The sequence below is a fragment of the Rhinichthys klamathensis genome, unplaced genomic scaffold (genome assembly GCF_029890125.1).
Source record: "Rhinichthys klamathensis goyatoka isolate OS25496 unplaced genomic scaffold, OSU_Roscu_1.1 h1tg000289l_1, whole genome shotgun sequence".
NCBI classification, from domain to species: domain Eukaryota; kingdom Metazoa; phylum Chordata; class Actinopteri; order Cypriniformes; family Leuciscidae; genus Rhinichthys; species Rhinichthys klamathensis.
This window is the reverse complement of record NW_026606808.1, coordinates 600,451-655,853: the sequence shown is the minus strand read 5'-3', so window position 1 is coordinate 655,853 and position 55,403 is coordinate 600,451. Positions and strand designations below refer to the sequence as shown.

At 38.8% G+C, this 55,403-nt stretch overlaps 1 protein-coding gene across 2 annotated transcripts; it reads right to left on the bottom strand.

Annotated features, from left to right (window-relative positions):
• Positions 1-22,185: 22,185 nt before the first annotated feature.
• On the bottom strand, positions 22,186-28,278 carry dnaja3b (DnaJ heat shock protein family (Hsp40) member A3b). 2 transcript variants are annotated; one of them, XM_056269742.1, is made up of 12 exons: positions 28,058-28,278; positions 27,177-27,310; positions 27,008-27,091; positions 25,949-26,149; positions 25,686-25,838; positions 25,455-25,602; positions 25,306-25,370; positions 23,062-23,190; positions 22,872-22,987; positions 22,693-22,790; positions 22,432-22,583; positions 22,186-22,199 (listed from the first exon to the last, which is right to left on the bottom strand). In XM_056269742.1, exons 1-11 carry the CDS (start codon positions 28,257-28,259, stop codon positions 22,477-22,479), a joined length of 1,437 nt encoding a protein of 478 aa, XP_056125717.1. In that variant the 5' UTR covers positions 28,260-28,278; the 3' UTR covers positions 22,186-22,199; positions 22,432-22,476. The 2 variants fall into 2 exon arrangements, with proteins under 2 accessions (XP_056125717.1, XP_056125716.1); XM_056269741.1 differs by lacking the exon at positions 22,186-22,199 and having other exon boundaries at positions 22,240-22,583.
• Between the last annotated feature and the right edge of the window lie 27,125 nt (positions 28,279-55,403).

Here is a 55,403-nt window from a genome sequence, read left to right as displayed (position 1 = left end):
GCGTTTTTCCACCAGTGAACCAGCTTGGTATATTACACTTTTGCCGTATCCGGTCGTCAAAACTCTGAACACATCTTCCTTTTTTAGGGATGACTTAAGTGACGTTCTCTTAACTCCAAGTCCTCCAGAGTCGCGGGCAAAGCCGATTCGAAAGACCGCTGTTCGCCAGCAGCATCTTCTTTGTTTTCACAACATGACATCATGACTTTGCGTAAACATACACGCCACTTTCAATTCAAGTGGCGTGTTATCTATACGCATTTTGAGCTATCCGCGTGTATGTCCACGCCGAAATCTTTTGCGTGTATGTCTACGCCATTAAACGTCCGAGTGATTCCGCGTGTATGTGTACGCCGTTAAATGTCCGAGCGAAACGAAGCAAAATCTATATTCTACATCTGTGGAGCGATATTTCTTTTCCTAGGATGGTAGGAGAAGACTCATAAATGGTATTAACCCCAGTGACGGGTAGGTTTAGGGACGGGGTTGGGGTAGGTCATATATTTATATGTACATAATACAGTAATATAACGTTAAGTCAAAGGCGTTGATAAACACGCTGAAAAGCGATTATGCGTGTTGATAGCACGCCAAAAATGGAAATACGAATTGGCGTGTCATACATACGCCATTTCATGAGATCAGTCTGAGCAGAGGGAAATCACCTATGGAAATCACGCGGAACCGTCATAACTCTGCCGTCATTATGTCAAGCCCGCCCACCAACTCTACACAATCTGATTGGCCAGACCAGTTTTTGGTTTTTCCAGCTCAAAAGTCTATGGAGAGTTGCTAGACCACACTTTGCTGCAAAATAACCCTTTGCTGCCGCTAGGGTGCGTCTAGATTTCTAGGCTACATGTGTGGGTGTGTTTTATAGCACTTATACCAACACATCCACTTTCCAAAAAACAGGCAGTATACGGCCAGAAGCATACACGATTAGAATGTTGAAATGTCGATTAAAGTACATTTCATTCAATACCTAAAAGTACTGATGAATTATAAATGGACTATTTTAACCATTTTGCATGATGCTTTTTCTTTGCTTATTTGTATATCATGCTATTATCTTAGCAACATGCCAATGGTAAAATTGGCATGTTACAGAAATTGTGATAGGCTAATCTTTTCTTCCCTATTGTGACATATTGTGACAAGTGAATTGGCTTCTCGTACAAGAACAAAATGGAAAACGTCCATTTTGATTTCATGTTTTTAAAAAGAAAAAATGCTATTAGAATCAGTTGTGATTGGAATCTCTCGTCTGCTTCTTGTAAGATGGTGCTCTGTATTAGAGTATTGCATCATTAGCAACATGCTAACATTATAATTCATTTTTAGTCGAGTTTCCCATGCGTTTCTTGTGAGGAGCGCAAGTTGTTCTGCCCGTGTATCTTTCAAAAAGAGAGGCAGTTCACCAGGTTTTGAAAAGTCTCATTTAGCCTCAGAACGAAAGTACGAAAAAGAAGGACAAGAGAGATCTGTTTCACGCAATTTAAGTTGAAGTACAGAAGCTTAATTCAGCTGTGAAAACTCTGTCATATGTGGAAATCAGGTTTATTGCCGTTAATAGTGTAAATTACAGAATGGCCTTTTCCTGGCTGTCTGATGGATTCGGGTTTCTGACCTCAGATGGAAGCAAACAAAGGAAAGGATACAGGGAGTTTGTTTCTCAGACTCACATTTCAACCCATTTTCTTTCTTTCATTCTCATTTTTCCTCTCTCATCTGAAAGCTTTCTTGTGAGTACAATAAACAACCACTTCATTTGTTTTATCCTTACATCAGCAACTGACATCTTTTGATATCATAGAGAAAGAATTTCTCCTCCGGGGTAGAACTGAATATAGTCGCTATAACACAACGTGATTGTTCTTAAGAAAATGGCTTTTGTTTCACAAAGTGTTGATCTGATATGAAAGATCCAACGCTGTGAATCCAGGCCTTGAGGCAGGTATGTCCATTTCCTGTTTTAAGCTTTCTGACTGAAGGGCTACAAGTAATCTCACATCTTTTGTCACAACATATACCTGACATTTATTCAACAGTGTATTCTACGGTAACTGCAGTCACACTAAAGCAAGAAGCCACTCAAAGTCATGTTTTACAGTGATTTTACCACAGTAATGTGGTAACAATAGCTAAAAGCCCTTTTAACTGTGGTTAAATCACTGTAAAACTTTACGCCACAGGCTGTTCTGGGTGTTTTCGAGAGCATGGCTTGGTGGTTGTATGGGGTTTCTGTGTGGTTGTTAAGTAGTCAAAAGCACTCAACAGTGTCTTCAATTCTAGCCTCTCAGACTGATCTCATGAAATGGCGTATGTATGACACGCCAATTCGTATTTCCATTTTTGGCGTGCTATCAACACGCATAATCGCTTTTCAGCGTGTTTATCAACGCCGTTGACTTAACGTTACATTACTGTATATATAAATATATGACCTACCACTGGGGTTAATACCATTCATGAGTCTTCCCCTACCATCCCTAGGAAAAAAAATATCGCTCCCCAGATGTAGATCTACATTTTCCTTCGTTTCGCTCGGACATTTAACGGCGTACACATACACGCGGAATCACTCGGACATTTAACGGCGTAGACATACACGCAAAAGTTGACGGTTCGTTTCGGCGTGGACATACACGCGGATAGCTCAAAATGCGTATAGATAACATGCCACTTGACTTGAAAGTGGCGTGTATGTTTACGCAAAGTCATGATGCCATGTTGAGCCTCTAAACTAGCACATTAACTAAAGTTAATAGCCACTCAGCATTTTCAATGGCTGCAAATTTGGGAAAAACTGCCATATAAATATTTTTTAATATTATCTCAGGTATATTAGGTTGCGGTCACATTAAGACCTGACGAAACAGATCGTAAGAATTCATACAAAATCGTCAATTTGCTAACGAATTTGAGATCAGCCAATAGTGGAAGTGTTTGAATTTATAGGAAGTCACCAAAGTGGAAGTGTAAACTGACAGCAGTGCTGCGTCTAGTTCTTCGATGTCTTAGGTCTGCATATGGAGGATTAGTCCAGCTGTGACATTCTACTTTGAGGAACAGGGCAGGTTAATACTCTCGAGGGGGAGGGATGGAGGATTTGATCCGAGATGAGAGAGAATGTGTGTGTGGTGATAGTGGAGCTACTGAGGCTCAATCAGAGCAACAATGAGGAGAAGTAGAGACATGCAGGTCCGGGACAAAAGGATGGATGAGGTGCAGAGCCAGGGGAAAAGAGAGCGAGGTAGATGAGTTGGGTGGGGGGATCTGAGTTAAACTGGCTGATCACTATCAGCTAAATGGTCGCTCTTCAACAGCATTCATCCATCCGTCAATCCGTCCCTCACACACACACAATGCGTCTCATCCCTGAACCCCCCCTCATGGAACTCCCACTTTGTCTCTGTTAGACGCTGAGACAAAAGAAGGGAGGGCGAGAGAGCCGAAAAGAAGGAGAGAGCGATAAAAGGAACTGATAAGAGGATGTGTTGTGGATGCTAAGTGCTTTTTGATGAACTCTCTACTTGCGCTCGTCAGTCACTCAAACAGCAGGGAGTCTGTGTTTGTGAGCGTCAGTGTGAAAGAGAGAAATCGAAGTACCAAATTCTTTTGAACTGGTCTTAATAATGTCTGTTTGTCTATATACCTGTCTGATATAAGTGTACAAAATCTTTCATTTGATCAAACTTTGATCATTTCCTTAATCTTTTAAACAACTAAGAAGATAGTGATCAAACTACATTTTATAAAAATCACCTGTCAAGATTATAATATGTATTACATCAGCATATGAGAGTCAAATTGGACGAGTACAGGGACTCATCTCAAAATCACTCAATTAACAGTTCATCTATTGCCAAATCAATTATCAGTCAAGAATAGAAAATTATTGAAAATATTCAAATCAGGAATGTCAGAATCAGATGTTGTATGTTATGATTGAATATGAATATGATGTTGTATGAAGTGATTGATGTCCAAGCATGTGTTTTCAGTTCTAATATTCCTACCGACTGCCAGCCTAAGTTTTTGACGGACGTGATAACATGCGTAAGGTACGAATTATGTTTAAGTTTTGGGTAATTTATAAAATGAGCTGGAAACATTCAAAATGCTTAAAAATGTCAAGTTTAGTCTATTAGTTTTCAGCACTTCTCAAAATCAATCATCAGTAAACAAAGTTGAAACTGAACTTTGGCACAAATTAGATTTTACTTAAAACTTTCAACAAATCTTCACATTTAAAAAGTGAGTGTAAATCTCTGACGATGTATAACGAGTAAAAACAGAGTTTAGGTGGAGGAGGGATTCCAGAAGGACTGTTGGAAAGGAGTGAAGTGAACAACTATTTATATTCCCTTATCGTTGTTATGGGTGGAATTATATGGTCATGTGCCTCCCAAACATTAATTAGGAAACTCTTGCCAGAAGATACAACCGCCAGAATCACTGTGTTCAGTGATTCAATCTCAGTACCTTTTGCCAGATTGTCCCATAACCTATTTATTTTCTCCACCTCTCACAAATACCAGCCATTTGCAGGATTACTGCCCGGTTCCATTCATCTCATGGCGGAGATGACGACTCTGTTTGTGCTCACGTTCTGGTTTAATCCATCGGCAGTTTTTCATTATATACAAATCCATTAAAAGCCTCGAGTGAGTCGGTGAGAGAAAGGGAGATACTCTACTCACATTTAACACACCGACACATGCCTCACATTCAAACAAGGGATTGTATTTCCCAGAATTACAGGATATAGTGCAGCAATGTCTTGTATATATAGACACAGGGATTACCATAGAAAACTCCACAAAGGGATTTGGTGCTAAAACCGTTTCTTTTATTGTCTAAGCACACATGAGTAAGAGAGAAAGAGAGAGATAAAGCGATATAGCGGATGGATATATCCTGACCTGGGATTTCTAATCCAGATTAACAGATATGGCTATTTATAGCTTACATCAGTTACATCAGTAGGCTAAGGCAAAAATATTAATATAATATAAAAAAATATATATAAAATAAATAAATAATTAATAACATTAAATATTTATATAATAAAATAATACTTATGATTGATCAACTATTAATACATATTTTGTTAACTAAATTGTATAATTGACTGTTGTCCCAGGTAAGTGATTTTGCATCACTATAATACATATAATTTTAATACATTTTAATTGTAAATGTATTTTATTAAAAGTAAAGTTTAGAGTACAATCAAAGTTCACTGTGCCAAAGTGATTTTGTTTATTGAATTAAAAACACTTTTTTAAAGCTATGTAATAAATGGCAAAATATGCAGTAGTCTATATATATATATATGTATATATATATATATATATATATATTGCTGTCAATCAATAAAAAATTATCTAATTAATCACGATTAATTGCACCTAAAATTAAAGTTTATTAAAATAATTAAAATAATTTTACAGTTAATGTCCACAATAAGTAACAACAAAAAGTAAATAAATATTTGATCTAACAGGTATAAATAAACATACATTTAATAAAGTTATTAAGCTTATTCACTGCATAAATTAAATATAGATTAATCCTTATTAAAGCTACAAAAGTTATTCAGTCAAGAGCAGTGAGTGATTTTGTTTTTTGTTCTTTGATTTAGGCCCTGTTTAGACCTGGTATTAAGATGTGTTTTGGTTGATCGGATCACAAGTGGACAACGCTAAATACAGGTGTGAACGAGGTCTAAAACGCTTTGAGTTTGTCCACTTTTGACCACTTCCAGAGGTAGTCGAAAACGCATTTGAACGGATTGCTTTCGGAGTGTAAAGTGATCGACATGCATGGTCGAATGCCTTCGAACAGCCACAAAACACTGTGAAATTTCACAAAATCCCGGGAAATTATATTATATGATATTATATTGAAATAAAGAAAACAAATTCCTTTTGCCCTTAAGGGTCTAAACGGATAATGAGCAAGTGGTGGGTCGAAGGTGCAGGGAGTTTAAAGGATGGGGTAGAGTATTTTGGAGAAAGGGCAGCAGGGGTACTCAGGGCCACTGAAGCAAAAGTAAGTCTTTTTATTGAAGGAGTGAATTATAGGGATGGAACAGGTTTAGCCTCACCACGAGGACAAAGGGAAGCTTATGAGCTGACAAGTGGAATCACTAAATCACCAATATGGCCTCCCTCACACACGCACACCCTTTAAATTGGTTGTGGTAACACTTCGGCAACTCAAATGTGCTCAGTTTTCAAAATCAAAAAAGCTTTAGCATCTCTTTAAGATCAGCATCTGGGCATCCGTTTAAGTTTGCGGAGCAAATGTAGAGCTGTTTGAAGACACACTTTGTTCTGTCTTCTTTTATCCTCTTCTCGCTCCTTGCTGTGACCTGCACTTCGGCTAAATCTCCTGCTTTCTCTTCACGCTCGACTCTCTGGCTGGTTTAAGTGCTGGCTCAAGATGAAGGGCAGGGGAGGTGAAGTAGAGGAATAAAGGCAAGAGTGAAGAATGAAAAGAAGCAGTTGCTGCATGCCATTCAGAGGATGTCTGGCTCTTCAGAATAACAACACCTCAAAGAGAAAAGAGAGAGAGGAAAGACACGGAGGAGGAACGAAAGAACAAGGGAGACACTTCACAGAACAAGGAGGAGATGTTTAGAAAACAAGGAGGAGGAATTTAGCAGACAGGGAGAATGAAGAACAGGGGAGGTGTAAAAACAACACTACAGAAAAGGGGAAACCCGAGGCGTTTGGTGATTTAAAGCCCAATGGACCATAACAAGACGCAGAGAAAGAGAAAAGAGAGAAAGAATTTGAGAAAGAGAAGGGGAAGCCCAGTCAATACATCCTCACATTAAGCCCCTGACCCTCTAGATCATGTGATCATTTTCATTCTGTTTGTATGTTTAAAAAAAAGAGTAGTTGTTTCAAAATTAATAATTCTTTCACCATCAACCTTTTAATATATTACTCTGACATAGTCATGAATGTCAAGATTTTCACAAAGTAGACATACGTCCCAACGATTAATATCCAATATAATAACATTGTTTCAGTTAGAGATCAGTTTGACCCCAATATTTTCTAAAAACTGTATTAGCCAAATTATAAGACAGCTATCGCATGTATCCTTTTGTGGAGAAGGCAATCCCATAATGCACTGAGCCAAAATGGTGGACAAGGTGAGAGAAATTCTAAAAACGTCAGCTTTTAAATCTGTTTCATCGAGGCAAAAATTATAATGATGTTTGTGGAAGCTCTGATGACATTATCACGGTGGCTCGGTAACTGCGCATGCGCTGAAGTTTTGTTTGGAATATATGCAATGCGCATGTAAACACATATGTGAATCAAACGGCAACATTTAGGGTCCATGTAAACTAAACATCCAGAATCTGAAATTGGATCAGATTCATTCCAATTAAAGAAAATGAGTGCATGTAAACACGCGGCTCACTAGGTTTTGGAATAAAGTAAACAACTGTCAGGAGCGTACTTATAAAGTGTGAGTATACAAATCAGTTTGGCAGGCTAATGTAACGTTTATCATGTCGGGCGTTTTTTGTGTGTAATCAGTTCTCGTAATATTAACTCTTTCCCCACCAGGTTTTTTTTATATTTTTTTTTATAAAAATTGCCAGTCACTGCCAGCATTTTTGATCATTTTCACAAATGTCAACATTTCATACGGTAATGTTAGGCAAATTTATATGCGGTTTAATGTTTGATCGCGTTATTTTACATTTGCGCAAGCAATGCTTTTATCGCTTGTTACGCGCTTTTTTGCCTGTTTTGATCTGGAGATTCTGTACTCTTTCAGAAGATGCGTATAGTGCCCTATACCGTATAACAGTGAAAACATGGATTGCCAGAAATTTCCATCAATGGCGGGGAAGTGTTGCGTCATAAATGACAAAAAATTCTTCAATGGCTGGGAAAGAGTTGAGAAAATATCAACTTGATACTTCAATGTTAAAGGGATAGTTCACCCAAAATTAAAATTCTTTCATTATTACTCAACCTCGTGTCGTTCCAAACCAGTAAGACTTTCGTTCATCTTCGGCACACAAATGAAGATCTTTTTGATGAAATCTGAGAGATTTCTGCATTGACTTTCTACGCAACTACCATTTTGATGCTTCAAAAAGTTCATAAAGAGATTGTAAAACTAATCCATATGAATTAAGCGCAAATTTTCTAAAGAGACTTGCGTTATATGAGGAACAGATTGAATTGAGGCTTTTATTCACATATAAACGTTCATCAACTCACACATCAGTTGTGGTAAACGTAAGCTCAATCATGTTCGTTTGACGTGTGAGAACCAATGAGGTTCATTCTTGTGTTACGCAGCACGTTTGATTGAGCTTCGGTATATATTCACTGATCAATTTTTATATGTGAATAAAAGCCTCAATTCAATCGTTGTTTGAGCTTGAACGTGGACTTTTATACCCCAACAGAGCATGAAGGTTAACTTTAAAACAAACTCACACTGCAACGTCACATTTCTAGACCTTTTCACCATCTGCACTACCAGTGTACAGTGTATTGTCAGTCTGTCCGCACCTTCAGCGTCACCTAATAAACAATGGACTTTGAGTGTGGATTGAGGCTTTAAACGGTTTCCCTCCAGCAGATGATTGAGGAGCCCTTGGGTTTACATTCACCCTTGTCTTACATACATCACACAGAGAGAATAGAGCTCAAGACGCCTGGACTAGACTGATAAAGAGAAAGCCGAGGAGAGAAGGGAGGACAACGAAGGAGAGGATGAGTTAAAGGGACATAAAGGAAGATTTAGCTGCAGTTTATTCAGCACGCTCCACGTAGGGGCTCTCTCTCCGTGACATCTGACCTTTGACCTCTGACCGGGGCTTTGTTAAGCAGTCAGGTGCCAACTTGCCCCAAGGCAAGATGGGATTCCATCACCCCCCCTCCTCCAGTCTCGCTCCCTTTCACATACACACACATACGCTTCATACTCTTGGAAGAAAAACAAATAAGATTTAGCATTATTGCACAGTTGATGAAAGAGCAGATCCTCTCTAGAGTCCATCCACTGTGTGACTCAGCAGCTCAGCTAATTCAGCCCTAAATGCCTTCAGGGATTCCCACAGAAACACCAACTCACTTTTGTGCAGCTTTGAAGAGCCTTGAGCACGTGTCTGCTCTCTTTATTGACTTAGAAGATACTTTTTTGTGGCTTTTTAAGAATATTGAAAGGTTAGTTCACCCAAAAATTAAAATCTATATGATCTATTTATGTACGTTTTGAGCCATCAGAGTTTTGGGTGAATAGACTTTGATTTCATTAAACATATCTTCATTTATGTTTCAAAGATGAACAAAAGTGGATTTGGAACGACATGAGAGTGAGTAATGGATGACCGAATTTTCACTTTTGATTGAACTATCGGTTTAACTTTTTGGTGTGGATCCAAATCAATTTAATGTCACAGTTTGGATTTTTACTCCATCCATCCATCCATCCATCCATCCGTCCAAATTCAAAAAGTTATTAGTTTTTTTTGCAATTTGTTACCTTAATTCAGAACCAGACACTGAAATTTGAAAGGCTTGACATTTGTGACAGAGTACGTTAAAACTGCGATTGATTATTTTTAATGAACTTTGACTGCATTAGAATAGATTTATATTGCAATTGCAGATTTATAAGCATTTAAACATACATATGTCACTAAAAATACAGATTCTTGTCATAAGAATACTGATACAGTGTTATGAAATATTGTAGTTCTTTTTAAATAGTTCACCCCCAATTTCTTTAGCCATTAGATTTGCCAATGGTTGCAATATATATGATATAAAATATTTGCAAGATTTTGGCTACATTTGTTTCAGTGCTATGTCCGACTTTCAGGTTTACACATCACTAAATGTCATGTTAAAAAAGCATTGTTCAGATGTCCCTTCCTGTTTAAGTGGACAGTTTATGCTCTGGCTAAGTTAGACTATGAATAAAGTGTTTTATAAGCATAAAACATCTCTTATTTCCACCAACACAGCAGTGATTCTCGTTGAATAAAGCTGTTATATAAAGCAAGGGTCAAGTCATTTCATTTCCACCGACCTGCAAAGTTTGAACGTCCATGTACAGTATTGTGTGACTTACATTGCAATATGTCAAGAATTGAGCATTGATCTTTAAGTGCAAATGCCAGTTTTAGACAGTTTTATCTATGTTTTCATGTGAGCAAAGCTATACAATATTCTGTCCTTTGTTCTATGCTACCCCTCACCTCGGGGTCTCTCGGCTCTGAGAAGGCTCCTCAAGCTTAACGTGCAAGATCAAACAGCGCGGAAACAGAGAAAAAGGGTTTTCAACTTGCAGAACAGCCAAGATTAGGGCAAGAACATCAGAGGAGCAGAGCAATAAAGAGAGGGAAAGCCTGCGGGTCAGAGAAAGGGAGAAGAAGAAGAGAGAGAGACCTGAACTGGTAGGGTAGATTGTTGACAAAACAGCCATATCTCATCTCACCCTTATCCCAACATAAAACACATTATACATTACATTTTATATATATATATATAAACATAATGTGATTTATAGCTGTGCTTTAGTTCAAAGCTGCTCGGGGAAAGCCCTGCTTGTCCGTACGTGCCGGGGCAGGATCCGAACAGGGATTTTGAGTTTGACAAGCCCACCTCTGTCACTTTTTTCTTCTCATTTTTTCCCCCCTTTCATCAAAGACCAAATGCCTCACTGGCAAGCGGGTAACTGTTATAATGTGATCATGATGTCCTCAGATTTGAGATGCATTTCACATCAAAGGGGAAAAGAGGGTGAGGGAAGAGTTAAGGAAAATGATATGGAGAAAAAAGAGAGAATAAAGGAAAGAGAGAGAGGAAATGAAGAGACAGGTGAATTTATTCAGTTTTATTTTAGGTTTTGCAAGGTTTCGCATTTGAGCTCCTATCGGTAGTCGCTGCTTATATGCATAAAGTTTAAATCTCCTCAAATGTTGCATAATGAACGGTCACTATCTATCAAATCTCCAATGGAAATGAATGACTTCTAGAGGCAGTGATGGAGTTGCAGTAGTGTTCACGGTCGTGCATGCTGTCGTGCCAGCTGTAATCTCTAGCCAGATGTGTGCATGTGAGCCAAAGCTTCCCTGTCAACATCCCTGCTCTTCATCCTCTCATCTTCCTCTTCATGCAGCTGTCTTCTTACTCTCCCTCCTTCCGTACCCTCTTCATCTGCCACCTTGCCTGCCTTCATTCACTTTCTGACTCTTTTTCGCTTCGATGTAATGCATCTGTTCTTGTACAAGACTATCCATCTGAATTAAATGCAGAAAACTGTGGCGATCAAGAGGAAAAAGAAAAAATATTCTGTGCAAGCCTTGTTACGGGATGGACTCGATACCCTCTGTGACATCTGCTGCGATTTGATTGGTGCACTTTCAGGAGTCTTTGAGATATTAGGAGACAAATTTCTAATTCATTGCCTTTGGGCACAGAGGAGCTTCATGAGGATGAACAAGCTTAAGATATGCCTTAGGTGTCTAAATCCTTTTTTTGGCAGGGCACGTAGCCAGAATGTTTCAAGGCTGCAAGGATTGTGCAACAGTGGAATGTTTTGAGACGGTGACGGTGGGATTGGACTTGGCCTTTGAGCTCAGGGACTGATTCCTTTTTCCTAGGGCTACAAGTGAAGTGAGAGACCTGGTGGTCCTGGATAAAGGTTATCACTTTAAAACACATTTATATCAGCGCAGTGAGACGCGCTGAAACCATGGCTAGAGGCTTTAGTGTACGGAAGTCACTGACCTCAACATCAGAGAACCTAAAAACACTGGGGAGGACTTAAAAAAGGTGCTGGGGTCTCAAATCCCACAGGCCCCTGGCTTAACCTGGGACTATGGAGAGTGCAGAAGGAATAGGGTTAGATAGATTTGAAGATGCCTTCAGGACCTCCTGTGATAAACAGGGTTGGCCATGCATGCTTTGTTGGTGCTGGTGTTGAAAATAGTTAGTTTTCCCAAACGAAGGTATCATTAGATAACAGCACTTAGCCTGACTGGCTTGCTTTCAGTGGCTCAGATCAACCTAAGAGCTCAAAGACCAGATGGAGGGAGATTGTTACCACACACACTAAAGGCCCGTTCACGCCAATGACAAAAACCATAAAGATAACGATAAAGATATAGTTCTAAAAATCATTCTCAAGATTAAAGAATAGCAGAGATCCCACCACAGCTATAACGATAACGGCACAGGGAAACGATATCGTTGGAATCACTTTCAGAATGATTTTATCCAGCTGATGAATGATTGACAGCCCATCAGAACGCATCCTGCTGTAACGAGCTCGAGCATTTAAAGAGACAGACAAGCACACGCTTAGAATAAACAGAACGATATCGTCCGCTGGTGTGGACGCTAATATTGTTATCTTTATAGTTATCGTTCTTGGTGTGAACGGGCCTTAATGCATTGTTCCCCACCGCATTCTGTTTCAAAAGCGGAATCATAAAAGGATCATAATTGGACTTAATTACATACTAAACACAGGTATTTAAGTATAAAACAATACTTTTTTTCAAACTATTTTCAATTATTTAAAAAGTTATTTTAAATTAAATTTAACAATATTTTTAATAGTTAATTTATTATTATTATTTATCATATTTTACCATCTGGATTACCTAGATATAAAATGGGGATGGCTGCCCAAGTTGGCTATTTTAAGCTATTCTACATGTAAAATTAAAAAAATTGTAAAATATTTTAAAGATTTTGAATTAAAAAAAACTATTTTAATGTTTTAATTTAAAATTGATTTGAAATTAAATCTAACAATATTGTAATATTTAATCATTATAATTGTTATGCAATTATTGTTTTTCATTTCATAATATTTAATTTCGTTCATTTAATTTAAAATATTTGAATGTTTTATTTTAAAATGTATTTTAAATTAAATCTAACAATAATTGTAATATATAATAATAATAATTTCATTTGATACAATTAATAAATAATATTATTATTTAATGTGATTAATTATTACAATTCCCAGTTATAATATATTTTAGTAGTATGTCTTTCACGAGAGTTTGGATTACCTAGATATAAAATGGATGCGTTACCAAGATGGAAGCTGAATGAATTGTATTAAAGGGACTTTGTTTAAACTGATAACTTCTGAGTTTATGAATCTTTTCATAAAAGAAGTAGTTCATAAGACTAACACTGCATGCTCACTCTGTACAGTATGCTTGTTGTTTGTGTGCATCCAGCAATGTAACATTATTTTATCCGGTTGTTTTATCTGATCACATTCAATTCAGAGTGCAACCCCAGAATCTCATGTAAAACATCATTTCTTTGAGGCGCTGTAGATTTAATGCTCCTACAGTCATTCAAACGGCTCCTCTCACACACATACGCTCTCATTCACATAAAATCCCATGCTGCTTTTATAAACACACCCAGCCGCACTCCTTGATCTCCAACTTCTGATATGTTTCAGTCATCAGTGCATGATTGTACCCAGGAGATCACAGCCATCTATTTTCTGTCTCCTACAGTTGAAGAATGATGTCATGGGTTCAGGTATTCTTTGAGAACAGAAGGGCGGCTGTGGAAACGGAGCCAGCTCAGGTTTTCTGTCGAGCGGGAGTCCCCCTTGCTTTTTCTCTGTGTGTGGGTGGTCTGCTCTTGGTCTCCTCAGGATATCGTCTGGTTTCAGACCCTCCCGCTCCTCCGACATTAAGTGGCGAGGAGGGAACATGATTAAGTCCAGTTTGGGTTTTATCGTGTAATGCTAAAACAGTCCTCGCTGGAAAAATGCTTGGCGAAACCGCAAAAAGCTGTGTTAAAAAAACATACACATCCTATTTTCCCATTTTAAAGCTTTGAACAATCAGCAGCGGGAGAGAAGACTGCTTCTCAGCGGGGATTTGCAAGAATTCTCACGACTCAGAGAGAGAAAGGAGAGCAAAAAAAACAAGAGGAACGGAACAAAAGGCCACGAAGGAACGCCGCACAGAATGAGAGATGACGAAAAGGTCGAGGTGAAGCATTTCGCATGGCCAAGATCACATGCTATCATCTGTCATATTTCAAAGAGAGCCGTCTTCCACTGTTCGTCTCGTCCAGCTGCTCGGGGGTCAGTTACAGTCGGAGATTAAACCATCAACTTCCATCACTCCAAAAACGCACACAACGCAAGGTGCATGCAGACACACGCTTCGACGTCCAGAGGGTACGGCGGATTCAAGCGGTGTTGGGTGTGTTGCTTTAGCAGATGAGTCTGTATTATATCATTCTCCTGCTAGGATGACCCCAGGGCAGGGCTGGTAGTGGTGTCTCCTCCATCTCCCGCTCTGTGTTTAAAGCTGATGTTTATGGCGGCCCGGTGACCCAGCGGCTCCACGCACAGACCCTCGCATACTTACCTAGTCTCCACCCGGTAATCCAGCACACCTGTGCTATGCAGGCCGTATAAGACTCTCTGAAGGCCTGCAGGCCGCTAAAGCACTCGCCAAATGCTCCTTGTTACAATTCTATATTCTGCTTAAAGGTACACTATGCAATGTATCAAAATATCCAAAAACCACTAGAACAATGTTATATATTTCGTTGATTTGTGTACTTACATTATCCCAAATGTTTCTAAAGGCCCGTTCACACCAAGCACGATAACTATAAAGATAACGATAAAGATAACTATATATGCGTCCACACCAACGACTGATAACGGTCTTTTTATTCTAAGCACGCGCGCGCCCGCGCTGCGGTTTCAAAGTGGACCTTTAAATTAGAATGGATTCTGATTGGCTGTCAGTGTTTTATCGTTCGACAGCTGGAAAAAAATCGTTCTGAAAGTGATCCCAACGATATTGTTCCTCATATCTTTATCGTTATAGTTGTGGTGTGAACTCTGTTATTCTTTAATATGGAGAACGATTTTTAGAATTATATCTTTATCGTTATCTTTATTAGAGCCCTGCACGGGCCTCAAATCTAGGCCCTAGCCCGGCCCTGGCCCGAGACGCTCAGGCCCTAGCCCGGCCCGTGTCCGACAGCTCATTAGAATGATCAGCCCGAGTCCGACCCGAGCCCGTAAAAAAAAAAAAAAAAAAAAAAAAAAAAAAAAATTCACAGCCTGCCCTATGTTGCAGTCAGTAAAACAGATATTTTTTTCTTCTCAATGGCAAAGTATTTACCAGTAAGTTTATTTTCATTTCTTTATAAAGTTAATTTAGAAAAATGTTTTTTTTTTTTTATGACGACCAAGCAGCCGACAGTGAGTTAAACATGTTTGATCCATTTATAGCCTCTCAAATCAACACTTTACTTGGCTACAATACAATCCATATATATAAAACAACTTAAGCATATCACACAGACAGTTAACGTTTGTTTAAACGTTTATTGTCATTTTTGAAAAGCTGAGGCAAACTGCTCTGCTGCTCAGTCGCAACAGCGCTCGCAAACTAAATGAGTTTACAATACAATACAGAGAATGCAATCTAAACAAATCAAATAAATTACATTAAAAACAAACATGCAGGTTATCTTACCTCAAAAATCAAGTCTTCACTACAGAACATGGCCATTCTTATTTCCAATAGTTTTCAACAGACTCATGAAAATAAAGTCCAATCAAACAAAAAACAACCTCCTAACATGGCTAAGAACAGTCTCAGAGCATCGTGAAGAAAAAGCACAGCATCCACAGTGGAAGGTTTTAATCCAGTCGTACTTTTTCCAGCTGCGCTGAAGTCACGCTCGCCACCGGGACACTAAACACAGAACGAGCCGGTCGCACGAATCTCAGATCGCGCCGCCGGGAAACCTGTGCGTGTGCGTGAGCAGACTGTCATGTGTCAGTCATGTCAGTGTGATAGGTTATAAAACGTCTTTCTATGTTTGCTTTTCAATCGTCATCTTCTCATATTTTATTTTAATTAATGTCTAAAATAGGCTATAAAAAAAGATAAGCCTAAAACAGGCCCGAGGCCCGGCCCGCGTGTGAACTATGACGTGAAAATTGGCCCGAAGCCCGGCCCTAGAAGCGTAAATAAGTCGGGGCCCGTCGGGCTCGGGCTGAAATGCAGGCCTCTAATCTTTATAGTTATCGTGCTTGGTGTGAACGGGCCTTAAGAATGTTTAAATCCAGAGAAATAAGCGGTTTTAACCAGGACACGGACCGTGTCCGTGCGTCTCCTATCCAACATGACATCATGACTTTGCGTAAACATACACGCCACTTTCAAGTCAAGTGGCGTGTTATCTATACGCATTTTGAGCTATCCGCGTGTATGTCCACGCCGAAACGAACCGTCATCTTTTGCGTGTATGTACACGCCGTTAAATGTCCGAGCAAAACGAAGCAAAATTCATATCTACATCTGTGGAGCAATATTATTTTTCGTAGGATGGTAGGGGAAGACTCATAAATGGTATTAACCCCAGTGACGGGTAGGTTTAGGGACGGGGTTGGGGTAGGTCATATATTTATATATATACAGTAATGTAACGTTAAGTCAACGGCGTTGATAAACACGCTGAAAAGCGATTATGCGTGTTGATAGCACGCCAAAAATGGAAATACGAATTGGCGTGTCATACATACGCCATTTCATGAGATCAATGACATCATACCCGCGTTACCCTCGATTTCCGGCTTTCATTTTGTAGTAAACACCAAAGACTCTTTAATATATTATGTGTTTTATTAGACAGGTGAGCAACTGTTTGGATACATTCATAGACAGAAAACTAATTGTTATACAGCTCAACACAGTTAGTCTTTTTGTTTAAATCTCGTTTTCTTGATTTACCGCGAGTACCATATTTACCATGCCTATTATCGATCTAGCTCACGGCAGTGTGCAACAAGTGTCTCATATAGTAGCCGCCGAGCGAACGCAGAGAGTAGCATTATAACAACTTTCAACACACTCAAATGTATCTAATATGATAAAAACAGATTTGCGTTACCACACCGGAAGAAGCGGAAGCGGCGTCTGAGGCATAATTAAAGCTACACTGCTCTCGAGCCACGTGTCGCGTAGCATTTTCCACCGGCTGGAGAGGCGAAGACAACAACTCCCATGATTCCACGAATTCAAAGGCATCATCAAGTTACATCTTTGTTTTGAATAAGCGACCTCTAGTGGCAAAGAATTACATAGTGTGCCTTTAAATCATTTAATCTAATAAAATTACATTTTTAAGAATGCAAAAGTGTCCAAGTACTTTTCAAGGGCCACTGTACTTCTTTAATATGCTTTTGCAAGCTTTACATTCACTTCTTGATGGTTTGAGGTTTGAATTTTGTCTTGGGTCTGGAACATTTTCTTACTACCACTACCACACCCCCCCATAGTCTGTCAGTGGGAATGGTGGCAATCTAGTAATTTGTTGCCTTGATCAGAGCTTTGCCGTTCCTGTGGAAAGCCTGCCATTAAGAAAGGGAGAGATATATATCAGTGTAGAGAAGTGTGTGTACAGAGAGCAGTGCTACACAGGGCGCAGGCCCTCTATTGCCCTCCACCCACTTCACTACACACACACACACACATTAAAAGTAATCAGAGCTCACTACTGTACTTTATGTTCCGCAGTCAGCCACACAAAGGAGCCCTTCTCCCCTTTACTGCCCTACCAGAAGAGAGCCGCCAACCAAAGTCTGACATCCACTTCAATACGTTTTTCCATCTCAATGGAAGCACCTCAAACTATCAAATACCCTACCAGAAACTGCATGAAGTGAAAAGGTTTGAACATTATGTGGTAACATTTTACTGGAAACCTGCATAATGCATTTGATGAAGAACTTGCTTCTTGATTGTTAAAACATTTATTTTCTGTAAGTACGCTCAACTGCTGCGAAGTTGACGCTGCCATGTGAACTGAGTCAGCGATACAATGCTCATTTTTCATCCTGTCTATTAATTTATTCAAAAGATACCAGCAATTAATTTATAAAAATGACTTAAATCCAGCTTTTCTATGATAAGCAGGTTTTAATGATTTAATTAAAGATGTTTTTGGAAGCATTCATTTAAAAAATGTCAGGGTGATACAAGTGTCCTGATATATGGAAAAAAAGGGGGGGGGGGGGGGGGGGGGGGAAATAAAATAAAAATTCATTTTGCCATAATCTCTTAAAAAAATAAACAATGAAGCAGTTTTGTTAAAATATATTTTTCTAATTAAATAAAATGATACTATAGTTAAACTTTTCTTTATATAATTTAACCATTTTATGTCATAGCAGGGTTCGAAAGGTTATGAAGTATCAAAAATATTCTTAATGATATGTAAATTAATTCATGGTATTTTTTTTAAGTTTCCTTTAAAAAATATATTTAGAAAAATAATTGTGTACTTTCACATGTATTAATAAAGGTCATCAAAATATGTTATTTAAAAATATATTTTTGAATTAGTCATGAAAATTGAAACTTCAACACTCAACTGACCATAAAGTGCATTTTAACTTATCATGAACAGTAATTTATACAACATATTACTGCGTTACTAATTATATTGTTTGCTCATATTTCTCTCTATGGACTTGTTCACCCTTTTTTGACCCGTCTATGTAATCCTACAGCTCCTGAGGCGCATACAAGCAGCAGTGTGCAAGTGTCTTTAAACCATTTTGACTGTGCTAGAATGTCTGTGCCGAGAATGACCTACATACTACAACCTACATGTTTATACATTACCCATTCATTCAGTATAGCTGCCTATTGACTTAAGAGTTTAGGGGTTTTGCTTTAAGGTCAGTTAGTGTGCTGTACATTATTTACTTTTTTAGTTCAAGTTTCTTTGGCTTTGTAAAGACACTGTGACGAGTGATAGACTTTGAGTATCCAAGGAGCAGTGGAGAACAAACACAACTACGGATTGACATTCCTCCAAACGCAGTGTCTTTCTGGGCTTCCTCTGGGCAAAGCTACTGTGTATTGGAGTGTCAGTTGGGTATGTGGAGCCAGTGTCTGTACTTACGAGTCCCTGTACATTGACGTTGCTGTGATGGTCTTGCTGTTTTGGAGACCAGATTGACGTGCATGTATACAACTCCAGTACTCCTCATCCTCAAAACCCAGGGACTGTCTCCCAGTCTAAAGAACAAATCATGGGTTGACGCCACTATGGTTCAAAGTCACTTATGAGGTCACTTTGTGTAGCTAAATTTTCTAGTTTTGTTTGTCCAGACTGTGGACATTTCATAAGGATAGTTTTTATAGACAGATAAGCCCAGAAGACACTCTGAAGTCTCCATATTGTTATTATTGTTCACAATGAGCGCAAGTAGAAGCCACAAGTGACACGTTAAATAACAAAAACATGGAGGAAATCAACATCCATGAAAGCACTGGAGATTCTGACTCTAATAGGGACAGACTAGGATATTAACCCAGAACAGTAGTAAGACACATCACTAGGTGATTTAAGTTTAATGCCACATATACCGTTTCAGTGCTTAACTAATTTTGACATTTATACGGATACTTTCCCGTTCACTCACCTCAGAAATGCAGTCTTTAATTATCAATGCAAGGACTCCACCTAGTGGAGAGGAAAGACGGTGACAATGTTTCGTGGTTAAAACGAGGTCAAAAGTATTTTATGCATTTTAAATATGTATCCCAAAGACAGTCTAGATCAGGGCCATGCACAGACCTTTTGAGGGGCATGTGCTGAAACTAAAAAAGGGCACCCCCCTCCCTTTTTTTTATATCAAGATTATTTAGTAAGCCTACATTAAAGGAGGAAATGGTCTCATCTTCATGACAAATTCAATAAAAAAAAATAGTCTCAAAAGCTTTAGATTTATTCACTATTAATAACCGTAATAATAATAATAATAATAATAATATAGATATACAGGGTTTCAGGGCTTCTTTAAACCTAATTACAACAGCAACCTTCTGTGAGCCATGCTTGGAGATGTTTATGACTTCACTGTGATCCACTGGGATGTCCCTCTCTATGGCTATGGGGAGAAGGTCTAGTCTCTCCTCTGAGCAGAGGCTTCGGAGTTGGTTCTTAATTAACCTCATTTTGGAAAAGGATCTCTCCACAGTTGCAGTTGATGGCAAAAACCTGATGCTGTGGAGGACCAATGTTGGTCTCTTGAAGGTCTTTTATTCACTACACTTCCCATAAAATAAGCCAGCAATGAAAAAAATTATAAAATAGTGTGAAAAGTACAGTTGCAGTGAAAAGCATTTCTGAAGGATCATGTGACACTGCAGAGTACTGAACTAAAGATGCTGAAAATTCAGCTTTGACCACAGAAATAAATTACATTTTAAAATATATTCAAATAGAAAACAGTTATTTTAAATTGTAAAAATATTTCACAATATTACTGTTTTTGCTTATTTTGGATCAAATACATTAAGCCTTCGAATGAATTAAATCATGAATTAGATTCTGCATGATAAAATATAAAGATTTCACATTGATCTTCTGTAATGTTTTTTTTAGTTACTACTAAAGTACTAAAAACTAAAACTAAGTTGTACTAAAACCATGTTTTACTACATTTATACATGTGAGGACGACCGGAGGGTAGGTATAGAATACTGTAGATTCAAAAATTAGATAGCGAATACGTGCATATTAACAGACTTGAATTAACCATAATTTAATATTATTACCATAACATTAAATGTTAAATGATTAAATGTTAATAAATTAAGTGTATCAGCAATCATAAATCAAAGAACACATTTCTTAGAAATATATGTTACCTAGGTGACGAGGATCACTCGTTGCTTTGTGTAGTTCCAGTACGAACAGCGCGGGGGCGCGCATGTGCTTATGATTTTCCGATGGAAACGGCGCCGGCGGCATCATTACATTTTCATCAACAGCTTACATACCAACTAGATTGTTATAGCTATATAGGCGCTCAGTTTTTCCTGTTGTAAAATACATTTGGTCAAAATCGCATTTTATAAAAAATGAAATGCTGCTGTATGCACAGGCTATTTAAGTGTAGGCTATTTGGCTATGACTATGGCAAATGCTAGCATAGCCCTCTCTCTCTGGTCCCACATATCTTAATCAGACATCAAATAAATAAAATATGCGCTTTTATAGACAACGTGTTTAGTACTTATTTAAACAACAAGATCTTTGTTTACCCTTGCAAAACTTCGGTCAACTGCTGTCTGCTGTGCGGCCGCTGTGGAGCTTCAGTTCATTCAGTCACGATAGAGGGGGCGGAGTTATCAGCTTTACTGACAGTTTAAGATCGAACAAGATTTACACAAGCTCTTTTTAAGATCTTTCATTGGCTAAATATTTTTTAAACAGACAGATAGACTTAAAGGGTGACCAATAGCATTCATTTATAAAAAAAAAAAAACACCACCACCAAAAAAAGGGCACTTCGGCAAAAATGGCATGTGCTCTGCACAGGTTGAGCCCTACCTGTGCACGTGCCTGGTCTAGATAATAGAGCGAGATATACTGTCAGTACTTACGGTTTTTACAAAGCTTCGTCTGATATTGATCCAGTCAGAAAGAGCTCGAGCAGCTCTTTTGCGCATGTCTTTTTGGCGCCAATTAATTTTCGATAAAAAAAAAAGTATAATAATTTTCTTTGAGTAATATTGTTTTTTCAGCTAAATTTATTTCAAGAAAATATTCTGCTTAAATAAATAGTAATTTTAGGAGACATCTGTTATATTCTGTTTACAGAGTAAAACGTATTCAATTGTGAAGCAAATATATTGAAAGAATACAATTTTATTTATAATGTAGTCACAGCTGAAGGGTTGCTGTGTGACCAGTCAAGAAATACTCTTTAGCCTCAACTATTTTAACAATAAAATATAGCCTTTCATACCTTATTAGTTTGAACTCTATTACTTCATTTTATTACAGTTCTGTTTGTTACATAACAAAACAGATTTCTTGTGACTTAGTTTATTCAGACATTCCCCTTAAAAAAACAACAACAACACACACCAAACAGCACACATGTAGCACAGAGAGCCCATATGTCATGGTCAGGCTGAGAATTGGTGGAGTTATGTTTTTTTTTTAAATCCTTAATTTCAAAGAGTCTGAAATTGCCTCTTCTGTAATTAATCTGTATGAGCAAATGTGACACAAAGAGTGATTGGAGATGTCCTCTACTGGGTGAAAGCGCTTCGTTCTTGTGCTCCTTTCACACTTCTTGTCTTTGGCCTTCAAGTAGAATAGAAATGCATGATTGTTTACCTGAATGAAAACAAAAAAAATAATTTGTACTGGAAATATTCATTGTTAACTTGACTGATGATCGACCATTGAGATGGTTTAAAAGACACTGATTGAAAATTAAATTGTTCCTCTATTCTCAAAACTAGCGACAAGACACTGGGTATGTTTTAGTGGCCCACTTTTGGAATCTAAGGTGTCTTTAAATATCGAATATACTGTTCATCAAGTCTACACTAAAACATCACAAGACTGCTTCCTTCCATGATCTTCAGGTAAACATCTTCTTCAGTTTAGAGAAAAATCCCCCTTCCTCTTTCTCTGGCTCTTCCTCTCTGTTCTGCCCTGATTCTGAGGTCTGTCCGGCTTGAGAACTACCTGAATAAACACACAAACATTTATCAAAAAGGCTTTAGTTTGAGGTAAGTGTAGGCAGATTACTTTGCATTCTTCTTGTCTGTGTGTATGAAGGTGTCAGTTGATGTACCGGTGGCTGGTCTGGTTACTCCAGTAACAACTCCCTCCACATCCATCTCATCCTCTGCATAACTTAAAAGCAATGTTCTCTGCTTATGTGTCAGTTTCCTGTAGATGATCCATGAGATTTATTAGACAAACACAAACTGGAAGTGCATATAGGCGTGTGTGTCTGAGAAAGTCTCTTACTTAGGAATTTTGATTTTGATATATACATAATGGTCTCCATAGCCAAAGCTATTCAAGCGTGGGATGCCTTTTCCTTCCAGTTTGATCTTATGGTCGGTTTGAATGCCTGGAGGAATCTGCAAGAAACACATTTCCTCTTTTAGTCATAAAATACGGTGGCGAATTCCACTGAGTGCGTTTGTTTTCTAACCGCAATGTCGATGGTGCTGTACAGGCCCTGGGCTCTGGCTGTTCCCCCTAGAATCGCCTGCGCTACTGAAATCATCACATCAGAGTGGATATCCGCCCCATCACGACGAAACACTGGACTCCTCTGGACCTGCAACACAAGAGATATACACACACTTGCAAATTGCTCGAAATAAAATAACACAGAAACCAGAAAGAGCATAGGAAAATGAGAAATTAACAACAACAATTAGCAATTTAATGAATAGGAATAAATTAGATGGATAACATTAATTTAAAAAACGGTTACAAAGTATAGTAAATGTAAAATAACAGTAGAAAAAAATTAAAATATATAACGTATAAAATGAAATAAAACACTAGTTTAAATTAAAATACAATAAGTGTAGAATTAAATAAAAATAAAAGATAATAATAGCAGGATGAAATTAACAATTACAATTTGTTTTCTTCATAAATTAGAGTTACTAAAAGTAAAATAACAGTAGAGAATGTAAAGTAAACAAATAGTGTGAAATTAAACAAAACAAAAATCAATGCAAGTAAAAAATAATTGTAAAATCAAATAATAAATTAAAGATAGTTTTGCAGATTAAGCTAATTTAATAAATAGGAATACATTATGAAGATGACATTTAAAGGAGTTTCTAAAAGGGATAGTAAAGGTAAAGAAATGCATATAATAGTAGACATTAGAAAAATCTGTAATAACACTAAATATGTCAATAATTGTAAAAAATTATATTCAGGCCCCAAAAATATGAACACTTAAGATAAACCAAGAAAAAAAGAGATTTAATCAAACTTAAAGGTGCTCTACGTAACTTTTAGCGGCCTCTAGTGGTGATGTTTCAGATTGCAACCAAATTTTACAAGAGCGCTCGTGCTCGAACTCATAGACAATACCGTCTATTACGCAAATATCTCGGCGAATACTTGACGGATTCGGCGAGCACCGAGCTCGTTGGGACCATCTAGTCGAGCTGAAAAGAACCATATAAGTACCATAGTTTTTGGTGGTGTTTTCGCGGAGATATTAGCAGAAAACCATCGGGCGCGCTGCAAAATTGCGGACGCCGGTGACGTCACGATCTCAGAAGAAAATCGATCGTATATCTGGAACGCAAAGACCCAGAGAGCTCAAATTCGGGGTAGGAGGTGCCAGGGGAACCCTTGCCCGAACGCTAGAGTGGCGGGCCTCGGGGATGCCCCCTACCGGATCGCCGTTCGCTGGGACCCCCGATTTCGAACGGCTATAACTCGGGGAGCCGGGCGAGTTGGACCTCGGGGGTGGGCTCGTTCGAAAGGCCCCGTCCAGCACTACGAACGATTAGAGTCTTGGGAATATTGATCAAAGATTGACTGAGATATAAGCCGAAAAACGTGCGCCTTTAACCGGACGTAACTCCCTGACCGTCTACAATAGACTGTATATAAGGAGAGAGGCTCGGGAGCGCGCATGCACGTCACATCCGTTGGATTTCGCGGTAAATCCGACCCGGAGACTTCACATAGAAATAGGAATACTGGCCTTCAGAGGTAATAGCAAAACTCGACAAGTGGATCATTTTAATGTGTGATTCCAACCCCTTCACACACAGGCAATAAAAAAAGGATTCATTTTAGTAGAAAAGTTACATAGAGCACCTTTAAACAAAAAATATATATTTTAATAATATCACAAGAAAAACATTTGAAAAAATAAGTTTGTTAGGTTTTAAATTCATAAAATGATCCATAGTTCAAAATGAAAACAAATAGTATTTGGACACTTTGGACAGGGGCTTTTTCCACCACCAACCAACCCTACATCCCAAAGTACATATACTATCCATCCAAAATAGTCTGTGAGATTAGAATAAGTGTGTCCCAAAGCATAGTATGTTGAAAAGAATATGCCAAAAGTCCCCGGATGGTCTGCTATTTCTGGTAGATTTTCAAAGTGTGGATCAGTGCTCACTATAACGGCTAATATTGCCCAAAACCCATTGGGGGATTCGGTTCAGAACTACAAACATGAATAAAAAGTGTTTAAAAAAACTGGTTGATGCCCAATGTCACAAACTGAGCAGAAATACATAATCATGTTTCGCTTGGTTCCTTCAAAGTCGCGTTGGATTCCCTCCTTGAGAAGTGCCTGGACTTCGGCGTCGGCCCATCTATTGCCGTTTTCCATGTTCATAGAGTAAATACATAGGCTATAAACTTTGTTTACACGGCTTTTTGTGAATGCCATTCAGCTCACCTTGAACGTGATATAAATGTATTTCTTCCCGACCGGCACCTTAACTGTCTGTCCGTCTTCTATACCTAAAACACATCCACAATAGACAGTCAGTACCTCGTACGTTCACCACAGCTCATTCTCGACACCTACTGCACAACGCAGCACACCTGCAGGCACAGGAACCATGACGGTCTGTTTCTGTTTGGTTTGTCCAGTTGCCCGGCACATAACGCAAGGGGTGATGATGATAGAGCCCCGTCCACCACACCGCCTACACGCTGAGCGCATCATAAACGGGCCCGTGCTAATAGACTCCTGCATAAAAGAGGACATTTTTATTTTTTTAAATCTAAGAAAAATAAATATGGTTGCTAATACGGTTTCTATGGCGTCCTCACCATGCCTGTGCCATTGCAATAGTGACATTGTGAAACTTTAGTTCCCGGCTCATGACCTTTTCCTTCACAGCGTGGACAGGCGTCATCTATGTTGACCGTTATCTCCTTATTCACGCCCTTGGCAGCCTGCGTGAACGTCAGCTCCATCACAAACTACGGAAAGAGAGAGAGAGAGAGAGAGAGAGAGAGAGAGAGAGAGGGTTCAGGTGGTGGGAATTTAAAGAGGAACACAAGTGAGGGACAGTTGTCACTGTGTGTCTCACTTCAGGTGCCTGTTCAAACATGGAGTTGAGGTCTCCGAAGCCACGACCCCCCGTAAACTCTCCAAAGATCTTCCTGAACAGCTCTTCTGGGTCCACAGTGGCCCCGCCTCTCCAGTACTGCTGCTGTCCCGCCCCACTCGCGCTGGGACCGGCAGAACCGTACGTGTCATACTGCTTCCTCTTCAGCTCATCACTGAGGGTCTATACACACAGAACGGCAAACACACCTAATTAAAGATCCTGATGAATTTCGAGAAAAGAAAGAAAGGAAAAAAACCCTGGGTCATACTTGTATATAATTCGCCCCCAAAATTTATATATATATATATATATAACATTTTGCATTACATTTTATTTTTTAAACATGATATGCATCAAAGAATCCTGAAAAAAATGTATCAAGGTTTTTGACAATATTAAGCAGCTCAACTGTTTTCAATATTGATAAACATAATAAATGTTTCTTGAGCAGCAAATCATCAAATTAGAATGATTTCTGAAGGATCATGTGACACTGAAGACTGGAGTAATGATGCTGAAAATTCAGCTTTGCATCACAGGAATCAATTTTATTTTAAAATATGTTCAAAATAGAAAACAGTTATTTTAAATTGCAATATTTCATTTACAATATATCTGTTTTTGGTGTATTCTTGATCAAATAAATGCAACCTTGATGATCATTAAGATACATCTTTCAAAAACACTACAAAATCATACCCATCTTAAACTTTTGAAAGGTAATGTAAACATTGACTATAAAGATAAATATCATATTACTTTACGCATAAAGCCTATGTAAAATCCTTTACAATTTAATATATAAATTATATTTTTAACTTATATTAATGAGATTTGGGTGGAGGGAATGTGCTCAATAATTGTCATTAAACACTGTCACAATGGAAAAAATGATGGTACTAAAAATAGGCTTTTTTTAATGCAAAACATATTTTTGTATTTTGGTGTAAAATATAGCCCAAACAGGCTTACATTTCACCCAAATAATAATGTAATGCAAGACATTTAGAGGAAAAATAAACATGGCACTTTCCTCACCTCATAGGCTTCTGCCAGCTTGGCAAACTTCTCTTTAGCTCCAGGGTCATCTGGGTTGGTGTCTGGATGGTATTTCTTGGCCAACTGAGTGAAAATACCCATGTTAAACCCCCCATGTGAACCACCATCCTTCAAAAATATGAATCTATTGTCATATGGGTTGTCAAACCTGGTAGTAGGCTTTCTTAATGTCTTTCTGAGTGGCAGTCCGAGGAACCCCCAAAACATTATAGAAATCCTGCTGATGGCACCCAGAAGTAGTGTGGAAGAAATGAGAGCTGAAAACACTGGGACTCCTCCACTCTGAAGAACACAAACACAGACTCAACAATAATATAAGACCATTATTTATTTTATGAATGAGATAAAAAAAGACATTTCCACCACTTTATTGAAAAAGTGTCACTATCGCCATCTCTTTCATTGGGTTTTGCAATGTAGGGAGTAATGAAATGTCAGTCAGTGGGGATTCCTCAGCGGTTGTTTCTGCAGTTACATAACCACGCCAGTAGGTGGCGACAAGTGTATTATGAGTGAATCATTCGCTGTTCGTATGCGTTTCCGAATTCAACGACTGAAGCATTCAGGAACAAAACTTCTCCTTATGAGCGAATCCTTCACTCACCAAAAAACACTAATTCTGCTGTATGATGCTCGGAAACATTCAAACTTTTGTTTATCCAGCCATGAGTTTGTTTGAAAATAATTTCGTTGGTGGTGCAAAAACACAGACAAAAGTCATTTTCTATTTCTACCTAAATGTAACAACTTTTTTAGTGAACTGTTGTATATATCACACATTCAATCTCAAATCCAAGTTACCACACTTCAAAGTTAGTGAGAATAACTATTATTGTTACAATGATAAAACATTTTTATATTGTCACTTTACTCATATTGGCAATTATGTCAGTCTGTTGCATCATTCTCTAATACCACTTACATAAATGGACAAATACGTCGGAAAGTGTGATATGTTAGACATGATATATTTATGCAAAATAATCTTGTTCCACTAACGCAACAACTTTGATCACATAACCAGCTCACCTGGTACCCCCTTCAATGTCACACATCCTTTGCGCCTCCAGCAGCTTAAATTACCCCCCGTCACGTGACGACGCGTCCAACATATCCTCAAAGCCGCGATATCTCCGTGTCTAGAGGACTTTAAAAGTGCACAGGTGCTGCGAAGTCCAGGTAAACCGCCTGACAGCCAACGTGTAGTACAGCGAGCACTGGAGGCTGCCATGTTTACATCGCTCTTTGGGCCGGCTGTGCACTGCGCATGCGCGTAGTGTTTCATTTAAAAGTGCTGTGCGTCTCTTCACCACTAGATGGAGCGGTGTAAACATAGTTTGGGCCTGGGGAGATGACGACTGGTTTCATGTTTTGTGTACAACAGCTTTTTTGTATGCAACTTGATAGCAGTGGTGTACGATAGGTAATACAAGCTATTTCTATAAGTTAACAACACTATATTAACTCTTTAAAGCCTACTGTATCATGATATTATTTGATATGCAATTTTCTAAGGCGTGTAAATGATCAACGTGATCAATAACCTTGGTGAAAAACCCGTCGACAACTATCTAAGTTACTACTTACTTTCTATCGTCTGATAGGTAGTTTATGCTTCTTTTTTTTGCAAGTAAAAGGCCTTTTAGACTAATTCTAAAAGTGGTGCACGTGTCTTTTTTATTGATCTTTACTGATACTGAACTTAAACAAAATAATAACTTTTGTTATTAATATTTTAAGCTGAACACTTACTGGACCGAAGCCACTTACGTTTACTTGATTATCCATACAGTAGATCACCTTTTTAGAAAAGAAAATCATGTTACAATAGTATCAAAAATGATATCAGGCCTTTGAGGAACATTTATTTGTTCAGCTCTCAGTCGTCATTGTATTTTACTGCATTAAACTACAGGGCTTTTATCATAAAACTAAACTTTAAATGCCATCTTACTAAGATAATTGGAAAATTTAAGGTACCAAATTATATGCATTTTATATAAGTTGTCTGCTATATATTTATCATGGGAATCTAAACTACTCATTTCTTTCCCATAGCAAAACTGGAGTCAAAACCAGAACCAAGTCTAGACCCCTTGAGGCCCGGATCCAGACCAAGACCATCGAGACCTCTCAAGATCATCTTTACAGTAAAGTCTTTATTTGTCTCATAAGTATTTCCACATTTCTTTCCCACTGTACAGAAAGACTGCTGCCATATAGCCCCAGGGGACAGAGTCAGGAGTTGAAACAAACATTTTAACAGACTTGAGGTTTCTTGAAGAGGGAAAATGATATTTTGAACAGTGTACTGTACTCATAAAACCCCACAATTTCCACAAGTCATAAGTGTGGTCTAACCCTGGCTCTGTTTAATACGGAGCAGTGTGGTGTTGCCGGCCTGTGGCGACTGGGGTTTGGATGGCACTGAGACCCCCTTGTGATGATGTCATAATGACTGTGGCTGATGTCATGATGAGCCTGGTTGCTGGTTGAACGCAGAGGCTTGTGTGTGTGTGGTGAGTTTAACCGCTGCGCCTCATATACCAACTCGCAGGCAGAAATACGCCCGTTTCTATGTGAGAAAGGGACATTTTATTTGAAATGGGGAATGGAGTGTCATTGTTTGCATCTCTGGGAATCCCGAACGGGATGTATTTTATGTTTAAGTATGGAAACTCCACTGAGATAATTGTCCATATTAAATGAATGAAGACATTTTTGAGTGGGCAGAGGTTCAGACCCAGGCATAGTTCATCTTTCTCTTTCAGCGTACAGTGAAAGTTACCAATCCCCAATCACCCTCAGTAAAATAAGCATGGCTAACATGTGTGTTGAATTAAGAAAGTCCCACTGCTTTACAGCTCTCAACTGCTTTCACTTGTTCCCTTGCACTCTTTCACACACTCAGTCTTTTGCTTACTGTTGCACACATGCTTGAGATAGACATGGCAATGAGTTGCTAACAATGCTAATGTCTAATAGCGCACCCTTGTGAAGAAGTGTGCTTAATTGTATTTATTGTGCATTTGCAGTGTACTAAAAAGTGATCTGTTGACTTAACTTAAAAAAGTGAGGAAACCCGTTGCCTTAAAATTAAGTAAATAAACTTAATGCATAATTGAGAAAATTAAGTTATGTGGAATTGTCAAATTCACATAACTTAATTTTTTCAGTTATGCATGAAGTTTATTATTTAATAAATTTAAAGGTACTGTAGGACATCTGGGAAAATGCTAACTTTAGCCTGATAGCAGTTAAAGCGTACGTCACACCCTCCCTGCAAATCACAGTCTAAAGCCACACCTCCTGAAAGCATGGTGTCATTCACCAGTGATAAAAAATTACAGTACAGTTAGTAACACTATAATACCAAACGTAAACAAATTCTTAAAAACAGAATTAGATGCAGTACGTTTTTGGTTTGTTTAGCTAGCAAAACTTGTCATTAATAACAATATTAATGAAATCAAAGGCCACTTAAGCCGTGTTTCAACCGCAGGAACTTTCCACAGGAACGAGGGATACTCTGTGGCTGGTACTCTGTGTTTTGATCACAGGAACCAGGGTCTAAATTAAGTTCTGGGTTCCTGGGACAAATTGTTCCGAGTAATTTCGATGGAAATGCGGCTTTAAGTGCACTTTTAAAAACTTTAAATTATATCATTATGGTTTAATAACCTTTTTGTGTTGACTGACATACTAAAGTAAAGTACATGATCATAATTTTTACTGTGGTGTAGTATTTTAAATGTAATATGAAATACTACACCACAGGTAAAATTATGATAATGAAGTTGCAATTTAGTACATTAAAAATATATTGTACTAAATTGCAACTTCATCATTAGAAATGTGTAATATGCTTAATAAATGACATACAACGTTCAAATAGTATATTTTTGTTTAATGCTTTTCACTACATTCGGCAGTACGCTTTAACCATATTTCAATGACATTAGAAGTATAAAATTATGTATAAAGATGTACTAAGTGGATCAAGAAGCACTATAATACATTTTCACTAATTTAATTTCAATTAACATGCACAAGTGTCAAGTGTCTAGAAATATTACATTCAGTTTATACTTAAGTATATTTTTTTTAAAGTACTGTATTGTATATTATTTCCATATTAAGCGCTCTTTTAAAAAGTATGCTAAAGTGTGCTTCTTTTACCAGGGTAAACTAGTTTACACTTTTCTAATGAAAGTGTCAGTGGTGGCTTTGAATGGCTTCTAGGGGTTTGCAATGGTGTTTTGGATTCTGGTCTATATGGCTATTCATTTCGGGTACCTCCTGCAATAAGATTCTTTGAGTGTTTAGAAAAGTAATAGAACATAGCAAGTAATCTCCACAACAAGCTGCACAGTTTAAAATATCATTCATGTCTGTTGGACAAATAGTGTGGGATATGTTATGTGCCAAAATTGGTGATTTAGTTAGGAGTTTGTTCAATTCTCTAACTTGTGTATGAGAACTAGTACTGCTCAATGTTGTGAGTGATGTCCCCAACCTTATCTAAAAATGTCCTTTAGCTGAAATATATGATTTATTTGTGGAGCAGGACAGATTGATAGTTTGCTCTGATCAGAAGCTGGTGTGGTAAAGCTGTCACAAAGGAACTTTATTGCGGTAATTGCGTTTTTTGCAGCAAGCTTGAGTCATTATTTGGTGGGAACCGAGTGGAGGCTATGACCCTTCAGTAAAATGAGCCCCAAAAACTCATTAAAGACCAAGGCAAGACGTTCTTTCACATGATTATATGCTTATTCCTCAAACATTTTGCTTTATTAAATGTGTTTAAAGCTGGATGATTGTTTGCTCTCTCTCTGTGTGCTGGATGATTGTTTGCTCTCTCTCTCTCTCTGTGTGTGTGTGTGTGTGTGTGTGTGTGTGTGTGTGTGTGTGTGTGTGTGTGTGTGTGTGTGTGTGTGTGTGTGTGTGTGAATGCATTTCGAATTCAGTTGTACCCGCAGTGTATGGTTTGGGGGAGGTTGTTATGCTTGACCCATGTTAGTTAGGAAGCATCTGGTGTTGCCATAGTGCCATTTTTCTGGCTAAGAACTGCCTACTTAGACAGGAAGAGACCTTTGAACTGACATTTAAGCGACCAACCACATTTTGTTTGGTTTTGATGTGCTGTGTTTATCTGAACTAGTTGATACGACAAAATTAAAACTCATTCAAAGTGCGTTAAAACCAAAGAGCCAGATCATAACTGCCGATTTTTAGCCAACTCTTGACATTTTTGTGTGGAATATGCATAAAATGGTGAGTGAGCAGTGCCTACGCCATGAGTGATCTGAGAAGAAAAGAATCAGAAAGGGAAAAAGAGGGATGTAGTGTGGTCATGGAGAAATGAAGGATGAGAGATGTATTCCCAGAGAATTCACAAATGATAGACAACACAGCAGGATAACCGTAATCACAGAGTACGACACCAGCCTCTCAACGTCCATAAAATGGGATTTTTTCGCAGGCCAAATAACTACAATCTTGCGGCATTTGTGTGTATATGAATCTGTTTCCCATTACTCCCATTTCCCCTCATTCCCAGTTCCAATACTCTTATTGGCTCTGATCACTGCCACATGCGGGTCGAGGGGCAGAGCGAGGAGGGATCAAAGTTCGGAGGTCAGAAGGATGTTGCTCGTTTTCAAGAATTAACCGTAATTCAACATTAGATTACAGACCTATTACGTAGATTATGTCCTTTCTAACCAAGGCCACACATCACCTCTGCTTTAAACAGAGGGATAGAGTTACTGAGCATGTGTTTATGTGGTGCAGGAACACATAAATCCGCGCACCAACCTGATCTAGGGTTGATTTGTGTTAGCGTGTTCAGTATGGCAGGGTTAAAGTCTTTAGAATGAGGAGAATGACATGAAGAAAGTATTATGAGACTGAGCGGAGAGCAAGTGTTTTATAATCCTGGAGTGCCACCAACATTGCACATTTTGGATGTGTCTCTTATTTGGCACAGCCACTTTTGTTCATGAGCATGTGTTGAATCAGGTGTGCTTGGCAAGGGAGGCATCCAAAATGTGCTAGTTAGGGTTTCTCCAGGACCAAGATTGGACTCTAAACAAAAAATGAAGGGGTCACAGTCACACTATGGTTCAGTCTTCAATAGGCCTTCCTTACCTCAGCTATCCACCTTACCATATTGATGACCTTGACATTGCCAAGTAGGACATATTCCTGGATCAACATCCTTGGAACAACATTCCTAAAACCAAGGGTGTTCATTCCTGCACTTGGAGATCTACCTTTCTGCTGAGTTATGTTTGTAAATGAACCCCAAAGCCTTGATCATTTGGAAAAAGCAAGACTGAGCACCCCAACTGTGAAATAATCTAATTTTAGACATAAGGAAAGAACTAGGGTTATGGTGTGGTCAAATTAGCGAAATTTTCTGGCCGAAAAATTCCATTGACTAGTGATGTATCCGAAGACACTTTCAAACCAAGCAGATTTCTGTTGGTCAACACAGTAAATTCACTTATGATTGTTCTTTATTGGTAAAGTTCCTACTGAGAAAGTTTCAGTTAGTTTGAATTTTGACTAGGAATACTTGTATTGACTGGTTATTGCTGGTCTGATTCTGGTTTACCTTGTAGATTAACATATCCATGCTGTACACCAGTTAATAAAGCTGGTTGACCACTAAAGTAACTGACATTAAGTAACCTGATGGGGACACTAGTAAACCAGAATCCAAAAGGAATTGTATGCTGGTGACCAGCCATACTCGTGTTTAGAGCAAGATTAGCAAAAAATGAGAACTATATTTATTATTGGGGTTTTCTTTAGGCAGTGAGTACTGATGTAACTCGTATATCCATCATTAAATAGGTCTAAAGTTTTGTTTTCATGTACTGGAACTCCTGTGAGAAGGAAAAAGAAGGAAAAATAGATCCTCCAGGGTGAGGTGTTTTGGACCTAGTTCATTATCAATATGCAGCCCAGATTTTTTCCCCATGAGTTTGGAAACAAATCTACAGCAGATGGATAGACTATATAAACTGTCTGTACTGGGGACAGATTCAAGCCTGCATCAAGTGAGTGTTTTGGTCCAGTCCCAAATGGTGCCTTGATTATAGCTGTTTCAATCAGAGGAACATTGTTTTAGCCACATGCAGGAAACTAGGAAGGAAAGGAAACTATTGCTTCTTGTAAAGACTCGACTGGTTTTGCAAAGGTAAAAAGTCTTTTGGTAGACACCAGAAGGAGGCAAACGTGGAAAATTTCTCAAGACTGAGAAAGATCGGACTGATAGAGCAGGTTTTGTGAAGTTTCTCATTACCCATTTTGACTCATTACTCTCTTGTTTGACTAAAGATACTGTCATCTGCAGTTCCGGAATCGCAAGATTATACACGTATAATCAAGGAGTATAAATAAAACACAATAAAACTGGTCACTGTATTTCAGTTCTGTCAGTGTGTTCTTGTTATAGGTCAGGCAAGGGCCTTTTTTACTACAATGGGCATTTGACAAACAGTTCCTTTCATTTTTATAAACATATAATTAGACAAAAATGCCACAAGACAGAATCAAAGCCAGGCCCATAATTAGCCCAAGTGTAAAAGTAGTTTCGCCTCGTCTTGACTGGTTAGTTTCTGGTGCGAGGTGACAGATCCCTAAATCACTGAAAGCTTGTGTGAACCCTGTCTCTTTCTCATCTCTCATGGCTGCCCTCTTGTCTAGAGCCTCTGAAACATAAACAGTATATTTGATGATGGTGTGTAGGGTTTGTCAGATTTATGGGCATCATGATTTTGAGGAGAGGAGGGAAAACTCCCAGCGGGTGAGTACGGAACACCCTGCTAACTCTGGAACAGCTTAAGGATATTTAAGAGGAACTTCAGAAACAAGGGTGGTACTTTAATTAAACATAACTGAGAAGCCCATCAAGTAACTTTTTTGAGCAATAAAATTGTCCTCTGAGTTGCTTTATTATTGAGGAGTGAGGAGCTCACTGATGGTGGCACCTTCAAAGCAAGATTTTGTTGTGTTTCTTTTTGTTTTTGAGGAAGCAAGAATAGGCGTTTCAGTGATGTTCTTCTCAGCCAGGCTGGCCTTGACCTCCGACCCCATAATGCAGGGGAACCCGTTCAGTGTTGCTTTCCCAATGCAGCTTCTTGGTGGCTGGGTTGACCTCAGAGGTCGTGCTCCCTGTGGGAACAAGGCTCCCGGGCTTCTCTTTAGGCCAGAGATGACTTGGCCACAGGAGAGAGATAGGCCACTTTGACCTGACATTAAACTGTAGATTCTCAGACCAAGACTAATAACTTATAACTTAGTGCTTCCTAACTATTCAAATCTATCCAGTTCTATGTCTGATTTCAGGAACATTGTGTAGATAATTCATCTATACATAGATCTGAAATCTAATTTACAGATCTTAGCTATTTTAAAGCATCATCCTAACTGAAACGGCCCATCGTAAGTGAAAATTTGAACGATATGAAAGATTTTAAAATTCGATATAGGCAGCGACTCTATATCTGTGCAGCATACAAGCTTGGCTTGATTTCTACTGAGTTTAATCAAAGTCCCTTTCAAGGAAAGTCTGTTCACTCTGCGGCCATATTTGTCACTCCTCCGGACAGCTATTTTGGGCATCCAAGACCAAGTCCTATCTACATAAATGGGGGAATCCTAAAATCAAACTCTCAATTAAATAACATATTTCAAAGCGGAAGCAAAATCTGACATGAACTGTCCCATAAATGTTAATTCCCAAACTTCTAACGGCAGCTGCAGTGACGCGATGATTTTACCAATTAGTGATTGGCTCTTTTGTTTAAAAGGCGGGGCTTTTCCGCCATATTGCGTGTTGCACTTTCTCCCATTCATAAGTAATATGAGTGCACCATCTTTGTATATCTAAAGCCTTTGGTGCAAATTAACAATGTGATGCATATTTTAAATTATTACCGTAATCATAAACTAACTGATTTGTTGAGCTAATTATTTTACTGCATTCTTACAGTTATCTATAGTGACTAATGAATCGGAAGTTCACACATTACATATACACATCAAGTTCACAGAAAATTGCTTACTTTACTTTCACATTGCAAAATAAGCTGGATACATGGGATGATGTCTAAGATTTTGGCCAAAAGAAAGTGTCTTAATTCATGCTTCTGAACTTTTAGGAGAGTCTTAATTTTGGGGGAATGAAGCCTAAAACACTGTCTAGGCAGGCAGCTCGCTAGGTTTTGAAAGTTATAATATGTTCTGGAAGGAACACTGTTGCTATTTCAGTCTATAAATGCATATAAATGCATCTCTTTGTGTGTGTGTGTGTGTGTGTGTGTGTGTGTGTGTTCTGCATCTAAGTAAACAAAGAGCTGAGAGGAATAACAGACCTTTAGTGCAGCTGTCAAAATTCACAACTCCCACAATGCAAACATCACAGTCCAAACCTCTCACACTTGCTGACCATTATTCCCCTGAGCTGTTCTTTTGAAACCCATCTCAGAAAGAGTCTGGTGGTAATTGCTACGATTGATGATGATTGTTTTTTTACAACAACATAATTTAAACTGCATTCCTTTTTAGAGTTACTGTTAATTATCGGTGCTGTTCAGCCAAGCCGTATAAAACTGTCTTGCTCCGTTCGGTCAAATAACCCTCATAAATATTTTTTTTTTTTAGGAGCCATGGAAGGTAAATTTTGGACCTTTGTCCCAATAAAATATAATGAATCTGCACCTTTACTTTATGGCCCATTACTCCAACTTGGATCTGATCAGCTACAGTATACTGGGGTAAATGGCCTCATCTACACAGATGGAAACAGTGAGCTCAGAGCACCGCAATTTAGAGAAAAATGAGACTAGACTGTGTGTGTGTGTGTCTATTTATGTGTCCTTATGAAAAATAAGCGATCACGTTGCAGTGCACTCTGTGTGTGTGTGTGTGTGTGCGTGTGCGCGTCTGTGCGAGAATGATCCTATGCAGATATTAGTGAACCTTTCTAGATTTTAGTCTCACAGTGGCACGTAAGGCAGAGCAAGACGCAAACAGATATTTCAGTTGAAAAACCTGTGTTTTAATCACTAAGGGGCTAAATGTTGGTAAAGCGAATTAAATGTATATTAAGAAATGAGAATTGTGGCATTTCATTTGTGTTCAGCACAAATTTTATGGTCGCTGTTTTTAGCTGATTGTTTTAGTGCAGGGATTCTCAAACATTTTGTCAGCCGAACGCTTTTGACCTAAAATATTTACTTGTAGTAGCCCTTGGGATTTAAAGTTAATATTTCAATAATTTAACAACACATTTGCATGTTCACGGTTCGCTGATGTCGGTTAATTGTCACATGACATGCTATTTTTTTTAGTAAGTGTTTTATTTTGATTTAAAAATGTAAATATGACCATTTTTATTTTAAAATTGTAATTTTTTGTTAAACATGTAAAAATTAATTGTAATTGTTTATTTCAAATTTTCATTTTTATGATCGAATAAATGATTAGCTTTTCATCAACGCACAAACCCCTTTTTCGGAAACCCTGATTTAGAGAACTGAGCACTAAAACAACGTGCTATTACTACCATTACTAAAAACGAAAAAGGTTTTACTTTGTGTTTTTCGTGTACATACAACAACATTGTCAAAATTATCCCTGTTCACAGAGATCCGTGAAATGACTAAAAATGCTGTATTGTCCATGCCAGGCCAGTAGTTGGCGATGTCACTTTGTGAAGAAACACTACGCGCCCATTGAACACATAATACACATGTGCATGGCACATAGACAGTATAAGAAGTGGACAGAGCCATCTCATTGGAACTCAGTTGAGACAGTTGAAGCCCATTTTTAGCGATTTTTGAGCACTTCCGTTCCTGACGCGCAGACTCAAACCGACTCAAACTAAGCTTGATGACGTGAGCAACCTGTCTGACAGATGTGAATCTTCTAGTAGCTGTGCGTGAAAATTGCCAACGTTAATCTTGCAGAGACGGGGAACTTGAGCAAAGAGTTCTTTGGCGTGAGTGAGCAGGAGTAAGTATTCCGTTGCTTTTATGGACTCATTATCTATGGGCTTCTCCCTTGACGGGACGTCCCCCCGATTAGCTGCGAGCTTCTCCTCCTGTCTGTACGGTAATTTCTGGACAGCGCGACTGAGAGTCGAGTGGTTATTAGGGCTGGGCATAAAAATCGATTTTTCGATTAATCGTTTTTTTAAATGTGGTCGATTCAAAATCGATTCTCAACGGCCACGAATCGATTTTTTCCATATTCAGGGCTCGCGGTGCTGCGTCTTCTCACTCTGCACAAGGCAAGCGTCAAGCGCTGCAGGCGTCGATACACACTCGTGTTTAGGAGTCGGGACATGATTCACTTGCACAATCGGGCCAGCATTGCATCGTAACTAACGTTTATCATTTTCACGTCTTTTTTCAAGCAATTTTAAACTATCCTGTGCTCGCGCACTCGTGCATGTTTTTCACTGCGTGCAGCCTAAATCCGCCTCACAACAAACAGCTCGCCAGTAACAAAAGTTTGTTTTCGTGGATTATATTGCTTTAACAGTTAAAAACACGCAAAATGATGTCAAAACTCTGGTCTTGGTGAGTAACCTCGTAAAGACAGTCGGTTATGTCTTAAAAAAGCATTAAACGCGTGTGACAGACAGTATAATGAAACCGTAATGGATCCGTGCACTAGTTCTTAAAGGAACACTCCGACTTTTTGGGACTTTAGCCTATTCACCTTATCCCCCAGAGTTAGATAAGTCCATACATACCTTTTTCATCTCCGTGTGTGCTATAAGTCTGTTTGACGCACCCACCGCTAGCCTAGCTTAGCACAAAGACTGGATGTAAATGGTTGCAGCTAGCATACTAATCCAAATAAGTGACAAAATAACGCAAACATTTTCCTATTTACATGTTGTGATTTGTATAGTCACAGAGTGTACAAAAAACTACGTCACATGAGACACAGACATATTTTAACAGTATAAATACTGGGAACTATATTCTCTGAAGGCGAAGCACTGCTACTTGGGCGGAGTGATAACCGCAGCACCTGAGACGCGCCGTGGTGAGGAGCAGAGAGTTCGTTCAGAGTTTGGGTACGGTACGTCTCAGGTGCTGCGGTTATCACTCCGCCCAAGTAGCAGTGCTTCGCCTTCAGAGAATATAGTTCCCAGTATTTATACTGTTAAAATATGTCTGTGTCTCATGTGACGTAGTTTTTTGTACACTCTGTGACTATACAAATCCCAACATGTAAATAGGAAAATGTTTGCGCTATTTTGTCACTTATTTGGATTAGTATGCTAGCTGCAACCATTTACGTCCAGTCTTTGTGCTAAGCTAGGCTAGCGGTGGGTGCGTCAAACAGACTTATAGCACACACGGAGATGAAAAAGGTATGTATGGACTTATCTAACTCTGGGGGATAAGGTGAATAGGCTAAAGTCCCAAAAAGTTGGAGTGTTCCTTTAAAGTGAACGCAGCCAAATGTGTCTGTCATTAATTTTGTTGTCAAAACAACATAATATAGCATTAATTGTAAGGAATCAGAATTAATAGCCTATGTATTTAATTCAGTCAGGACTAAAAGACTATCCAGTGTTATTTTACATTGGATTACTTTATTCAGTTTCTGTAGTATTTCTGACCTACCCAAAAACTTTTCTTTTTATGTCTCTTTATTTGTCTTTTTAGGCCTATTCTATTGTATTTATTTGTGCTACTTTTTTCAATTTAATTCAAAGATTGAAATCAAGCTTCCATGTGTTGCATAAACTCTTAACAAAAAAAATTACCCCATTGTAAAAACAAACATTTAGGTGAGATCAATGTAATAAAAAATTGTCTAAAAAATGATAACTGATATTTAGACTGAGATTTGTATTACATCTATATTCATTATAGTCGAATCGAAATCGAATCGAGAATCGAAATCGAATCGAACTGTGAGCTTGTGAATCGAAATCGAATCGAATTTGAACATCTGAATCGATACCCAGCCCTAGTGGTTATGACGCAATCGTTAGCCTATTTTTACTAAATCGGTTTCTACGGGGCCATAATGTAACATAGAAGGTAATGGAGCCCTTTATACATTGTCGTGTTTCTTTAGAAATAAATAATGGACAAATGGAGTCTTTAAACGCCTCAGATGTAAAGTTATTCGCTGTCAAAGTGACGCCAAAATGAATGGGAGTCAATGGAAATGCTAACGCAAGTGAAGTTCTGCTACAACATGGCGGCACCCGGCCGGCTTCAACTTCCGGTCGATGGATTACCCCCTTGGCATGGCATCACCATTTTCACAAATTTGCGTTTTTGTTTTAGTATCGTTTACAATTAACAATAATAGCACAACTTTAATCGAGCCACACATAGCACTGAATTTGTGAATAAAATGCAATCCATATAATGTGTGTAAATTGCATAGAAAGGATTAGGTTAGTGAATAAGACTGCAATACAACTGTTGCATGAATTCAGTCTCTTTCTGTTATTTCGCTTTGTCTTTCACATCTATGCCTCATGTTGTTAATGAGCTGGTACTCTACATTGCATTTACAGCCGGCCAGTTTCACGACGGCGAAAGGTGTGAGCTCATAGAAGAAGAAAGTGTTGAAGAAAATGAGGACAAAGGGAGCGAGTAAATGCCTGGAGTCACAGGGGTTCATTGTTCATTTCTGTTGAAACAGCTGTGCTGCTAGATTTGAAGAGTCTAGTTGTACGGTGACCTACAGTTTTTAGTCATCTTATCGGAATAATGTCAGAGGACAGGTTTATGCATATAGACTGCATACACACGCGCATGTATACACACTCAGCACAGGATCCAGCAATACGCAGTCCGACTGGAACGCTGAGGTGAACGTGTCCTGTTGTTTTGGGAGACATTCCAGGCACTTCTTCTGGCTTATTTTGGACCTTCAAATGATGTGCTTGGATGGACTGCCAACATGTTGATTGGTTTAGAAAAAAAGAGAGAGACAAGCACATATAGTAGAAAGACATGTGGCTGCTTTGGAGGAAAGGTGAAGGAGTGCAAGCTCTTTGAGCTGATGAACGTTTTAATGCGAGACATGAACGGCGCCATGGAGTATCTGGCATTATATTCAGCTCAAATTAATCTACATTACATCAAATCTCTCGCCATAATTCAGAAACCTAGTGTAAAGTGGTACATGACACTTTCCATGAAATATAACATGCCTTAAATTTACTATAAAAGCTGAGGCCGCATTTTATTCCAGTGAATACTTTTCAGGTTTAGTTTTAAAAGGCAGTTTCTGTATAGTCACTTATTGGCTGCAAAAATAAGCTGTGTAGCTAAAGGTTAAAAACAGTATTTGTGTGAATTTAGTATGTTTTTTTTTTTCTTTTGTCAAAAGCCTGGTTATTAAACTTCACCTTGCATTAAAGATAACTACACGATATGTGACCATTTTTTTTCATTAAAGATGACATTGTTGTAAAAGCTCTTACACATACTTGTGTATTTTGCTGAGTTAGGTGTGCAATAACTACTTTTATACAAGTAATTGCATCCTTTGAGTAAATATATCACTCGGTCTGTGACATTAAATATTGGGCAAGTAACTTTCCTGAAAAAAGTCCCTTTCCACCCCTCATCTTTATGCTTGAGTTTTTGTCTTTCTGAGCCAGAAACACAATGTGCATAATTCAGTTCATTGCCATTTTCGTGTTTTTGTTGCGGTGTGAACCTGTGCAAACCAAGGTTAGCTTTTCCCAGGGCTTTTCTGAAGACTCTTCTGTCGAGTTAAATGCTGCATCACAGACCTGTCAGCAAATTTACAGAAGACTTTGTTTGTGAACACACAGTTGTTCTTCCTCTTCTCAAAGCTGTAAAAAGACAGTATGGGACTGGCCTTAGATATTCACATATGTCATCACTGCCTTTATAGTGCTATTGTTCAAACATTTCTTTATTTGCTGTCACTTTATACCTTTGCACATTCTGAGTTTATTGGCTTGTGAAAAACTGATAAGGTTTTTTGCCAGTGTAATTGAGAATGTGTTTGCCGACTATAATTTGTTGAGAGTTAAACATCATTATCGCGTTGGTGTGTCTATGTGTTTAACAGATTTACTGTATGTTTGTTTAAAAAAAAAATGGTATGCAAAAAAACCACTTCCTTTTAAACTGCACATGTGAAACATCAGGAAGTAGTCTTTTTCTTTTTGATAGCACTATAGTTGTTAGCTATCAAAATGTTTATTGCAGATTGTTCATGCAAAAATTCATACACTGTAAAAAAAAGTTGCTGCCTTAAACATCCAAGTTGATTGTACGTAAAAATGGAAGTAATTTCAACTTAAATTACATTAAACTGACTGAGTTGAATCTTGTATAACTTATAAAAAAAGTTGCTTAACTTATTTTGGTGAGTTAAAGCAATGTAAAACGTATGTTGTCATATCTTATTGATCATATAATTTACATTTTATGGTGATTTGAAGTGTTTAAAAAATCCTATAAGTGATATGATGCTCAAATGTGAACATGTATTGTGAAATGTATTTGTCGCATTCTCAGTGCTGCCACTAGGGGCGCTATAGCATGCATTAGCATAAACTGACTTCTATGGCCAGTTTTCTATTTCAGGTTAACTATTTTTAAAGGAATCGGTTGATATGGTTCCAACAGCTTTTAATAATTTGAATAGGATTGATCCATATGACTCACTGACTCTCGAGTTAAGAGCTCACTGCAGGGAATAATGATGTAAAAGTTGGTGTGTTTCTCACTTAACAGTGACATACAACTTCGGAATATTTGGAATACAGCATGTGGACCTACTTTTATGATACTTTCTGTGTACTTTTTGAGCTTGAAAAGCACCAGTTCATTGAAGCTGCATGGAAAAGACAAGAGATACCAGTACAATATGAAACATTTCTGTTTATGTGTTCTGGACATAAGAAAGAGATGCAGGTTTTGGAATTTTCTGAATTTTCATTTTGAGTGAACAATTCCTTTAAGAACATACAAAGAGAATACTGACTTCCATTTGGCTTTTAGGAGATCCAAAGCGAATGATTTCACAACACATTTTCACTCAGAGTACACCCAATTGATGGACGATGCTGTACGGAAGAGCTGACAGCGAGTGAGGTTGCTTCATATAGCAAAAGCCCAGTCTGAAATGTCTGTAATCACTCGCACATGAAGCATTAGCAATCTCACGGATATATCTCCGTTTACATGGACAGTTTGCTGACATACACCTTGTCAACACTGCAATCTACTGGTGTAACGAGACCAAACAAGACTGTTGCCATTATAATTAATCTACACCGCAAGCGCATGATCTAGTTTTGTCATGGTGTGTTCCGCCACTCACTCGCAGTGTAAGGTGACCAGAAGAAAAAGAGCTCACAGCTATTCTAGGAGAGAGCGTGACCCAATCGTTTCAAATAGCGTAGCATAACAAACATCACTTCCTTAACTTTTCTAAAAACTTCAATGTTACCAAAATGATCTCCTCTGTTTCTTCTCATCCTTATCGTATCTTTCATCATCGTGTTTATGTGATTTAAGCAAGTGATAGGGACAGGAAATAAAAGGTTTATGGTGTATGTGAGTGTTTATGAGCGCAGTGCCAGCTGATGAAAATCTACACTGTTGAGAATGCAGTGCTGATGGATGGCTGGGCAGCAGGAACTCTCCCGTCTCCTCTTCTTGCCAGTTACATCTGTATTTCAAGACTCCCATCTCGATCTCCTCCAATATACCATTTTGGACTCCAACAGTAACAAGCTGTGACCTGCTCCTCAACTCCTCTTGGTGTTGTAGCATCAGTCATATTTCATTCAGAGAGCATGATTTTCCATGTCTTTGTTTATTGTGGTTTGGAAGTGGGACCCTGAAGCTATAGCAGGAGTCCAGAAGTTCATTCCAATCCAGCAATCTCTTGGAGCACCTCCTCAACAAGCAAGTCTAATGTTAAGTAAAGGATGGAATACACTACATGTCTTTTAACACCTAGATATCATGCATACAGTACACCTTTCAGCCGTGTAAATGGTTACAGAGAAATCATTCACTAAATGACTGAGGATCACACACTTTCAAGTTCAAACTTATGCAGAAACATGTGCCTTGTTGATAAGAGACGCATGACAAATGAAAACAATGTGTTCTAAAATTGGCTCAAAATATGAAATCATAGTCTGAAGCTGTGCTCTGAGTCTGTGCCCATTATACACTACTCAGTATTCTGTAAGTCTGTATAAACTCCAACTGCTCAAAATCGTCTGACTGGTTCTGACTTTTAGCAACTAGCTCATCCAGAGTGCAAATCTACAAAAATCTGGGCAAAAGTCATGCAGTGTATTCTAGCCTTAGTCGTTTTATAGTTGATGTAGGATATGTACTGAGCTCTATACCACTGAAGTCGACCATCTTGGAAACATCGCAGGCAGCTTGCACCTTGCTTATAAGACCATGCCATTTTGTGTTTTGGGATGCTGGTGTTCCCACGTGGCTTTTAAACCTAAATAGTCAACCAGTATCCAGGAAGTACAAGCTGGGGTGCGTTTCCCATACAACAACATAACTCACTGCTTAACTATCATAGTATAATGCACAGATGAAGAAGTTAACTAGCTGGCTATTTTCTGAAACTGTTGTAACTTTGTCGCACATCTGTTGTTTGAACATTGGTTCAGCAATAGAATGTGAATGATGCCACATAGTAACAATTTCTGCTAATTAATCAGTTTGAGTTCAAATTAATGTCAGATTATTATAGCGTATTTACATAAACAACAGAAAGCCAGTAATATAAAGAAAAATAATCAGATTTTTATGTACTATGTAACTCAGTAAAGCCCCTTTCACACAGCGCTTTGGACCCGGCAAATTGCCGGCAAATTGCCAGAGTGCCTTCTGTGTGAACGCAAACACGACCCGGGATCGATGCCGGGTTGGGGACCTAGTAACATTGCCGTGTTCAGACCCGGAACGCGCGCTGTGTGAACAAAAGCCAGAACCAATGCCGTATAAGGGGTGTGTCGTAGTGATGATTCACGAGCCTTTGCAATGACGTAGTTATCGTGCGACTCAGTTACTCTAGAAGAAAGTTTGTGTTCGTCATCGATACAAGAAAGAACGAAAAAATGTCTGCAAACTGGACTGAAGTAGAGACCCGTCACATCCAACGTCACGCGTCTTTCCGGAACATACACGGGTTGTGTGTGAACGCCCTCTCTGATTCCGGCAAATCACTGGCAGTGTGAATGAAGCAAAATCAAACGAACCCGGGTCAAATCCCGGGTCACTCTCTGTGTGAAAGATACTTTAGTGGCTTTCTCCACAATTATAATTTCTCTGTGATGCTGCTGTAAATAACAAACACATCTGAGGACTACTTAACTGCTTTTGTTGTTTTTTTGCAGATGATCGATTACGCTGAGGGTTCCCTTTTTACATCAAACCCTGGGGTTCCACATTCATCCTTTTCAAAAATGCTGCTTGCTGACTGTAGTTTCAACCACACATTGTGAATGTTTGTTGGAACTATGGAACCATATGTGGCTTATGATGCTTTTGGGAAATACACCCCTGGGCAACTAGCTTCACCAGCTGAATTTCATGAATTTCTAGCTGGTTAGTGCTGGACCACCTGGTAGACTCAAAAATGCTAGTTGGCGAATGAATAAGAATAAGAATCCTGTTAGGGACACCAGCACCTCCATGCCAAGGACCAGAATCCAAAACTAAATGGTGGTCTTTTCAAAAAAGATTCACATGAACTCTCAAACACCAGCTTGGAAGTTTGGACTGTGTTAATGAAGGAGAATGAAACTGTTTGGAAGGTAGGACTGTTTGGGACTTGTCCAATTCTACATCAACTCCTTCCATTCTCATTCTCCCCTTCACTTGTTGGAGTTACTCGTCCCTCTCGATCGGGCCGTGGGAAGATCCCCAACCCCTATCCTGCCTCCCCCCAAAACAGAACAAACTCAAAACAAACAGAGTAAGTCTCTGGATGAAAGCTTGTCGATGGGGCTATATTTAACTGGAGATGGTCAAGGGAGACATCACCCCTACTCTCTCTTTCCCTCCTTCATTCTCTTACTTCTTTCTTCTCCCCTATTCCCCTATCAGGGAATCCAGCTATTACTTATTAAATTAACACTATTACTACACCTAAACTGACACAAACTAGAATTAAAGGTATAGTCATCTACTCATCTTGTTCAGCTCCAAAAAGGACAGAAAGGTACCATTTAAAATACTTAAAATTATAACCATTAATATTACAAGTCTTCTAATTTAAAGAGCAGACTGAAATGTAAGCCATTATTCACTTAATGTTTTGACTTGTGCTCTATAGTGCCTCTACACAATTTATAAACAATTGGCACACACCCCTCCTCTCACTTCTGGTCTGGTTCTGGCTGTATGCTTTACCGTGTCCGTGTCACAATTTGCATACTGTCTGCCCTAAATCGTATTCAGGATTAGTAATACTTTTTAGGGTGGCTAGTATGTGAATTGCAACACAGGGGCAGTTAAGCAGTGAGTATGGATGTAAGGAGTGCCAAAAATAAAGTGAGCTTTTATCTTTGCAACACTTTGATCTATTGACACAAAACTTGCTATTTATCATTAACACTTTGACACAGCGCCACCTGTTGGTCATGAAATCTTAAATATGACTATTCTCAAACTTCTGAGTAGTTTTGTAATAATACCTATGCTGCGTCCCAATTCGTCTACTTATACTACACCCTAAAAGTATGTACTCTTTTTGTATAGAAAAAGTAGATACTTTTTGAGTGTGTAGCAGAACAGAAGAAACGTTTTGGGACATACCATCACGTCATAAAATTGCGTCTTTTAACAGATACTCTGTTGCATAATTACATAATTAGATTTTTTTTTCTACTTCCCACTTCTGAAGTCGTAATTACGAGTTCTGAACCGAATCCCCCGATGGGTTTTGGGCAATATTAGCCGTTATAGTGAGCACGGATCCACACTTCTAAAATCTACTGGAAATAGTAGACCATCCGGAGACTTTTGGCGTGCTCTTTTCAACATACTATGCTTTGGGACACACTTTTTCTAATCTCACATACTATTTAGGATGGGTATTATATGCACATTGAGACGCAGGGCTAGTCTTTCTAGGTTGGCCATATTGTGTGTGTACTATTGTGAACGTAAAATGCTGTATTTGACCAACTCCTTGCCGTATTTTGACTTTTAAAACCAGCACTGTTTTATGAACACCATATACTGAGGGTGCCTGAGAAGATTAGGGACACTGTCATGTTGTGGCCTAATGACTGTCTTGGTTTCATTGTGAATGGACCAGTAGTTTGGGCTTTTCTTTTTTTGTTTTTGTGAAAAACATAATTCAGGGATAGTGTACAGTCATAAATAATTACCAGCTAAACAATTAATGTAATTAACACTAGCACAACTGTGTAGGAAATCATATTTTTGACACAATTATTCAGTTTAGCAGTCATACAAAAATATAATCAGAACCAAGTATTCCAGAGAATTGTGTGATTACAGTGTAGTAAAATTTTATTAATTTATGTATTTTCAGGAATAATAATATACATTCCACATAATATATAAAAAAAGTAAATAATTACTGGGTAAAAACTAGGTAAATTTACTGTCAGTGTGTTGAGGACAAGAATAAATGATAGAGCTACAGAAAGGACAAAAACAGTTGCCCGGGGACAAAAGATGAAACTGAGATCTGTTTCCAATTAGAAGAAGTAGAGACAGGAAATTGAAGAATGAAACGGATGAATCAACTACAGATTCCTCTGTATGTTCTCCATATCTTAAATTTTATCCCTCTGTGGACTTTGTGGAAGAAGTTGGAGGGATGCAGAGGAGGAAAAGACGATGTGTACCGAAGAGAGAAGGAGGAAAAAAAGACAAAGTGGGTGGGTGGAATGTAGGCAGGCAGATATTCAAAAGTCCCTCATGCTTTATGGAAGAGGAATGAATCCCTTATGAAGGAAAGGAGGGGTGGAATAATACAGATAGAGGGAGAAGAGAAGAAACGGGTGGAGTGGACAAAGGAAAGTACCTGGCAGGGCCGTGTGGAGGTTATCCATGTGGATTTAAATTATACTGTCAAGGTTTGTGTTGTGGAGTGTGTTGAACTGGTAGATTGCCAGAAGAAAGCGGGAGTGTGTGGGTGAGTAAGGGCCCAGATTGAGGGAAAATGTGTGTGTGGTTGCGATGGAAGAAAGGGAAATTCAGAAGTGCTTACAGGGCCCAAAGTGCATTACTCCACAGAAAACCATACGCCTCTCTGAATCCTTCCATTCAACCCACTCATTACCCACAAAAACATTTGCAGAGTCCACAAACCATCCCATATCACATTTAGGAAAAGTTCACCCAAAATGAAAGTTCATGTCATCATTGTGTCATTTCGAAACATGCATGCTGTTTAAAATAACCCATGTCTTTATCAGGCATAATTCTTCATCCTCTCTGATAGGCCACTAACATCTGCCGCTCATCTGTGAAAATATTGACACTGTGTTCTGGCTTTCTAAACCAAGCTGGTTTTGTGTTTTAGAGTTGTGGACTATTGCTACACACACAAACGCAGTGACTCATACATATGTGCATGCAAACCACGTAAAAAAAAAAAAAAAAAGCTAGGTCACCCAAAATCCATTAACATGAAAATACGGGGGATTTCTCCTCATGTACAGATGGAAATTGAAGGGTGGAACTTGTAATACTTAACTCAAGTCTCTAACTGGGGCCTTTCCAAGTCAAAGACATTTAGCCTATAATAACATGCGTATATTATGTATTTACACCACCTTTTAAAAGTTTGGGGTCAATTTTTGTTAAAGTTTTTGAAAGACGTCACTTTTTCTCCCAATTTATTTGATTGTAAAATACACTAAAACTGCGATATTGTGAAATATTTCAAAAAGATTAAAATAACTGTTTGCTATTGTAATATATTTAAAAATGAATATATTTATAAATGACATATGATCCTTCAGAAATCATTCCAATATGATTTGCTGCTTAAGTAACCTTTCTTATGATTATCAAACAGTTGTGCTGCTTAACATTTTTGTGGAAACCATTATATATATATTTTTTTAGGATTCTTTGATGAAAAAAGAACAGCATTTATTTGAAACAGAAATGTCTTTACTGTCACTTTTGATCAATTTAATGTGTCCTTACTGAATGAAAGTATTAATTTCTCAAAAACAAAACGTACTGACCCCAAACCTTTGAACGGTAATGTATATACTTTGTGATGCTAAAAACCATTAAAAACAATATTAATGCATTTGAATTTGACTTAAAGGGTTAGTTCACCCTAAAATGAAAATTCTGTCATCATTTACTCACCCTCATCTCATTCTTAACCTGTATGACTTTTGTTCATCTTCGAAAACTTAAAGATAAATTAAGATATTTTGATGACACTTGAGAGCTACACAACTACCAATTTGTCACTTGTTCATAAAGAGATCATAAAACATCAATAAGAACGTGCTGAAAGTCTAATGGGTTTGGTACAACATGAGGGCGAGTAATTTATGACTAACCCTTTAATGCATTGTAATATGGGAGGGAAAATGAAGCATTTAGTTAAACTCTAGCTTTTTAATTATGACTTCACTTTGAAGTTAGCTCCCCTTAGCGTCATTTTTGAACACCCATAATAAACCATGTTGCTCAATCCAGTTGCAATGAAAAAGCAGGAGTGTGTAATGTTCTCATGGTTCTTCTATCACATCTTCACTCCGCTTTCTCAGGTCTGTTTGTGTACATGGGGAGCTGTAAAGTCAAAATTATTCATACACTGTGAGAAAAGACCACAACGTTTCCCCTTCCCCGTCCTTTTGTTAAAAGTGTGCACATATGTTCAAATGAAGTAAATTGTTCATCTCCCTTTTGTGATCTGGCACAGGTTTGTGACTTGAGTTCACGTTTGGAGTTTTGAAACCCCATCCACCCCATACGGATACTCAGAGGAGCAGCGGGGCTTGAAGCAATCTTGCTCTTGGCTGAGTGGGAAATAGAAAACAGCAAATGAATGAAAGAAAGATAGAGTCTGTTTTCTTTCCCTCTGTGTTCAACGCTTTTGCCTGATTTTCTCATTTGTGGTGGAGTTATTTCTCAGGCGTAATGAGGCACAGTGGATTGCTGTTTTGAATGCAGAACAGAGTGTGTTGAGCCAGATCTTCAACACAAAGCAGCTTACGCAGTTCGTATACAAGCCGCCTGAGTTTCACAATCATGTCAAGGATTTGGCCCACCCGATACTTCCCTCAGCATAAGCACCTTGGCAAGGGTGTATCTGAACAAAAACACCAGTAATAATGGATTGTGAAACATCTAGAAAGTCCTTATGGGCTCAGCAAGGGTGCAAACCTTTGACACCAGAGACGTTGAGTTTGAAAGCGAAGGTTCATTCAAAAATTAAAGTTCTGTTATTGTTTATTCACCCTCATATCATTCAAAACATGTATGACTTGATTTCTTCTGTTGAGATGTTTCACGGAATGTCCAAGCTGCTCTTTTCCAAGAACACAAAAGGAAACATTTCTAACAAAAAGACATTTTAGAAATAATTTCAAAAGGGGAAAAGTTAGTTTAAAGTGCCTCCCAAATTCTTCTTGTTCTCACAAAACTCTGGAAGTTTTTGTCTATCCTCCCCGTTCTTGCCGCACATGCCTAAAACGATATTCCTCACACGCTGGCGCTGCAGTTTCTCAGACAGTGTGGCTTTGTAGATGAAAAGTGAAGCAGATGGTTGTCAGATATTCCACTGATGAGCCTGTCAGCCGTTGTGGTCGTGTCGTGGTTCTGGGGTCATTGGCATGTCCCCAAACCCAAGCTTGACCTGAATTAAACTGAATTTTGTGGAAAAATGTACTCTGAAAGGGAAGATTTAGGGATTGTCTATGCACCCAAAAATTCTTTCACTGTCATGTTCCAAATCAGTTTGACTTTCTTCTGTGGAACACAAAATAAGATATTTTGAAGAATGCTATTACAGTCAAAGATATACTAAGGTTGTGGTTAGATTAGCGAAATTTCTGTGAAAGTTTGAGGGCAAATAGGTCCATTGTCTACTGTCAATAGTGTAGCGATCGATGTTAGGGATGCACGATATATCGGCCACCATATTGGTATCAGCTGATATTCATTTTTAAAGCAACACCAAGGAACTTTTCCTCAGCGGTCGCCAGAGTCGGCGCCAGAGCAGATCTACTGGAGGGGCATTGGGTCATCAGCGGGGGGGCACTGCCGTTTGAGAAATATTTTGACGCAAAAAAAAACGAAACAACTTTTATTATTAATTATTATTCTTAGTGAATTTCCCCACCACTTTTTGCCAGGGTCGATATTGTCCCCACCACTTTCAAACATCTCGCGGCACGGATGTACCAATACAAATAAATAAAACATCACAAGTTAACTAGCAGAGCATTCATTTATTAAATTAGAGGCGATCTAGCACGCTTAAATGTATTGTTTTTGAAATCAAGTGATCAAAGTGCTCATTGACTGCGATCAGTGGTGCTGATACAGTGGTGCTGATAAAGTGTTCTCTTGTGGCTCGCGCTGCCGCGCACAGTCTTCACACGGATGCGCGTTTTAATCCGTTGCGGAGAAATCTCTATTCGTTCCGGTGAAATCATAAAGTAAAATGCACACAAACGTCACGTGTCCCTGCTTGATATACAACCACTGATAAACATAATCGGTTTTAATGAGGAAAAAAAACTATACGAGCGCGGATTAGAACCCAGAATCTCTGACACGGTTGTCTAAAGTTCTGCCACTGGACCATTAAAGCACATACAAAAAAAGTCGGATTGGATGTATCTATTTCTTCACGTGAAATTTTTCGGCACCAACACATATTAGATCTCATTAAATGACAAATTAAACACAATGTACTATTTAAATAGATTGCTGGACATCCTACATCTGATTTATGATTTATCATTGTATTAGCAACTGTGGTAGGAGGGGCATCAATGACCGCTGGGGGGGGGGCACGGCCCTCGAATGCCCCACCATAGCGCCGGCACTGGCGGTCGCCCTACAGGTTGGAAGCGGAATTGTCCATTACCGCTGTCGTAAATAATTTAGCCTACCGCAGCCTACTGTCGCACGCGCACCCTCGCTGTTTATCCAGCACCGGCTTTGGAATCAACAATGGCAGACATCCCAACCTGCAAGAAGTCATTTCAGGGAGGTATATCTTGGTGACTGGATTGTTGAAGGTGGGGGGTGGCAGGTTGACTAGCTTTCGTGAGGCACACTCGCAAGGTCTCTCGCTCTCTCCCTCTCTGCCGTGCGAGAGCTATGTATGTTATGTGCGCAGTATGTACTGTCTCGCATGCGCGCTCTAGATTCCGGCAGATTTTAACTAATTTGCGGGCATCAGGGAGACGCTATAGACTTGGGATGTCTGCAATGGCCATAGACAATTTGAGGAAGTGGTGGGGGAAGTATCGTATGCCGTAAAGCAGTCGAGTTTTGGGGTTCTTTTTGTGCTCGGGTTACTACCCGAAACCCGAAGTTACATAGTGCCAGTAAAAGCGATACAGACCACATCAGGCTATGGCAGACGTGTCATTTAACCTATTGTAAGTCGATGTACCATCACAAGGGTCTTGGAAATATATTATGAAGGTTGAAAAGTTCCATAGTGTTACTTTAACGTTACCGATAAAGAAATTTGGCCGATATATTAAAGCCGATAAATAATGGATTATTTCCTTCAGATGAGACACTTCAGATGCGCACTGTTCGCCATGATGGTTTTGAATTGCTTGAAATATAATTGGAATCACTTCAAAAAAAGAAATTACAGTTTGGTGCAAAATGTGCAGCGCAAGTCTGTCATATAATACATAAAAATTATAATGAGAACATTATAATTGTGTGCTTTGGACATGGCTTTTAATGATGAGACTTATGTTTTGTAATCAGGCTCTCAAAAATTATATAAAAATAGATTTAGATTTATCGGCCAATTTATCGGTTATCGGCCGAAATGTTCATATCGGTGCATCCCTAAGGCCATGTGTCCACCAAAGCGTTTTTACTCGCGCCTGGCGTATGTTTTCAATTGTTTTCAATGGGAGCGCCGCGTTTTTTAAACGCCATGAGCGCAACGAGGCACTGAGCGTGTATTTAACGCTCAAGCGCTGAGCATTCAGCGTTTTTTACACGCTGAAGCGCTGAGCGCCCGGCGTTTTTACTGGTCGCTGAGAGTTGAAAAATGTTCAACTTTTGGATAAAACGCAGCGCTCATCACTGTCACTTTTCACCAACCGTCCAATCACAGTGGAGGAGGGGCGGGACTAATATCACACCGACCAACTGTCACAACATTCTTCTGTACAACGACATCAACCAGCAGAGCAAACCGAACAAAATGGATGAAAAATATTTTTTTAGAATGAAACAAATTACCTGCGAAATCAGTTACAAGTAAACTGTGCTGCGGATATTCTGTATCATAGCAACGAAACGTCTCAACGGAAAAACCGCTGCGCTTCCAAAACGCTCTCATGCGCTCACAGCTAGGCGTTTTCAGCAGAGCGTCTAGCGTTTTCAGCTGCCTAAAAACGCTTTGGTGGACACACGGCCTAATCGATGTATGAAGCACAGCTCACAATAAAAGTCACTTTCAAACCAAGCAGCTTTCTGTTGGTCAAGGCAGTGAATTTATGTGACCAACTTGATCTTTTTGCGAAGTTTCCATTGGGAAATCTTTTGGCCTATTAGAGGTGTATTTAAAGGTGTCTTCAAACCACAATCACATTAAATAAACGCTCCACTTCTTTAAGTACTGACAGAGTTTTTTCAGGTGTCACACAGGGATTGTCTCATGTCTGCAGACTCCAGAATCTCAGCTTGTTAGCGTTGGACTGGATTGGAGCACATGTTTTGGCTCTCAGATGCCAGCGGTTCTGTGGCGCCTCTCACAACTGATCAGAACCATTACAGATGCTTGCAAATGGATCATCACTCTGACTGAGAAGATTCTCATGTTTGATTTATGTGCATTTGGAGCCATGAATGCACAGATGGCAGTGTGTTTTCTGTTTCTGCAAGGCAATGCATGTCTGACAGCCTCTGCCTCTTTCTCTCCTTTTGTCCCGCTGCTTACTTTATAGTTATAAGGTAAATATTATATAAGTTATAATGTGTGTGGTCTGTATGATGTCAGAGGTGCTTGACTCTTGCATTGTCAAGATCTTGACAAAAAAAGGATGCGCCGCTTGATGGAAATAATATCACAACACCGTCATTTTTTGGTCAAGATCTTGTATTGACGATGCAAGAGTCCAACACTCTGTAAAGTCTCCTCCAGCACATCCCAAAGATTTTCAATGAATTTAAGGTCTGGACTCAGAGATGCCAATTCATGTGTGAAAATGATTCTCCATGCTCCCTCCCAACCATTTTTGTGGTTCTCTCTTTGTAGAATTACATTTTAAAGTCATTACTGATGCCTTTCTGAATAAAGTATTTAGCTTCGGACACTCCTAGACATCACCATGTAAAATGTCAAAACAATTAAGTCTGGCTAGACTGATGTGACAAAACTAGATAGCTCCCATTATAATCGAGCAAGTTTTGACCCGTGTCCCGTGTTGACCATGAGTTGGGCGCCACAGTGTAAGTTTTCATCTTTTACTATCTTTGTGGAGACACGTAGAGCTCATTCAGCTGGTGTGTTTAGACCATCTCCAAGGACACTTTATAAAGACAGACCCATGTGAGATGTTCAGAACAGTCCTATCAGTCTATTGAATGGTAAACTGGTGCTGCGTGTCAGCTTGGTGACGAATGAGTTTTCAGTCTTTCTCCATCTGTCTTGCTCTCTCTTTCTCTACTAATGAAGTGTTAATCTTACAAGCCTGTCTTTAAAGATCTGAGGGTGTTGTGTTACGACTTCATAAATCCTGTTATTCTTTCGCTTTATCCCTCGCTTAAGTCCTGAGGTGGAGCAAACTGAGGGGCTGAGGGACAAGTTGTCCTTTTCCCTCAAGGACATGAGGATTGTCTTTACTCTAAAGCCAAGCTCATTCAGACACATTCACCAACTACAAAAACCGCAATCATCATCTGCTTGTTCGCCTAAAACAACAACACATTGCCTTTTTAAGTCCCCTGTTCAAGTCTTAAAATCAAGACTTGTGTTTACATGAACAACACTTCTCGAATAAGGCCCATATTCTAGTTCCACAAAAGGGATAAAGGAATACAGCAAAATAAGCACACTTATTTTTCACAAGGGTAGGAGATACAGATTCTTTTCTTGTGGCTTCGTATATGTAAATCTGATGTTTCAT

Coding starts and splice junctions, on each gene's coding strand:
- dnaja3b (XM_056269742.1), bottom strand. CDS start 28,259: ATGGCAGCCTCCAGTGCTCGCTGTACTACACGTTGGCTGTCAGGCGGT. Junction 27,311..28,057: donor GACATTGAAGGGGGTACCAG/GTGAGCTGGTTA, acceptor TGTGTTCTTCAG/AGTGGAGGAGTCCCAGTGTT. Junction 25,371..25,454: donor CATGGTTCCTGTGCCTGCAG/GTGTGCTGCGTT, acceptor GATGTGTTTTAG/GTATAGAAGACGGACAGACA.